Source organism: Schistocerca cancellata, chromosome 2, assembly GCF_023864275.1.
Source record: "Schistocerca cancellata isolate TAMUIC-IGC-003103 chromosome 2, iqSchCanc2.1, whole genome shotgun sequence".
Taxonomy (NCBI): Eukaryota; Metazoa; Arthropoda; class Insecta; order Orthoptera; family Acrididae; genus Schistocerca; species Schistocerca cancellata.
This window is the reverse complement of record NC_064627.1, coordinates 350,274,367-350,346,455: the sequence shown is the minus strand read 5'-3', so window position 1 is coordinate 350,346,455 and position 72,089 is coordinate 350,274,367. Positions and strand designations below refer to the sequence as shown.

Here is a 72,089-nt window from a genome sequence, read left to right as displayed (position 1 = left end):
CGACTACGTAACGACTATAAGGCTCACATACTTAGAACATTTACCAGCACTGCTAATGAGATTTTAATGCAACATTTTGGTTTACTTGAAAATACATTCTGGATTTAAAGTACTTTCTGTGAGATACCAGATGACACAGTGGTTAGTTTATTTGACAGCTACACGATTATATCACGAAGCTACTAATGAGTGACACAAGTTATATTATTGCTTTTGCGGTGTTTCTGTTTTATATCTGCACAGTTTTTCTGAATTATTCTGGAAAGTAAAACATGTTTTAGTAGCAACTTTTGTGGTATAGCTACAATGAGACAGCCTTTTCCATATCACAACAATACGTTACAGTGCAGTAATTTCTTCATCACGGCAATAAGCGTAATAACTAAGATATCTATACGCAAAGCATTTCACTTTTGTTTATCATAAGGTAAGTACATTGACTTCTGCAGAACGTAGCTTTCGGAGGACGATAACTACGACACTTCCACACAGATTATCTTACAACAAGACGCACAGTTTAACGCTACCGTACACGTATTTGAGTGATTAATTTTGTACTAAAAACATTTATTTTTGAAGATATTTGAAGTACAATGATACAAAGGTTTTCTGTGATACATTTCATTCCATTGCTGTAATCTGTAACACCTGAGGGTATAATTACATTAATCCTCAGGGGGATACACGCTTACTTTCTGTACCATGTGTTTGGCAAGCACAAGGAGCCCTAGTTAATATGGTATTTGCTTATACAACTTTACACATCGGTACCATATTTCTCCAACACAGAATTACACGGCTATCTGATCGTTTAACAGAGAAACAAACATTTTTTTACTACGTCAGTGACAGATGTTTACGCAATTACACAGCTTGTTAACTTCACACTTATGAAATTGTATTTTGTCTGTGCTTCGTGAACTGTTCATATTTTTTTCGGAACCATTGTGATACTATGAGAGCTTTGAATGACGTATTTGGTAAGGGATCATGATTTTTGAAGTACGTTTGAGATAGATGACTTTATTGAAGGTCTTGAAATTTTTGAAAGAAGCTGCGACGATTCTGAGATGTAATTGATCTGTTATGGTGTTATTATTACGACGACGATGTGTATTATGCTTTTGAGGTATGTTTATGATCAATAAGCTGATGCTTATGAGGAATTTGATTATGCTATGTATTTATTATGATGAAATTTTGAAGTGTCACGACAAGATTGACGTGTGGACGAATATGTACATATGTAATAAGGTAAGGAATAAGGAGTAGTGGTTATGGACTCTGATTTATGAAAAGGATGTTGGAAACCAAGAATCGTACTTTAAGAGTTATGAAATGTGTGTATATGCGTGAATGTATCACAATGCCGCCGAAATTATTTTGGACACTGTTATAGTTACAGGATTTTGTTTTTACACATTTGTAACGCAAATTTTCGACCTGTGAAATTTTTATATGAGACTGTCACTGTAGCGGAAACTGCTGTCGTAAATATTTCAGTAAGAAAGGTAAGTGACCGTGACGTAATGCGTTGTGAGTGGCCAGGTGTGCCAGCCGCCTTGAGAAAAATCCATTAAGTGGAGGAGAAAGCGGTCATTATCCTCACTATTGACATTTCCTTGTAGAAAGCATCGCAAATATGACACACTCAAACTTGAAAACATGATTACACTGTAGAGTTCTTAATTTATGATATTTACTGAAATGAAATGATGAGACACATTTCACATCTATTGTCTTGCTAGTTAAAATATTGTTTACGGCATTATGAAATGCCATATGGCTAGTGAATGACGTTTCACGCCTTGCTTTGCCTAATTTGTTTAATATCTTGTTTCTATCTGCACTGCAGCATTGGTTAAAATAAAATTTTATAGATGTACTAATATCAATATTTTCTGTCTACAGATCCAGTAAATAATAACTTTGAGATATACTTCCAAAAAAATGAGGGAGCACAAAAATATAATTCCCTTCACAGTAACTGCATACATAATTTTCTTTTCAAGTACTTGGTAATTTATTTCATAGAATATGAGAATAACTCACAAGCTGCAAAAATATAACAAGAAAATTCCCAACTAGCAATAGGACTGATATTCATAAAAGAAAAAATATGTTTACTTTCCTATACATAGTCATTACTATTATTATTATTCTCGATTATTATAATTATTTTTTGATTGTTATAATTACCATTGTACTACTTTTATAATCTCTAATTTTTTTCTGTAATATTAATACTGTATAACATGTTATATGTCCTTAATGTTCTGTAGAAACTGAAATTTGTTGAATCTGAGTATGCCTGGTTAGGTGTAAGAGAGGGCCTGAAGGCCCTAATCTTTCCAGGTAAAATAAATGCGTAAATAAATAAATAATAAGTTTTTGTGGTGCACCACTTTAATTACATAGACATTAAGATGTGAATATACATTTCCCTTATCTGCGTTGTTGTCTATAGTGTACTATTTTTTCTGGTTGTGGATTTGTCATGTTTAGATATAAGTTATTACATTTACTGCTGCTGGCTTTGCCAATTTGCATTTTTTGTCATTGCTGTTTGTGTTAATTGTTTTGTGCTGCTGCATTCCCACGTCCCTTGGTTTAGCATCTGAGCTCAGTAGATTTAAGTTAGCTTAAGATGGGGAAGGCCATATAAGAGAACAAGTTGTGATGAATTGGAAGAAATGCATTGAGAAGCTATAAGAAAATGGTTTGGCCAAAAAAGTAATTTCAAAGAGAATATGAACAAAAAGTAGGGTTTAGGGACAAGAGGTTTAGGTAGGATTTTCTTGGAAATAAATGATGAGGTAAGATAATGGAAAATAAATAATGAGGTAAAAAATGTGTGAACATATAAATACAGAAAGCATGCTTGGATAGAATTTTTTTGGTGGAAACAAATGTTGAAATGAGAGGAAAGATATATGGAATGAAGTTTTGGGGTGGACTGCAGTACCAAATGTCAGACTGAAAACCAACCCTGTCCTGTATTTTTGTGTTATTACACTATGTGAATTTGTGTTTTTCCTGTCTGTATGCGTTTAGCTAATAAGATTTATGTTGTAGAATTTTTCGGATAATATGTTATTTACCTTGTAAAGATGCTTAGACATTACTTATTTTGTTTTGTTTTAATGCTCATGTGTGAAGTTGATGTTTCAAAAGTTATTCTGATCTTTTATGTATTTACTTATGTCATAATTCCTGTAACACTTATGTATATGTTTATTTATATTCTTTTGGAAAGCCCCTATTACTACAAATGTTATCTGTATTGTTATGTTCTTTAACGACGTATTTTGTACCTTTGTTATTGTATTCTTATGTTATAAAATTGTAATTGACACCAGTTCTTCAAATTAAGTAACTTGTAAGTTAGATTTCACTGCACAAGTTTTTGTTGGTCATAGTATATGGACAATATGTGAGAAGTAGGGACTGATAGTGTTTGCACGTGTGTTAATAATTCAGCAAGGGACTGGATAACAGAATTGTTGGTTCTAAGGACATTTCAAACAAATTTTTTGTGAGTGGACAAGTGGTGGTTTATGGACTTGCTATATTCTCCGCAAGACTCTTCGATGGTGATTGTGCACCTGCACAGTCGCAACAGATGACTACAGTGGGTGTGCACATTTGATGACCAACCAATACCATTATTTCCACAAGGACTGCAGTGGGTCTGCACCGCTGGTGGCCCACTAATACCGTAAACTCTAACAAGACTACAGTGGTTTGCTCTGTGATGACCTACCTACCAATATTCTTCAACTTCGACTGACTCTACTGTGGGTTTGCTCTGTTGTGGCCCATTACCTATCTGCATGTCAAGAGTCAGCACTGTCTTCCCATTGGAAGGACCCCACTACTTCTTCAAGACTGTATGGAAATCCACTACTTCCGTGTGCATTCTCTTTTACTGCTCAGACTTTGAGGAAAAAAACACTGCAATTTTACTGTGATGAATGATCGGGACTGTCTTTATGGTCTGTGAGAAAATTTTAGCTTTTGACCAACATTGTATCAATAAGTGTGTGCATTTGATTTCTTTGTTAGTGTAATTATGAAAATTTTTTTTTCCAATCTGTATTGGCCACTGCCCAAAACAATTCGTAAAATTTTTTGTGGGGAGCATGGGGGCTATGTAAGTAGGCTGTTTAGGTCTTTATATTGGTAACGACACGTAGCGCTCTGTATGAAAATCACTAGCTGTGCTGTGTGCAGTCTGTGGCTGGTTTGCATTGTTGCTGGCCATTGTAATGTTGGGCAGTTGGCTGTTAACAGCACGTAGCGTTGCGCAGTTGGAGGTGAGCCGCCAGCAGTGGTGGATGTGGGGAGAGAAATGGCGGAGTTTTGAAATTTGTAAGACTGGATGTCATGAACTGCTACATATATTATGACTTTTGAACACTATTAAGGTAAATACATTGTTTGTTCTCTGTCAAAATCTTTCATAATCTTTTATTTAGCTGGCAGTAGTGGCGCTCGCTGTATTGCAGTAGTTCGAGCAACGAAGATTTTTGGTGAGGTAAGTGATTTGTGAAAGGTATAGGTTAATGTCAGTCAGGGCAATTCTTTTGTAGGGATTTTTGAAAGTCAGATTGCGTTGCGCTAAAAATATTGTGTGTCAGTTTAGTGTTGATCAGAATAGGTAAAGAGCGAAATGTCTGAGTGCGTTCAGTTCTGCTCAGCTGTTTGAAAATCAAATAATGTAAGAGGGTTATCAGCACAGTAATTTAATTAATTTTTCGAAGGGGACGTTTCAAGGTTTAAGTAGTTCTGAGTTCCAGGGGACTGATGACCTCAGATGTTAAGTCCCATAATACTCAGAGCCATTTGAACAAATGGGATGAGCACTTAAGGACGGTAGTGAGAAAGGTGAATGGTCGACTTCGGTTCACTGGGAAAATTTTATGAAATTATAGCTCACCTGTGAGGGAATGCTCTTATAGAACACTAGTACGAACCATTATTGAATACTGGTCTAGTGTTTGAGACCCGTTCCCACCAGATCGCAAAAAGCAGATGGTTCAAATGGCTCTGAGCACTATGGGACTTAACTTCTGAGGTCATCAGTCCCCTAGAAACTAGAACTACTTAAACCTAACTAACCTAAAGACATCACACACATCCATGCCCGAGGCAGGATTCGAACCTGTGACCGTAGCGGTCGCGCGGTTCCACACTGTTGCGCCTAGAACCGCTTGGCCACTCCGGCCGGCGCAAAAGGAAGACTTCGAAACAATGCGGAGGTGTATTGTTAGATTTGTTACCGATGGGTTTGATCTACACGTGAGTGTCACGGAGAGACTTGAAGAGTAAAAACGGGAATCCCATCTGAAGTCGGAGCACTACTGAGAAAATTTAGAGAACTGGCATTTAAAATTGACTGCTGAACGATTCTACTGCCACCAACGTAGACAAGAGAAATTAGGGCTCATATGGAGGCATACAGAGAGCCGTTTTTCCTTCGTTGTATTTCAGAGAAGAACAGGAAAGTCAATAACTTGCAGTAGTGGTACAAGGTACTCTCCGCCATGCACCAAACTTTAGCTCGCGGAGTGTGTATGTAACCGTAGATGAATACATAGACCGTTCATAATACTGTGTTCCTGCATAGCACTGAAACCAGAAATATATGGAAACACATAACTATCGATAAGTGTCGGGAATGCTTATTGCTTATAGGGGATATACAACGAAATTTGGGCGTTAATATTTTGCCATTTCTAAAGCATGAAATATACAACTGATTGTTACAGATGAAGAAAATGGTTTTTATAAGAAGGACTCTGAAAATGTCTTTAAATTTATATGTTGTGGGAGGATATGCATAATTAATTGTGGTGGATAATTTTTTTTTTTCTTTTTCTTTTCTTTTACATGGACGAGAAGAGGAACGAAGCTTAGAAAGGAGGGACTGAAAAAGAAGATTCGAGGAAGGAAGCTTGAAAATGAGGGACTGACATAACGGAATAGTATTCTAAGATAAATGTTTTAGCAAGAGCGTGGGCAGCAGAGGGGAAGAAATTAAAGCAACTAAAAGGAGGTCTTTCTCTAACCCATTACCCCCGCCCCTCCCGCCACTCCCATTACCCAGGTGGAGTTATGCCAGCTGTGCTCAGTATACTGAAGAAAACTGTGACAATATTTTCCACTGAAACAAAAACCTCATCATGGAAAAATGAAACAAAATTTTCATGTTTAGTGATATTTTAAATATCCTCTTCCAATACCATAGCTCGCATTGATTTTTTATGGTCGTTAAATAACAAGAATATATGAAGACGAAGAAGATGTGTCAAAACTTTCCATACGGAAAAAATTTAACCTAATACAAGTAAATTGGCAAACTTCGCTAAATTTGAAACATCCCAAAGCCATACATTAGATAACTTGCATGCACCAAAAAATAGAAAGGGGGAAGATAGAAATTATGCCTATTATAAATGAAAGAGAACGCCGTTATCCTGCCGTAGATAAGTTATAATCAGCTACAAAAACGTACGCTTTGTACGTACATGAAGAACCAGTGGCATTTAACTCAAAAGCTTGTCGTCTAATAACAAAAAAAGTGAGCTTTCTTAGTCAAGAAAGGCACAAAGCTAATGCTAATGAAAGTTGAACCTGTTTATATTTCTGCTAGCACTGCATGTGATGAACAGATTGAAAGGGTTTATGTTCAAATAAACGGAACTATACAGATCGTTAAGGGAGGTGAAAATTTAATTGTGACAGGAATTGGGTAGTACGAAACAAAATGGAAGGAAAAGTAGTAAATGCAAACATTCTGATGCAAAGGAACGAAAGTAAAGTCCGGTAAAGAAAACCAAAGGGAAATTAGGTTCAGGTAGAAGAAATAAAATCATTTTCCATTACGTAATAATAGTGTAAGATACGAAAAGAACTGGAAATATCAAGGAATGCACAGTGACCTGAAAATGGATTATAGAGTGAATATCAGCAAGCGTTAAACAGTGGTAAAGGAATGTAGTCGAATTAAACTGGTTGATTGTGGGGGAGTTAGATTATGTAATAGGATGTCAAGTGCCAATTCTGTAAATCAGTCGATCCGAGTTTGGTGCAGAAAATGAACTAGGCTCAAGCTGAACTCAAACTGTGCGCTGTAGAAACATTAAGAGGAAATAATTTGATCTAGGTTCATCTTTGACTAGCTAAATTTTTCACATCAAGTTAATTTTAAATGCACTCCTCATTTTGCAGTCTCGTAGTCCTACACAAGAAAGGATTCCGTTTTGTATAAATACAAGTTGAAAACAAAAAATTAAAGCATTTGTTAATATTCGTTTATGGCAGAAGTTCGATCTCTTTTCTGTGAGGTAAGAAGAATGTTGGCCATGTAAGTGATGAGTTCAGATTATTGCTCCGGTATGAAATCTTGAAGACAAGACGTAATTATTGAGGAAAAATTTTTAAAGGCGTTTGAAAGACACTTAGTGGGAGAGTAAAAAGGTACAGTGTGAAACGGCACAGGACGTTATAAATTCTGTGAAAAATAGGAGTAAGTCGTAGTGAAAGACGGGTAATATACAATGTGAAAAACCAAGAACGAAAGGCAAGTCTCGAAGACCAAGAACGGGGTGCTCGGATTGAAAAGGATATGTGTAAGTAGGCTGTTTATGTTTTCTTTATGTAAGTTTGATGTTTATGTAAGTAGGCTGTTTATGTTTTCTTTATGTAAGTTTGATGTTTATGTTTTCTTATTGGCAACGTTACGTAGCGCTCTCTGTATGAAAATCACTGGCTGTGCTGTGTGCAGTATGTGGCTAGTTTGCATTGTTGCCTGCCATTGTTGTCATGAACTGCTATAGCTGGATGTGAACAGCAGATTGCGTTGGGCAGTTGGAGGTGAGCCGCCAGCAGTGGTGGACGTGGGGAGAGAGATGGCGGAGTTTTGATAATCTGTAAGACTGAATGTCAATTATGAATATTAAGGTAAATACATTGTTTGTTCTCTATTAATATCTTTCATTTGCTAACTATCCCTATCAGTAGTTAGTACTTTCAGTGGTTTGAATCTTTTATTTAGCTGGCAGTAGTGGCGCTCGCTGTCTATGTCATGTTTAGGTATAAGTTGCTGCTGTTTGTCAGGCATAGTGTTACTGAATTTGACTTTGTGTTACTCTTCTAAGCTAGTTTTTCTTGTTTCCTGCATTGCCTTATATTAGTTGTAATATTGCACTTGCTTTGCTAATTTATGCTGCTAGCTTTGCCAATTTGCATTTTTTTTGTCATTTCTGTTTGTGTTGATTTGTTGTCATGCTGCATTGCCTCGTCCCTTGGTATATATATCTGAGCTCAGTAGATTTAAGTTAGCTTAAGAGGGGGTAGACTATATAAGAAACTGACTATGGAGAATAGGTAAAGAATGCATTGCGAAGAAAGATTTGGGCCCCAATGAGTATTGTACAATCAGAAATAATTATTTTGAAAGACATATGAATAGAATACAGGAACGAGGTATAGGTAGGATTTTCTTGGAAATAAATGATGAGGTAAGCAATGTGTGAACAATCAGAAATAATTATTTTGAAAGAAATATGAATAGAATACAGGAAGGAGGTATAGGTAGGATTATCTTGGAAATAAATAATGAGGTAAGAAATATGTGAACACATAAATACAGAAAGCATGCTTGGATAGGATTTTTTTGGTGGAAGCAAAGGTTGAAATAAGACGAACGATCTATGGAATGAAGGGAGATCTCCAAGCAAAATACTGCAGTAAAACAAACCCTGTCCTTTCCTCTTTGCTGCTTTTTCCCAAAATGTAATTGTGTGTTGTCCTTTCCTTTTGGTGTTATCCCACTATGTGTTTGGGTACCCGTGTGTATTTGTGTTTTTTTCCTGTCTTTATGTGTTTAGCTGATGAGAGCTATGTTGTAGAATTTTTCTAATAATATGTTATTTACCTTGTAAAGATGTTTAGACATTATTTATTCTGTTTTAATGCTCATGTGTGAAGTTGACGTTTCAAAAGTTATTCTGATCTTTTATGTATGTACTCATGTCATCATTCCTGTAACACTGATGTATATGTTTATTTATATTCTTTTGGAAAGCCCCTATTACTACAAATATTATCTGTATTGTTATGTCTTTAATGTTGTATTTTGTATCTTTGTAATTGTTTTCTTATGTTATATAATTGTAATTGACGCCAGTTAATCAAATTAAGTAACTTGAAAGCATTCATTTCACTGCACACATTTATGTTGGTCATAGTATATGGACAATATGTGAGAAGTTGGGACTGTTAGTGTTTGCACGTGTGTTACTAATTCAGCAAAGGACTGGATAACAGCATTGCTGGTTCTAAGGACAATTCCCAAAAACTTTGTGAATGCACAAGTGGTGGTTATGGACTTGCTCTATTATCCGCAAGACTCTTCAATGGTGATTGTGCACCTGCACAGTCGCAACAGATGGCTGCTGGCAATCTCTACCAGGACTACAGTGGGCCTGTCCACACTTTCTACAAGGACTACAGTGGGTCTACACCTCTGGTGGCCCACCAATACCACAATCTCTACCAGGACTACAGTGGGCCTGTCCACACTTTCTACAAGGACTACAGTGGGTCTGCATCTTTGATGGCCCACCAATACAATTATCTCTACAAGGACTACTGTGGGTCTGCACCTCTGGTGGCCCACCAATACAATACTCTCTACCAGGACTGCAGTGGGTCTGCTCAGTGATGACCTACCTACCAATATTCGTCAGAACTTCGAATGACTCTGCTGTGGGTTTGCTCCAGTGTGGCCCATTACCTGTCAGCATTTCAAGAGTCAGCACTGTCTTTCCGTTGGAAGGACAACACTACTTCTTCAAGACTGCATGGAAATCCACTACTTCTATGTGCAATTTCTTTTACTAATGAGACATTGTGAAAAACAAAAACTGTAATTACTATTATGATGAACAATCTGGACTGTCTTTATTGACTGTGAAAAAAATTTTAGCTTTTGACCAACATTGTATCAATAAGTGTGTGCATTGGATATCTTTGTTAGTGTAATTATGAAAAATTTTATCAAATCATTATTGGCCACTGGCCAAAAACATTTGTAAAATTTTTTGTGGGGAGCATGGGGGCTATGTAAGTAGGCTGTTTATGTTTTCTTTATGTAAGTTTGATGTTTATGTAAGTAGGCTGTTTATGTTTTCTTTATGTAAGTTTGATGTTTATGTTTTCTTATTGGCAACGTTACGTAGCGCTCTCTGTATGAAAATCACTGGCTGTGCTGTGTGCAGTATGTGGCTAGTTTGCATTGTTGCCTGCCATTGTTGTCATGAACTGCTATAGCTGGATGTGAACAGCAGATTGCATTGGGCAGTTGGAGGTGAGCCGCCAGCAGTGGTGGACGTGGGGAGAGAGATGGCGGAGTTTTGATAATCTGTAAGACTGAATGTCAATTATGAATATTAAGGTAAATACATTGTTTGTTCTCTATTAATATCTTTCATTTGCTAACTATCCCTATCAGTAGTTAGTACCTTCAGTGGTTTGAATCTTTTATTTAGCTGGCAGTAGTGGCGCTCGCTGTTTTGCAGTAGCTTGAATAGCGAAGATTTTTGTGAGGTAAGTGATTTGTAAAAGGTATAGGTTAAAGTTAGTCAGGGCCATTGTTTTGTAGGGGTTATTGAAAGTCAGATTGCGTTGCGCTAAATAATATTGTGTGTCAGGTTAAGCACAGGCTTGTACAATTGTTCTAAGAGGACATTTCATATGTACAATTGTTCTAAGGGGACGTTTCATATGTACAGGGAAGAAGTCTCCCAGCCCTGTTTTTCAATCTGTGTATCGAAGAAGCTATGACTGAAATGAAAGAAAGGTTCAACAGTGCAATTAAAATTCACGGAGAAAGTATATTAACTATAAGATTAACTGTTGAATTGCAGTCCTCGGTGAAAGTGGAGGAGAATTTAGAGGATCGATGAATAAAATGAAAAGCATGGGGTTGAGAGGGTACTGGAAGAAAACAAAAGCAATATGAAGTAGCGGAAATTGTATAGCGAGAAACTTAACATCAAAATTGGTGATCATGCGGTAGACCAAGTTAAGGAATTCCGGAACCTAGGAAGCAAAGCAACCAATGACGGACGAAGGAATGAGGACATTAAAAAGCAGACTAGCACAAGCAAAACTGGCACCACCTAGCCACGTGAAGTCTCATGTTATCGAACGTAGAGCTTCATTCGAGAAAGAATTTTCTGAGAATTAACATTTGGAGCACAGCATTTTACATTAGTGAAATATGGACTGTAGGACACGAACAGATGGGTTTGGGATGTGATCCTACAGTAGAGTGCTGGAAATTCGGCGGACTGATAGGGTAAGTATGAGGAGATTCGCCGTAGATTCGGCTTAGAAAAGATACGAAAAACACCGAAAAGAAGAATGGACAGTATGACAGGACACATGTTAAGGGAATAACGTCCATGATATTAAAGGGAGCTGTAGTAGAGGGAACTGTAGAAGGTGAAAACTGTAGGTGAGTCGGAATCTGGACTACATTCAGCAAATAACTGAGGACGTCAGTGCAATGGTTACCCTGAGATGAAGAGATTATCGAAGGAGAGAAATTCCTGTAGGCTGCATCATTACTATGCAGGAAAAAAGAAAGAAAAAAAATTTACCTCCACAGTGGTAGTGGTATTACGTGTCATTCACACACTGATCAGCCAGAACATTACGATCACCGACCTACTATCTATATAAACCAATCCAGGGACAGCAGCATCACCTGCGCGAGGAATAACTGCTTGTCAGACACATGCACAGTACATGTAACATCAGTGAGCATTCTGTCCGTAAGCAGAATGGGGAAGGCGCGCTATTTATCGAGTCTGTCTGAGGGCAGATTGTGATGGTCCGAAGATTAAGCACGAGCATTTCGTAAACTGCACGACCTGTCGGGTGTTCGAGGAGTGCTGTGGTGAATGTCTTCAACACTTCCCGAAACCAAGGTGAAATCATGTCCAGACGTCGTCGGGTTGGACAGCCACCCCCTTTTTACAGGTGTCGGATGACATACGCTGGGCAACTGGTAAAACAGGAGAGGCGAAGAACTGTGGCGGAACTAACATCATACTTTAAAACTGGGAAGCCTGAGCACACAGTGCACCGAACACTCCTAGCGATGAGCCTACGCAGCCGACGTCGCAAATACGACTGAAATGGGCACGTGACCATCGGCACTGGATGTTGACTAAATGGCAGAACTTGCATCGTCTGATATCTTCTTCATCGAGCCAATGGGAGGGCGTTCCAGGAGAAGAGCTCTTTTACAGCTTTATGTTGGGACGGAGACTAGCAGGCAGTGGCTACATTATGCTTTGGGGAACATTCGCAGGACCACTGGTCCAGCGGAGTTCGTACATTGCTCCATGACGACCAAGGAGTATCGTACACTGGTTGCAGATCACATAAACCCCTTCATGACGATAATTTTTCCCGACAGCAGTGCCATTTTTCGGCATTATAATGCGCCAAGTCCTAAATCCAGGACGGTGACGAAGTGGTTCGAGAAACACAGTGGCGAATTCCAATTGATGTGTTGCCCCCCTGCCCCCCCTCTCCCCCCCCCCCCCCCCCCCCCGCCGCCCACACACGCACACCAGATTTGCACCCGATCTAACTCTGAGCACATCTGGAATGTGACTGGACGTTGCGTCGGAGCTCATCGCCTCCCTATCCGGAATTAGGTGAACTGTGTGTGCAGATGCGGTGCCAAAACCCTCCAGCGATCTATCAAGGCCTTGTTGCTTCCACGACACGACGAGTCGCCGCTGTTATCCAAAAAATGGCTCTGAGCACTATGGGACTTAACATCTGAGGTCGTCAGTCCCCTAGAACTTAAAACTACTTAAACCCAACTAACCTAAGGACATCACACACATCCATGCCCGAGGCAGGATTCGAAACTGCAACCGTAGTGGTCGCGCGGTACCAGCCGCTGTTGTCCATGTCAAAGGCGGTCATACCATCAATTAGGTAGGTGGTCATAGTGTTCTGGTTGTTCGGTGTATCACTCAGTTGCCTTTTCCGTTTCGCTGACGTAAGTTACAATCGTCTTCCGATTTGTACCGTGTAACTCGGCGGTGTATAAAGTTACTATACTGAAGCGCAAACGTCGTGGGATACCTCCAGATACCGTGTCGGACATAATTTTATCCGGTATAGTGCAGCAACTGGACGTGCCATGGACTCAACAATTCGCTGCAAGGCCCTGCAGAAATATAAAGACATTCTGCCTCTCCAGCCATCCATAACTCCGCAAGAGGTGCCGATGCAGGATTTTGTGAACGAACTGAACTCTCTATTATGTCCCATAAATGTTCAGTGGTATTCATATAGGGTGATCTGGGTTCCCGAATCGACTCCTCGATTTGTCTAGATTGTTCTTCAAACCAATCGCGAATAGTCGATCATGGTGACATGGTGACATGGTGCATTGTAATCCAGTGCTTTTAAAGTACCTAAACATAAGCATTTTCCAATCAACGATCGATTCTGTTGGTACAGAGGACCCAGTCCATTCCAAGCAGACACAGTCTACACCATTATGGAGTCAGTACCAGCCTGCACAGTGTATAGTCGACAACATGGGTCCTTTATTCCTTTATTTGGTGGAGTCTAGGCCACAGTCAAAATCTGCTGTCAGCTCTTACTACCTGCAAATGGGCCTCATCTGACTGCGTCACGGTTTTCCTTTCGTCTGTCGTCCAACCGATATGGTGATGAGCCCTGGATACTGCAGTGGATGTCGTGCTTTCAGCAGAAGCACTCACCCCAGCTGGCTACTATGTTGACCATGGTGAGAGGTAATGCCTGAAATTTAGTATTCTCCACACAGTGTTGACACTGTGGTCCTCGGAATATTGAATACTCTAAGGATTTCCTAAATGGAATGTCGCATGTTACTAGCTCCAACTACCATTCCGCGTTCAAAGTCTTTTAATTCGGGTCGTACGGCCATAATCACATCGGAAACCTTTCCAACTGGGTCACCAGAGTACTGCCAAAGCACTGCTTTTTTATACTTTGCGTACGCGATGGTCCGCTATCTTTAATATCGCAATCCACTGGCTTTTATCATCTGAGTGTACGTCGGTGCACGATTATTAGCGCGCTGTAATCGAATAACCGTGGTCTAGGGGTAGCGTCTTTGATTCATAATCAAAAACGTCTTCGGTCCCGGGTTCGATCCCCGCCACTGCCTAAATTTTGATAAATAATCAGCATTGGCGCCCGAAGACTTCCGGCATAAGAAGTCAGCCTCATTCTGCCAACGGCCTTGTCAAAGAGTTTGGAGGAGCGGATAGAGGTTCAGGCCACTCTCTTGTCCTTGGGGTGGGAAACTGCCCCTAAAGGCGGAAGAATCAGCAATGATCAACGACATGAGAATGCAGAAGGCAATGGAAATCACAGCATTAAAGACACGTAACGTGTATCCACAGGACATGTGGCCTGTAATTGAAGAAGTGTCATGATGATCTCTCCATTGGCAAAAGATTCCGGAATAGTCCCCCATTCGGATCTCCGGGAGGGGACTGCCAAGGGGGAGGTTACCATGAGAAAAAGATTGAATAATCAACGAAAGGATAACGTTCTACGAGTCGGGGCGTGGAATGTCAGAAGCTTGAACGTGGTAGGGAAACTAGAAAACCTGAAAAGGGACATGCAAAGGCTCAATCTAGATATAGTGGGGGTCAGTGAAGTGAAGTGGAAGGAAGACTAGAATTTCTGGTCAGATGAGTATCGGGTAATTTCAACAGCAGCAGAAAATGGTATAACAGGTGTAGGATTCGTTATGAATAGGAAGGTATGGCAGAGGGTGTGTTACTGTGAACAGTTCAGTGACCGGGTTGCAAGTGCTACTCTGAGATGAAGAGGTTAGCACAGGAAAGGAATTCGTGGCGGGCCGCATCAAACCAGTCAGTAGACTGATGACAAAAAAAAAAAAAGAAAAAAAAATCGAATAACGAATTCGAAGAGCTCTTCCACACAAGGAGCAGCCTCTCCTTCAGCATAACAATGTCGGACCATACACAAGCGATACGATATCTGCAACAGCGCGCCGCCTTTGGTTCAGTGTTCGATCACAATACGTACACTCCCGACTGGGTCCCGTTCGATTTTCATCTGTTTCCTAAATTTCGCCATGAAAACGATGAAGCGATGCAAGCAGAGACTCCGCCAGAAAAGTCAAAAAGTCTATAGTGACGGTACTTACAAAGCGGGCTGTCGTTGGTAAAAATGTTGTGAAATGAATATCTAGGCATGAAGAATAAAGATATAGAATAAAGTTTGTCTTTATTAAAAAGGTGTAAGAGTTGCCACATAAAAAATGGTGAGGCAGTACCAGCACACCCTCGTATATGTAGTTCGAGAGCAACCAGTAATGATTTAACATACCACACGAAAAGTTGTCGAACTTGAATAGCAATAACACAGAATTCAGAATTCGTATTAGTAATCTAACTGCTGAACATATGGTTAAACTGCTATAACTACACGGTCACTGATGAACAGAGGCAGTAAACACATGTAAATCAATTAGCAAAGTCATATTTATCGTGCAGGAGCTTAATGATGTAGTGCCGCGATAGACACTGTGTTGGAATGAAATCGATTTAAGGTCATCCTTTTTCTGTACTTCTTAAGTTTTTTTTTCTGGCATTGTTTCTTAATTTGCAAAACAGCGATGCCCCATGTGTCTGGATGGTTTATTCTGTTTAGGGGTACGATGCAGGTATAAGACAACTGAAAGGGTAATGCAGTACATAACGGGAGATGAAAATCTAATAGTCATGGCGGGACTGGAGTGCAGTTACAGGGGAAGAAGAAAAGGCTACAGGAGCATATGGGCTTGTGACAAGGAATGAGAGAGGAGAAAAACTAACTGAGTTCTATAATTAATTTTAGCTTGTAATAGCGAATACTATATGCAAGAATCACAAGAGGAAAAGGCCGGATGTGTGTGTGTGAAATCTTTTGGGACTTAACCGTTAAGGTCAACAGTCCCTAAGCTTACACACTACTTAACATAAATTATCCGAATGACAAACACACACACCCATTCCCGAGGGAGGGCTCGAACCTCCGCCGGGACCAGCCACACAGTCCATGACTGCAGCGCCCTGACCGCTCGGCTAATACCACACGGCAAGACCGGATGATACAGGAAGATTTCAGTCAGGGTAAGACAAAGATTCCAAAACCACATACTGGATATATATTCAGATTACTATGTAGTAGTGATGAAGAGTAGGCTGAAGTTTAAGAGATTAGTCAGTAAGAATCAATAAGCAAAGTAATGGGATACCTAACTACTAAGAAATGACGAGATGCTCTTGTAGTTCTCTAAGGCTATTGATACAGCAATAATAAATAGCTCAGTAGGCGGTACAGTTGAAGAAGCATAGACATCTCTAAAAAGGGCCACCACAGAAGCTGGGAAACAAAACATAAGTACAAAGAAGGTAACTTCGAAGAAACCATGGGTAACAGAAGAAATACCTCACTTGATCGATGAAAGAAGAATGTGCACGAATGTTGCGGGAAAATCAGGATTACAGAAATTCAGTTCGCTGAAGAATAAAACAAATTGGAATTGCAGGGAAACTAAGATGAAATAGTTGCACGAAAAAGTGAGGAAATCGATAAAGAAACTATTGTCAGAAGGACAGACTCATCATACAGGAAAGTCAAAACAACCTTCGGTGACATTAAAAGGGAGGCTGCCAACATTAAGAGCACAACGGGAATTCCATTGTTTAATGCAAAGGAGAGTGGATAGGTGGAAAGAATACAGTGATACTGTATGAGGGGGAAATTTGTCTGGTGTGAGAGAAGAAGAAACAGGAATCAATTTTGAACAGGTATATGTATTAGAATCAGAACTTAAAAGAGCTTTGGAGGACTTAAGAGCTAATAAGGCAGAAGAGATAGATAACATTCCAGCAGAAATTCTAAAATCATTTCGGGGGGGTGGGGAGTGGCAACAACACGACTATTCACGTTGGTGTGTAGAATACTTGAGTAGCGCGACATACCATCTGACTTTCAAAAATATTTTGTCGACACAATTCCGAAGCCTGCAAGGGCTAACAAGCAACAGAGATATCGTACAGTCAGCGTACCATCACATGTATCCAAATTATTGACAAGAATGAAAAACAATATTGAGGATGTGCTAGAGGACGATCACTCTCGGTTTAGAAAAAGTTTAGAGGCAATTCGGACGTTGCAGTTGATAATGAAAGCAAGACTAAAGAAAAATTAAGACACGTTCATAGGATTTGTCTACCTGGAAAAAGCGTTCGACAGTGTAAAATGGTGCAAGATGTTCGAAATTCTGAGGAATATCATCAGCAACTGGTATTATTGACATCCTTTTACTTGAATTTTAATTCCACTCCAGAATTTTTCTTTTATTTCCATTATTGCTTCTTCGATGAACAGATTGAACAGTAGGAGCGAAATATTACATCCCTGTCTTGCGCCCTTTTTCATCCGAGAACTTCGTTCTTGGTCGTCCACTCCTTTTGTTCTCTCTTGGTTCTTGTACATATTGTATATTATCCGTCTGGATTAGACAGAGACTGGAATACAATCAGCAAATAATAGGGGACGTAGGTTGCAAGTGCCACTCTGAGATGAAGAGGTCGGCACAGGAGAGGAATTTGTGGTGGGACGCATTAACCCAGTTAGAGGACAGATAACCCAAAATAAAAAGGGCTGTAGAGATGTTGCTGAAGAAGTTCCTTCAGTTCATTTTGCTCCTGCAATACGTATTCTCTATCTTCAGTGTAGTGTATCCGCAATACTCATATCTACTACTGATTTAGCGGCTTGCCAATCACTTTTCATGTTGATTTTGTTCAGTGTTAAACTTCATTCACTTGATCTAAAGTTAGTGTTACACAACATACAGAATTTGAGAAGTCGTTTATTTTCCAAACTCAGTTCAAAATTGATCTCTAGCCAGTGACATTCGTGGTACCACTGCCCGGGAAATAATAGATGAACTTTGGTATTTCGGTAGTGAAATAACTGACGAATAATGAATTAGATAGGATATAAAATGCAGACTAACATTAACAAGGAAAGAGCGATAGGGACATGTACAATGGGCGATAGTATTGCGTACACAAGGTATAAAAGGCCGGTTAGTTGGCGGAGCTATCATTCGTACTCAGGTGATACGTGTGAAAATGTTTTCGACGTAATTACGGTTACACTGCGGAAATGAACAGACTTTGAACGCGAAATAGTACTGGGCACCAGACGCAGTGAACATTCCATTTCCGCTATCGTTAGGAAATTCAGTATTCCGGGATCCACAGTGTCAAGAGTTTGCCGATAATACCTAATTTCAAGCATTGCGACTAACTATGGATAACGCAGTCGTCGACGGCCTTGACTTAATGACCGACAATTGCGAAGTTTTTATACAGTTGCCGTTGCTAACAGACAGCAACACTGCGTGAAATAGCCACAGAAATCAATGTAGGACGTACGACGAACGTATCCGTCAGGACACTTCGACAAAATTTGTTGTTAATGGCCTAAGGCAGCAACGATCGACGTCAGTGTATTTGCTAGCAGCACAACATCGACTACAGCGCCTCTCCTGGGCTCGTGATCATATCGACTGGACCATTTACAGTCTTCCGACTGTTTGATGCGAGCCGCCACTAATTGCTCTCCGTGCCAACCTCCTCATCTCAGAGTAGCACTTGCAACATACGTCCTAAATTATTTGCTGGAAGTGTTCCAGTCTCAGTGTTCCTCTACAGTTTTTGCCATCTACAGCTCCTTCTAATACCATGGAAGTCATTTCCTCATGCCTTAACAGTGTCCTATCATACTGTCGCTTCTGCTTGTCAGTGTTTTCCACATATTCCTTTCCTCTCCGATTCTGAGCAGAACCTCCTCATTCCATACCTTATCAGTTCACCTGATTTTCAACATTCGTCTGTAGCACCACATCTCAAATGCTTTGATGGTCTTTCGTTTACCAACAGTCCATGTTTCACAACCATACAATGCTGTACTCCAGACGTACATTCTCGGAAATTTCTTCCTCAAATGAAGGCCTAAATTTGGTATCAGCAGACTTCTCTTGGCCAGGAATGCCCTTTTCGCCAGTACTAGTCTGCTTTTGATATCCTCCTTGCTCCGTCCCGCATTGGTTTTTTGCTGCCTAGGTAGCAGAATTCTCTAACTTCATCTACTTCGTGACCGTCAATCCTGATGTTAAGTTTCACGCTGTTCTCATTTCTGATATTTCTCATTACTTTCGTCTTTCTTCGTCCTCTCAATCCATATTCTGTACTCATTATACTATTCATTCCTTTCAGCAGATCATGTAATTTTTCTTCACTTTCACTCTAAGTAGCAAAGTCATCAGCGAATCGTATCTTTGATAACCTTTCTGCTTGAATTTTTAATTCCACTCCTGAACCTATATTTTACTTCCATCATTGCTTCTAAGACTACATTCCCGTTTTAAGCCCTCTTTAATTCGAGCACTTCCTTCTTGGTCGTCCATATTTATTACTTTCTCCTCGCTCTCGTACATACTGTAAATTTCCCGTCTCTCCATATAGCTTACTCCTATTTTTCTCTGAATTTCGAACATCTTGCACTTTTTTACGTTGTCGAATCTTTTTCCAGGTAGACAAATCCTGTGAACATGTCTTGATTTTTCTTTAGTCTTGCTTCCATTGTCAACCGCAACGTCAGATTTGCTTCTCTGGTGCCTTTACCTTCTCTAAGGCCAAACTGATTGTCATCTAGCACATCTTTAATTTTCTTCTCCATTCTTCTGTCTATTATTCTTGTCACCAAGTTGTATGCATGAGCCGTTAAGTTGATTGTGCAATAGTTATGTCACTGTCAGCTCTTGCAGTCCTCGAAATATGCGAATGATATTTGTCTGAAAATCATATGCTATGTCGCGAGACTCATATATTGCCACTTTCCTCCAATGTTATTAGATATTCTGCTGGAATGTTATCTATCCCTTCTGTCTTATTTGTTCCGAAGTCCTCGAAAGCTCTTTTGAATTATGATTCTTATACTGGGTCCCTTATCTATTCTATATCGACTCATGTGTCTTCTTCTGTCGCACCAGACAAATCTTTCCCGTCATGGAGGCTTTCAATGTATTATTTCTACATATCCGCTCTCTCCTCTCCATTTAACAATGGACCCTAGACAATTGTAAATCTCTGGCCTGGCCAGGTGAGTCCCGATGTCAGTTGGTACGAGCAGATGGTAGGGTTCGAATATGATTGAAACCCCCATGATGCCATGGACCCAAGTTGTAAACAAAGCAATTTGCAAGCTGGTGGTGGAAACAACCATTGAATGGAAACGGTTATGTTCAGCTACTTGTAGACCATTTGCCGCCATTCACGAACTTCAATAATGGATGAAAATGTGTTCAATTCACCAGACCAAAGTTGTTCATAACTGGTCTGAAGAAAATTCTGGACAATTTGAATGAATAATTTGGCAATCCAGATCACCCGACATGATTCCCATAGAAGATTTATGGTTCATAATCGAGAGGTCATTCGTGAACTAAATTCTCCACCAGCAACATTTCCACAATTATGGACAGCTGTAGATGCAACATTGTTCAGTATTTCCTTAGAGGACTTCCATCAACATATTGAGTCCATGCCACGTCGAGTTGCTGCACTATGCCGAGAAAAGGAGGTGCGACACTAAATTAGGAAGTATCACATGACGCATTTCCTGTCTGAAGTGTGGTCTTGTAGAAAAGCTACGTGCGTATGATATAAAGTTCAGATAAGAAGACTATAGAATCTCTTTAAATGTGATGTTACAAAAAAAGAATGCTGAAATTCAAATACGTAGATAGTTGGAGAGCTACTGAAAAGAATTAGCGACAAAAGAAATTTGTTGTATCACTAAGACGGAGGTATTTTACTTGAGCAATCAGGTTCAGCGTTACATTACGCCATCTTGAGGCCCCCCGACAGATGTTTAGGAAGAGTCCCACCTCTGGTCCAGTCAAAACAGGGCCAGCATTCAGCGACTGGTATCCGTAGCTTTCCTTTACTACACGTCTATAGTCACAAATTTTTTTGTCATCAGACTACTAGTGTCGGTCTTTATTGACCGTCTTCAGATAAGTTTTATAGAAAACCTGTTGTAATGTACTGGAGCTATAGTGGTAGTCCTATGATACAAAAGTTTGTGACCATAGAGGTGAAGTAAAGGAAATTTATTCTATTTTCGGGTCACCGTTCAATTCGCGACCATGTCGCAGCTTGTGAGATCCGTAGATTTCTTCTTAATACAGCGTTCCCTCTGATCACCACTTGCCGACTGTTTCAAATGGGAAACAGTTGGGAGCTCATTTACTCTCCGCAGCCCAATGCAGTTAATGGAAATAAAATTGTAGCTAGCCTGAAACGTTCGAAACATTTACATTGTCAAAACTGTTAAGGTCGTCGCACTTCACGTTTATCAGACTGTTTGTATTCATTGGAAAATGTAGCTTAACTGTCCTTCTTCCGTACATACCTTTTTTTCTGTCATTACAGAGACATTCCGCGCCGCTGTTATCTTTTGTGGGACGCGCGCGCTCGCGCAGGTACTTCTCGCCCTCCAGTTGGGCGCGGGATGCAATCAGGCGCACAGTGCCAGGTGCCGGGGGGGGGGGGGGGGGGGGGGGGACATGGGCGCCTGCCTAATTGCAGATTGCTGCGCGCTGTCCGAACGACCCGTGCTTAGCTGGCGTTAATTGTAATTAAATTCTAGGACAAGGAAAAATTTGTCTCGTCCACAGCGGAGGTATTTCCTTAATTAAAACTCGCGTGACAGCGTGAAATACTTAAAGACTATGAAACGCGGCTTGCGGTTCGGCAGGCTAAATTCGCCTCTTCGCGTTTCAAGTTTAATTACAGCTTCCGGCCAGGTGCTTTGTGCTTACAGAATTCCCGAACGTTGTAGACAGGGGAAGGGCGTTACACCGTAGCTCTCTCGCCTGACGTTCAGGAAACACGTGACATTAATAGGGCAGACACTCAAGCATTTATTTTTAAATATGGTCTATACACTGCAATATTTGAAATGACCCACTAATAAGAGTAAGCCACGGATATTCTCGCAAACCAAGTGAAAATAATATCACACACGCAAACTCACTCATTATGCTATTTGTGACTGAAATGATGAACAAAACAATACGGATAATATCTGCGGTACTCACTTTTTCGTGAAGTTCGCATCCTGCCCTCCGTTCGTGTGACTCAAATGTCACAGAAGGAATGTAAGAACATTGAAATGCGATGTATTCATGCCGTTTTAATCTTAATAGGTATTTCATGTACTGCGTGTAAGCCATGTCACTACTGTAGGCCCGAAATGATATTTGGATCATGGGAATAATTATACAATATATATGGTGTCTCAAATTTTTACGGTCAATACTGTGCGGATAGATGAGGATGCTAACTCAGTATTTTAAGAAATTTAATATCTAAAATACTTCTTTTTCCCCCAAGAGAGCGAAAATACTGTGCTTCAGTAGGATGTTATGGTAATTTTTACTTTATTATTTTGTTGTTTTTTGAGAAAAATGATCATTTTGTGCTGAGTTGTTGAATGTTCTTTAACGCTTATCCTTAAATAAGTTGTGAGCCGTATGAACGGTTTTTAAAAAAATTCTGGTTTTCTTCACTCACAAATTGAAGCATAGCGCAAATGAACTTTTACTTTCTTAAGTCATTAGTACTACAGAAGGCAAACGCCAAAATCATGCAGATCTCATACGATGGGCAGTGATTCCGTGTCTCAGGTTAGATTGCTGCTCATATTGAAGAAATATTTCTTGTAATAAATTACTTATGTAACTTTTTTGTGATCTGTAGCAATGAATCAAGGTTATTACTTGCCACATCAAAGGCCTTGTACGTTTGGGATGGACAGCAGTATATACTTATGACATTTATTTTTTGAACGTTTTTATAAGATTTCTATCCGTCCGAAGCCAAGATCTGGAGGAAAGAAGCAGTGACCAGGCGTAAGAAACTTCCGCTACATGGTGTCACATATGCCACTGGCAACAAGATAAACACATAAAAACCAAATCATTTTGCTTTTCAACCGACCTGCACAGGCGTGAGTCCAGACACAAAGACGGCCTAGGTGGCCGAGCAGTTCTGGGCGCTTCAGTCCGGAACCGCTCGACCGCTACGGTCACAGGTTAGAATCCTGCCTCGGGCATGGATGTGTGTGATGTACTTAGGTTAGTTAGGTTTAAGTAGTTCTAAGTTCTAGGGGACTGATGACCTCTGAAGTTACGTCCAATAGTGCTCAGAGCCATTTGAACCATTTCTGAACCAGATAGAAAGCTGATGCTTATAATTAGTGAGGAGACATATATTCAGAAATCCTAAACTGCAGGATACCATCTGGATTTGGCACTTTTTCACTCATTTGTTTTATACAAGTAGTGTAGGACTTTCTACGAACGGTTAGCTCATGCCGCAGCTTTAATTACAGTTTGTCCTCCGCGTTTCCTGATGAACTGAAAGTCTGGACATCCGTTTCGCATATAACAGAAATGTAAATGGTGTGTATAATATAGTCAACCGGTTGCAGTAAGATTACGCTTTAACCACGTTAAAGTCAAATTTTCTTGCGGCAGGTTGGCTGTATTATAAAAATCATATTCTTCTACGGTTACTGTCTCACAGTCATGTTTAAAATTGTAACAGATACAAGTGTAATAAAAGAGCTAAGGAGTATCATGTATTTAAACTCAACATGACAGTAATGCAACGGCACTTGAAAGGGGATAGGGCCTGCTTGTGATAGCCGATTTCGTCCAAATTTATGGTGTGTCCATAATTTGGCCAGAAATGAGCCAAAAGTGGGAGCACCAGATGGCCAGGAGCTTAGAAAAACTTGCAGTCTGGCGCATTTCGGGTGATGCATGAGCCATTTATGCAAGCGTGGTTTCGAGGCACATGTTGGTGCAATTGACTGAGTTCAGAACTGTAAACCGAGGACCGCATTATCGAGTACCTTAGTGGAAACTACTGTTTCTTTTTTTATTTTCAATTTGTACGTTACTTACACAGCAAATAAACCAAAATAATGTTCAATTCATGGTATTTGCTAAAATTTTCATAAGTGGCGTGGAAATGAAAGGCTTAGGTAAACCTGGGATAGCGAATAAATTACCACGTAAAAATCGTACTTACAGCGGCCATGAGAATGCAAAATAACTTTCCACGAAGGGGTTCTAGTTGAGTCCCGGTCCGTCACAAATTTTCATTGTCGCCATTCCATTGTACAGCTGATGGTAGTCACTATTCACAATTGCAAGTTCGTCTGATGTGTTTAGCAACGGCTGTGGTCGCCGCAGTGCATCGTCATCGGAATAACACCGGCACTGCAGTATCGTAAGCATATTAGTCATTCGAAAACAAACGACGTGGAGGCTGCAAATTTTTAATGCCATCATCTAACAAAGGAAGGTATGTTTCCAGTAAGGGTACTGTGAAAACGCACACATGTTGAACACAAAATGCAAAGTGCAAGTGGTGTATGCGACGTATTGAATAAAATGTGGGTGGAAGAGCGCTGGAAACCGGGCAACTGGAACATGGAGACTGACGAACACATCTCCAGGACCACACACATGAGCTAACAGCGCTGGAAATCACCAGTGAAGTTGCTTCATAAATGAAAGAAGCAGTAAAGAACTGCCTTCAATTAGCTGCATAGACGGAACATACCTTCACGAATTTTGAAGCAACTAAGGATTAACGGAAAATAGAAAAAAATTACGATTTAAAGAAAGTGGATGAGTACGCGGCAAAATATAGGAATGTCGTCTTTACATCATCAGAATCTGGGAAACAGCAAAGTATCCCAAAAAACAATTTTGACTGGCGTGATGAAGACCTACGTGGAGGCAACAACTTTATTTTGTTGGACAAGTAAACCTACAATTATGCGACGATACTTCTCAGGATGAAGAAAGACCACCACGCGCTGTATTAAAATAATGTTCCTCAGCCTCCCATCCCCCCCCCCCCATTCCGCCTAATGGCATTCCGTTAGTGCAACTCTGCGAAGTCTGTTTCTATCGCCAGATAAAGAATTTGATAAAAAATCTTCAAAACTCATTCAGAGACAAAAATAAATTGCATCTCGAGAAGACTGCATCAGAATAGTTTCCATTGTACCTTACTAGCACACAGTATTTGGCGACGTGATGTTACGCGAGGTTGGCCAAACTTCGCGTTGAGAAAGAATCTTTTATGAATGTAAACTAAGTTTGTTTTTCTGCAGAAGATTTAAAGCAAACACATAACTGTGCATCAAACGGTTCAAATGGCTCTGAGCACTATGGGACTTAACTTCTGAGGCCATCAGTCCCCCAGAACTTAGAACTACTTAAACTTAACTAACCTAACCGCTCGGCCACTCCGACCGGCTAACTGTGCATCAATCATGTGAAAGTTTAGTGCTTATAACGTTCTCACGATGCTGACAAAATGATTGCTTTCTTTGTTTTCACGATGAATATCACCCCTGCAAGTGTAAATCATTAAGTCTAAAATTATAAAAGTATTCCATTACTTCGAAGTTCTCGTGTACACCTTTTTAATTACAATCTTTTACTGGAAATTTATTTGCATCCCAAATATTCATTTGCCTACATTTTTATGTATTCGATAAAAATATTAATTGCACATATATTAAGAATGATTTCTATTTACTTGCAGAGTAAATAAGGTAAAATCTCAAAATAAAAAAGGAAAACACTTCCTGCATAGAAACTCGACACTATGGCCATCGGATTACCATTGTACATTCTTCGCGATGAGCCAATTTCTGCCTAGTAATTTGGCTGGCATAAATGTCTGATGCCTTAGCCCACTCACACCTAATTTCCTATTTGTTTTCCTAAACAATTGGTTATCTGAAGCTCCGACTTCTGCCCTTATATTTCCAGCCAAGCCGTGCACGTACCACAAATCTAGATGAAATCAGTAATGAGGATTCGGTGCGGTCCCCTTTTTGAATGTCAATGTTTTCAATCACCTGTGGATATAGTAACGGCACAATCCGTTGGCGCTAAAGCGATCGACCAGACATATAAGCTTCCAATCGAATGAAGTGACTCTGGATTGGAGCACTGCTTCCACGATCGACAGGATTGGGTCGCTCGCACTCAGGTGGGCGAGCACTCACCGGTTGCTAATGATTAAGCGCACTGCCTCTTCCATGTGCCTAAGGAAACATGGAGATTTTCTACGTTATAACGCAGAGCGAGGCATAGAGGAAGAGTAACGAGGCTGCGCATACTGCAGTTTGCCGACTTACGTGTGGTTGCTTGTGTTCCGCATGGCTATGCATGCGTCTAGGCAGCGCCTAGTTGGTCATTAGGTGTGGTAGTTTCACCAACTGCGACATGGTCGCGTATACAAACAGTGATCCAATACTGTCAAATATTTTTTATTCCAGTCTTTGATCACAATATGAATTCTATAGATGATGACCGGTTTCAGGATGGTCATTATGGACTGAAACCGGTCATCGTCTAAAAAATTCATATTGTGATCAAAGACTGGAATAAAAAACATTTGTGATCTGGTAGTGTCGGTATTTTTTGTCAATTTCCGTCAAGCTATGCGTGGCCCAGTGAACACACTCTATATCCGGCGCGCGCCTGAGTGCTCTATTCTGCATTGTCGCAGGAGAATGAACGGTAAATGTCCAATTTCATCTCTTAGATACATCAATTTTTCCGTTATTTCCTGAAACGGCGGTTGGAGGCAAGCGATCTACGAAAAAGCCAAAAGGGAAAGATGTTTTATATAAAATCCTTTCATAATCCATATCGAAATATTTTATCAATAATTCATTTTTAGTTTCCGCTCAGCCATCAGTCATCCTTAGGTCTGGAATCGTACAGAACAGTCCACGTAAAGGAGGAAACAGTGGCAGAGCGCAATGGCATATTTATCAAGAGGTAAATGAAGGCAAATACAAACCAATTTATAAAATGAGTGCATCGTCTAATTCAAAAACTATAATTAGACACATTGTCATCAAAAATAGTTCAAATGGTTTTGAGCACTATGGGACTTAACATCTGAGGTCATCAGACCGCTAGAAGATAGAACTACTTAAATCTAGCTAACCAAAAGACAGCACACATATTCATGCCCGAGGCAGGACTCGAATCTGCGACCGTAGCGGTCGCGCGGTTTCAGACTGAAGTGCCTATAACCGCTCGGCCACAGCAGCTGGCTAAAATAGTTATCATCAATGTAACACATGCTTGTGCACGAAAGTGACAACTGAAAAGGTTTTGCACAGTACAAATCTATGGAACATTACGTAAGCAGTATCGTAAACATATAAATAAACCAAGTAATAACAAACGTGATGTAATGCATTATCACAAAGATGTAAATATACGGAGACTCTCTCATTCAACCGCGTAAGAATGTCGTGTACATTTTATAGTAATACTGCATTACTAAATAACTTTAATATAGCTGACATAAATACATGGACCTCTGCGGACGGTGTTACGATGATTACAATTCAATTGTGTGTTGTACCACGTCACTGTATAAACTTGAGAAAGGCCGTTGTAATACGGCTGACAGTCTGTTTTGTAGTTTATGATTTAAGTATTTTATGTAATGGAGCGGTACATCAACCAGTAGAATTTAAGCATCTGTACATCTTGCATAAAAAGTTCTAGGTTCACTTGCCTGATCAAATTTGGATAAAATCCCGAGCTTTCGATGATTACCTCCGCCATCCTCGTCAGGGGTAAAATTATCAGTCTTACCACTGAGGAATATAATGGAGGTAGTCATCGAAAGCTCGGGATTTTCTCAAAATTTGACGCGGCAAGTAAATCGAGAACTTTTTATGCAAGGACTCCGTCGCGAAAGACTTCGTAGTCATATCTGTACATCTATTTGGTTTTCCAGGTACTGTGAACTGTTGCGTCTAACAATAAATGCACACCTCAAAGTTCCTGTAGTCACTAAGGCTTCAGGTTTGACAATCAATCAGTAACTGTAACCAGATGTAAATTCTTTCGTAGGCACACAACATACGATTGGCTACTGTCTTTGAAGGTAGCATCACAAACGTTGTGGTGGCTAACGGTTATTTTTCACCGAACACAATCAGTTTACGGACATATGTTCATACAAGATCACCTACCACTCGAAATATTCATTTTATACTTCATCTCATGCGCCCGTGGTCTAGGGTTAGCGTAGCTTCTTTCATCGGTAACCAAAACGTCTTCGGTCTCGTGTCCGAAGCACGCCACCGCTTCGTTATGACTAAAATCAGTATAGGCTACCGAAGCTTTCCAGCATGAGAAGTCACCCTCACTCTGCCAATGGCCTTCTCAAAGAGGGAGGAAGAGTGGACACACATTCAGGACACTCTCTTGTCCTTGGGATAGGAAACTGCCCCTAAAGGCGGAAGAATCAGCAAGATCAGCAGTATGAGGATGCAAAAGACAATGGAAACTACTGCATTAAAGACACGTAAAGTGTATCCACAGGACATGTGGCCTGTAGTGGAAGATAGTCGTGATGATCTCTCCACTGGCAAAATATTCTGGAATAGTCCGTTTCGCGGATTTCCGGCAGAGGACTGCCAAGGGCAGGTGACCATTAGAAAAAGATTGAATAACCAACGAAAATATAGCGTTCTACGAGTCGGTCGTGGAATGTCAAGCTTGAACGTAGTCGGTTCAAATGGTTCAAATGGCTCTGAGCACTATGGGACTTAACTGCTGAGGTCATCAGTCCCCTAGAACTTAGAACTACTTAAAGCTAACTAACCTAAGGACATCACACACATCCATGCCCGAGGCAAGATTCGAACTTGCGACCGTAGTGGTCGCGCGGTTCCAGACTGTAGCGCCTACAACCGCTCGGCCACTCCGGCTGGTCGAACGTGGTAGGGAAACTAGATAATCTGAGAAGGGAAATGCAAAGGCTCAATCTAGATATAGGAGTCAGTGAAGTGGAATGGAAGGGAGACAAGTTTTTCTCGTCGGATGAGTATAGAGCAATGTCACCAGCAGCATAAAATAGTATAACGGGCGTAGGATTCGTTATGAATAGGAACATAGGGCAGAGAACGTGTTAATGTGAACAGTTCAGTGATAGGGTTGTTCTCATCAGAACCGACAGCAAACCAACACCAACAACGGTAGTTCAGGTATACATGCCAACGTCATAAGCTGAAGATGAAGGGACAGAGAAAGTATATGAGGATGTTGAAAGGGAGATGAAAGGCGTTTTTCGTTGCGACGGAATCTTCTCACGAAATTCCAATCACCAACTTTCTCCTCCGAATACGAAAATATTTCTTTGACACCGATCAATACAGGGAGGATCGATCACCACGATAAAATGAGGGAAATCAGAGCTCGTACGGAAAGATATAGTTGTTCATTCTTTCCGCGCGCTATACGAGATTGGAATAGAAGAGAATTGTGAAGGTAGTTCGATGAACCCTCTGACAGTCACTTAAATGTAATTTGCAGAGTATCCATTAGATGTAGATGTAGATGTAGATGTAGATGTAGATGTAGATGAAAATCTAATAGTCGTGGGGGACGGGAATGCAGTTGTAGAGGAAGGAGTAGAAGAAACGGTTATAGGAGAATATGGACTTGGGACAAGAAATGAGAGAGGAGAGAGTCTAATTGAGTTCTGTAATAAATTTCAGTAAGCAATAGCGAATACTCTGTTCAAGAATCACAAGAGGAGGAGGTACACTTGGGTGATACGGGAACATTTCAGTTAGATTACATCATGGTCATACAGAAATTCCAAAATCAGGTAGTGGATTGTAAAGGTGTACACAGGAGTAGATATAGATTCAGATCACACTGTAGTAGTGATGAAGAGTAGACTGAGGTTCAGGAGATTAGTCAGGAAGAATCAGTACGCAAAGATGTGACAACTGGAGGTGAAGTTCTCTAAGGGTATACAAACAGTAATAAGGAATTGATCAGCAGTCAGTACAGTTCAACAAGAATGGAAATCTCTGAAAAAGACAATCACAGAAGCTGGAAAGAAAAACACAGGTTCAGGGAAGGTAATTGCGAAGAATTCATCGTAACAGAAGAAATACTTCAGCCGATCGACGAAAAAAGCATCAGGGAAATTCAAAAATACTGAAATAAAAATCTCTGAGGAATGAAATAAATAGGATGTGCAGGGAAGCTAAGTCGAAACGGATGAATGAAAAATGTGAAAAAGTCGAAAAAGAAATGATTACCGGAAGGACTGATTCATCGTATAGGAAACTCAAAACAAGCTTCGGTGAAATTAAAAGCAATGGTGGTAAGATTAAGAGTACAACGGGAATTGCACTGTTAATTGCAGTGGAGAGAGCGGATGAGTGGAGAGAGTACAGTGAAAGCCTCTGTCAAAGGAAAGATTTCTCTGCTGTTACAGAAGAAGAATCAGGAGTCGATTTAGAAAAGTGAGGAGATCCAGTATTAGAATCAAAATTAAGAGAGATTAGGAGGATTTAAGATCACATAAACGTTGTATCACAGTTTATAAAATCATTGGGGGAAGTGGCAACAAAACGACTATTCACGTTGGTGTATAGAACGTATGAGCGTAGCGACATCTGATCTGATTTTCGGAATAACTTAACATCAGGACTGACGGTCATGAAGTAGACGAAGTTAAGAAATTCTCCTACCTAGGCAGTAAAATAATCCATGACGGACGGAGTAAGGAGGACATCAAAAGCAGACTAGCACTGGCAAAAAGGGCATTTCTGGCCAAGAGAACTCTACTAGTATCAAACACAGGCCTTAATTTTACGACGAAATTTCTGATAATGTACATTTTGAGCACAGCATTGTATGATAGCGAAACATGGACTGTTGGATAACCGGAACAGAAGGGAATTGAAGCATATGAGATGTGGTGTTACAGACGGATGTTAAAAATTAAGTGGACTGATAAGGTAAGGAATGAGGAGTTTCTGTGCAGAATCGGAGAGCACAGGGTATTTGGAAACATTGACAAGGAGAACGGACAGAATGATAGGACATCTGTTAAGACATCAGGGAATGACTTCCATGGTACCAGAGTGAGCTGTGCCGGGCAAAAACTGTAGAGGAAGACAGAGACAGGAAAACATCCAGCATATAACTGAGGTCGTGGGTTGCAAGTGCTACTCTGAGTTGAAGAGGTTGGCACAGAAGAGGAATTCATGGCGGCCGCCTCAAACAAAGGAAGGTGACTCTTGCTGGACTCCGTTGACTCCGTTCAGAAGAAATGACGACTATGCCACAGGCTGCAAAAATCACTTTTTGAAGTTACAAAATTTCGAATTATACCTCTTACATAAGAAAACCACGCACGGAATTCATGAATTAAGCTATGAAGAAGAAGCAAAAAAGAGATAAATAAGTAATCTTTCCGAAGCTTGGGCTAGCTATCATATAATACAGTTTTAATGAACTTTCCACCGTCTAAATGTACTGACTGTTTATTCAGCCTTTGGCCATTATCAAGTACCACACCGATAAGATGTGTTTATTATACAGAATACTAGGAAAGAACTGTTAAACGTCTTGTACTGTTCTGAATGTGAAATAATCAATACTGATGACTCAAAAAAAAATTAAAGAATATGCCCCCAAGTCAAAATATTAGGTAGGGGATCCTCTATCGTCTGAATAGTTTGGACCCTAATGGTTTTGGACACCTTGTACACCCGAACGAGAGAACGTGTGATACGTGCTTACAAGCATATTCTTCTTGTGTTTATAGCGTGTTCCGGCAGGAATAGTAAATACTTTAGGAGGGGGCAGTGTAGACCGATTCGAATAAAACCGTTGAAATAACATATCTCCACTTTTATTGGAAACAGGATACACTTGATTACAGATACAAGTTTTCCATTCGCATTTTGGGACTCCAGTTGCTATGGTTTAGTTTGCAGATTGTTAATTTCGTTTCTAAGTTCAAGTTTGAAGTTGTGATTTATACGTAATTGATTTTTTCAACCATGACTGCGACTGTTTTTTTGTCAGACAGTACTACAGTATCGTTTACGGATGCCACATGTATTTAAAAATGCTGAGTGTGGTAGTGTGGTCTTCGTGTACGGGTTCTGTACTGGTAGCACTGGTCTGCTTGTAGAGAATACGGCAGACGATTTTATAATCATCAAGTACTATACTCAATACTGTTTACACGTGTTTTCACTAATTTGCGTGTAACTGGTGCAGCAGCCAGAATACATATTTCAACTGAACGTGCAAGAATCAGTGTTACTGAATTGGGAGACGTTATTCGGTTAATTTATTACAGTCCTTCAACAAACACAAGCAGAATTTCTTCTCTTATCGACGTTACATACGGCAACATGGCGGACATCACGTATGTACCTTCTCTATCCAAACCGTTTACAGCGTATTCAACACCTTCGGGAAGGAGATGAAGGCAGACGACTGCTATTAATCATTGACAGACTGCGAATCACCGAGTAATCCCAGTAATACTGTATATTTTCATTGAAGAAAACCTATATGCATTAGTATAGAAACATTCTGAGGGACGCCTTTCTCTGAATGTATGTTGTGCTTTGACAGTCAGCTGATCGGACCAACTGTATTACCGCATCGTCTTGCATGATCTCACTGTCTAAGTCTTTTCTGGAAACGAGATCTCGAATAACAAACATTAGCATGTTAGTTCAGTATGACGGTACGCCTGCACATTATAGTCATCAGGGGACTCATCATCTAAACCAACATTCCCCATAAGGTGGAACGGCAGAAATAGTCTCGTATCTTCACCACCAAGGTCCAGAAGAGGTACATGTTGTGTTGCTTCCGACGTACTTTGAAATGTAGGCGAAATTCTTGAAAATCCGCTTTGAATTTAATAATTTTCCTTTGCTTAACATCTTTTCTTAGAATTTATCCGGGTTCTATTTCAAAAGGTGCTTCTTTGTAAACAATAGAAATTAAAAACGTATTTTGAGAGTTTTACTTGAATTAGTTTATACCATCATGTTCTAAACAATTTATTGCCGAGCAGTTCTAGGCGCTTCAGTCTGGAACCGCGCGACTGCTACGGTGGCAGGTTCGAATTCTGCCTCGGGCATAGATGTGTGTGATGTCCTTAGGTTAGTTAGGTTTAAGTAGTTCTAAATTCTAGGAGACTGATGACCTCAGATATTAAGTCCAATAGTGCTCAGAGCCATTTGAACCATTTAAACAATCTATTATTACTCCTGAAACACTGTATCGCACCACAGCTAACACAACCATAACTTGTCAGCATTAACTACCTACATATCATACTGCAGCTTAAGCTTATTAAGCTGTGGTTGATTAGTTATTTGGTTAATTACATATCCCCTAGATGATTTGAGCGATTCTTTTATCTAAAAAATGTGAAACGTCTCTGTTAAGGGTATATGTACATGTAATCAGTGTTAACATTATTGAACACATTTTTAGTACTACTTAAACAACTACACGTAGGAACAAGGATTTTTTTGCTGTTTATTAACTTTTAAGTAGATTTTCTCCAGTGTAATTTCTGGAGATGTCCAGGAGAAATAATTTTAAGTTAGATTTAAAACTTGCTTTGCTATCTGTCAAATATTTTAAGTTATTGGGTAAATGATGGAAATTTCTTCTTCTTCTTTTTTTGTGACAATTGAGTTCATTCCTGATCCACCGACAGCTTTAATAACAGGCAACAGAGGTCACTTTCCCTGTTGTGTTAAAGGTATGGGCGTCACTGTTCTTCTCTACTTCTGATGGATTGTTTATGACGAATTGCCTTTGCAGATATATGTATTGTGACAGCGCAGTTAAAATACCTAGCTCCTTGAAGAGGTACCTACATGTTCTCCGTGAGAAAACACCACATATTATTGTTACTGCTCCCTTTTGGGCAATGAGTACTTGCTTTCTAAGTAATGAGCGGCCTCAGAAAATAATCCCATGTGACATTATTGAGGGGAAATACACAAAATATGCTAGGAGATTAATTCATTTGTTTAGAAGACTAACACTTATACGAAGAGCAAAAGTAGCTGGACTTTGTTGTTTCAATAGCTCAGTAATATGGCTCTTCAGTTGCCATCAGTATGTACACCCAGACGTTTGGAGCACTCTATCCCGTTTGTTGAATCTGCTTATGAGCTACGTCAATTGTTGGTATGGCTGTACCTATTGAACAGGACTGAATATAGTGTATTTTTCAAAATTTAGGGAGAGTCTGTTTTATTAGAACAACTTTATAGTTCTTTGAAAAATATCATGTACTATCTCTCCTGTTGCTTTCTTTCTAATGGTATTTATTATAACACCAGAACGTCTGCAAAAAGAACCAGTTCTGCTTACTGAATGTTAAGTAAAAGTTCATCCACTTATATAAGGATTACTAGTGGATCCATGGCTGAACGCTGTGGTACTCCGTTTGTGATTTCTCCCCAGGCACTAAAATTTTATACCCTTCCGACATTGTTTGAATTATTCAGCACAATCTTTTGCATTCTGTTTGTTATGTATGATTCCGAAGAGCAGAGCATAAAGCCATCCATTGCATTAAGCATGAGTTTTCCTAAGATAATCAAACGCGTTATAAATATCACAAAAACTACCTGCTGCTGACAGTTTACTATTTAAAGCTTGTATTATTTGATGAGTGAGTGTCTAAATAGCATTCTCAGTCGAACAACGCATCTAGAATAAAATAGGCGAAGTAAAGTGTCTCCACTTAAGTCTGAGAGTGCTCTTAAGAGCATTATTTTTTTGAATATTTCGGAAAAATTTGTCAGTAAAGAAAGTGGGCAATAACTGTTTAAGTTCGTCTTGTCATCTTCCTTACGTAGAGGTTTGCCATTAGCGTAGTTTTAAGCTCTATGGAAAAATTCCCTGTGCCAGTGATCCACTACGGAGAGTACTTACTAAGTTGGAATAACTTTTCAGTATTCTGTTTAAAATTCCATCAACACCACATGAACTTTTGTACCTTAGAATTTTCATAATTCTATTACTTTTAGTAAGGGTGTAAAGTTGTGTGGTTCGCTACTTTTAGTATATAGTATTATCTTGCTTTTTGAACTGCTGCATTTAGAAAGTGATCGTTAAAAGTACTTCCATCTTGCGATCATGTGACAAAATTGTTACATAACAAGTGTCGACGCACAGCATCATCCCATACTGGGACGAAATAAGTTAAAAGCTCGATGAAGTCTGAAATAGGACGATAAACTACAAATATGATAAGCATGCTACTTCTATGAAGAATATTAAATTTTGCCACAACATCAAAGCAAGCTACTTCTGTGAAGAATATTAAATTTTACCACAACATCACAGTACTTTATGTTCACACAACACGTAGAACCGCTGAATACGCCCTGCAGAAGACGTGTCTCATACCCATCACGTCCAGCTGGCTATTAGGGACTAACAAGGTATTCCGATACAATCCACAAAGCTATGCGGCCTAAATGATATTAGGGGTTAGTGTAATAGCCATTAAACGTGCGTGTGGGAGCCAGAACAGAGAAGCTTCCATTAGTTACCGTGTGATATGCACTGACAACGTGAGTACGGTCACTGAACAGAGGGCTGTCTCGTGTAAGTTATTGGAGCGTACAGGCCACTAAACATTGTGTTGACTGAATTTTCCGTCGGTGCATGTCAGAACGTAACAATAACGTTAGGAACGAAGCGCTTCCTAATGTGCTGCAAAATTATTTAGCTACGAACCGGTTTCGGATAGTTAGGCCATATTCTGGTTACAACTGAATGTCACAAACACAGACAAAATGATTTGTGGTTTAAACAGATATTATTTGTACAGAAGATACAAATATTTCGTAGCGTGTTTGTACAGGGAAACACTACATTTCTTTTTTTGTCACAAGGAAGTAATTACAGTAAAGGAATATTAATCACTGTGACATCGCCAGGAAGCGAGTAACATCCAGCATATTGGGAAGGTACAATCACTGTGACATCGCCAGGAAGCGAGTAACATCCAGCATATTGGGAAGGTACAGACTACTTCCCAGTGAGTCGACATTTAGGGCATCAGTTTATTCACTTAACACTTCGTAATACGATTTAAAATCTGACGAATTTTTTTTCTCTCAAACAGTTCCCTCAGCGGAAAACTCAATTTGTTGCACTAAAAGTCTCAATAACTAAATCAAGTAGATTATTTGCTACTGTTTCAAATAACTTGACGAACGGAATACTTTCTACTTCTTCTTTAGTGCGGTAGCTCGATACCTGTTCGTATGTGCGTATCTGGTGTCAGAATTTTTCAGGTGTGGAGACTGTCTTTCAACACTAGTACTGTCAGCGTTGATACTTATGTAGTGCAATCGAGCAGCTTGGAGAGCATGCTGACAGTACTGTTCAAAAAACTACCATCGGAAATTAGACTTGACTATTGAAGAACAATTTGGTTAGACATCACTGCTGACTGCCTGAAGTTTCACGTTTCTGCAAGAGACATGTCGTGAACGCAAGGACGTCGCCCTCACAAAAAGTGAAAAGCCGTCTGCTGTGGGGGACCGAAAAGGGTCCATAAAATTCAGCCCAACCGGCAACGTCGAACGTAATCTCCTGGCAGACGGCGAACGACCATAACATATACGGCTTTGTGGCAACCGAAGTAGCAACCGTAGACATCCGAACGCGGTCATCTATAAAAACTAATATCAATAAACCTTTTAATCCCAAATCGGTTTTGGAATCGATAGTGCTCGAAGCATTCGCAATTCCACAAGGCCTCTGACTACGTACGAGATGAAAGTGCAAGCAGTGACATTCCGTTGAATAATAGTAAAGATAATGGTATTTGAAACCCGATTAGCCACAAATAGCAGGTGGGATAGGCTGTTACATAGTCATATTACTGTTCAGTAATATCGTATCTTGGAATTACTTAATGTTGATTTCTTCTTGTAGATACTTTTGGTTAATTGACAAGCGTTTCCTGTTTTCTGGTCCGTGATTCAAAAGCTCCTTTCTCAGAGGTGCTTGGTCTTTCGCACTGCCTTACTTCCTTAAACTTCCTGGCCGTTTCAATTTACCCTCTTCTACCTCTAGTAACGTTGATGGTGATTTGATTTTACTTGCACGTCTGGAGGAAAATACATAGAAGATTATGCTATAGGGATGTAAACAGTGTGAGTGATGGAAGTTTGGGTCATCCGGAAGGTGTGTATGGAGAGATTAAGTGGTTAAGATGACCGCTCGAGATGAATAAGTTTGAGTCTAGGTCCGAGGCAAATTTTCAAGTCCCACAAATACGTAGTATATCTGTACCTGACACAGCTGATACGAAGTTGTCCACATTTGGTTAATTTATTTCTAATTAAATTCGGTTTTCTCGAAGGAGATCTGGGGACCCATCATTGCTAATTGTGTCCCCAATTCGCTGTTTTGCAACTGTATCCAGCCAAGCACACACAATGGTGAGGTCATTGGGCTATGGGTCGACTAACAAAGTCATTTCCAGATTGAAATTTTCACTCTGCAGCGGAGTGTGCGCTGATATGAAACTTCCTGGTACATTATACTGTGTGTTGGACCGAGACTGGAGTTCGGGACCTTTGTCTTGCGCTGAAGGGTGGTTAGGTTTCGGGGTCCGCTGAATAGGTCAGGTGTCCACTATACGCAGGAGGCAGCTACACGGGTAGCAGGGGCTGTGTGGCGTGGACTGGGTGGTTTTTTAGGTTAAATGGTCTCGGGAAAACACAAGAAAGGCTTCAGTCACAAAGGGAGCAGGCTGAATACAGGAAGAACATAGATACAGGAACCATTGGTATAACAGTTGCAAATGTCGTAGCTGTGTTGAGAAAGTACCAGAGCTCCAAGCGCTAATAGAAAGCAATGATGCTCAAATAGTTATAGGCACTGAAAGCTGGCTAAAGCCGGATATAATCTCAGCTGAAATTTTTGAGAAGCACCTAACGGTTGGTGATGCAGTGTTTGTTGCTGTCAGAAGCAGTTTAATTTGTCGTGAAATTAAAGTACATACTTCCCGTGAGTTAGTATTGGCAGAGGTCATTGTTGACAACCGGAATAAAATAATAACTGGATCCTTTTACTGACCTCCCAATTCAGATGATTCAGTTGCTGAAAGGTTCAAAGAAAACTTGAGTTTGATTTAAAACACGTGACCGACTCATCCGATAATGGTTGGTGGTGACTTTAATTTACCCTCGATACGTTGGCGGAAATACATGTTTAATGCCGGAGGTACACATAAAATATCATCCGAAATTGAGCTAAACGCATTCTCTGAAAATTGTTTTGAGCAGTTAGTACATGAGCACACGCGAATAATAAAAGGTTTTGAAAACGCACTTGACCTCTTAGCAACAAATAACCCTAAATGAGATTTTCACTCTGCAGCGGAGTGTGCGAGGATATGAAACTTCCTGGCAGATTAAAACTGTGTGCCCGAACGAGACTCGAACTCGGGACTTTTGCCTTTCGCGGGCAAGTGCTCTACCAACTGAGCTACCGAAGCACGACTCACGCCCGGTACTCACAGCTTTACTTCTGCCAGTACCTCGTCTCCTACCTTCCAAACTTTACAGAAGCTCTCCTGCGAACCTTGCAGAACTAGCACTCCTGAAAGAAAGGATATTACGGAGACATGGCTTAGCCACAGCCTGGGGGATGTTTCCAGAATGAGATTTTCACTCTGCAGCGGAGTGTGCGCTGATATGAAACTTCCTGGCAGATTAAAACTGTGTGCCCGACCGAGACTCGAACTGGGGACCTTTGCCTTTCGCGGGCAAGTGCTCTACCAACTGAGCTACCGAAGCACGACTCACGCCCGGTACTCACAGCTTTACTTCTGCCAGTACCTCGTCTCCTACCTTCCAAACTTTACAGAAGCTCTCCTGCGAACCTTGCAGAACTAGCACTCCTGAAAGAAAGGATATTGCGGAGACATGGCTTAGCCACAGCCTGGGGGATGTTTCCAGAATGAGATTTTCACTCTGCAGCGGAGTGTGCGCTGATATGAAACTTCCTGGCAGATTAAAACTGTGTGCCCGACCGAGACTCGAACACGGGACCTTTGCCTTTCGCGGGCAAGTGCTCTACCAACTGAGCTACCGAAGCACGACTCACGCCCGGTACTCACAGCTTTACTTCTGCCAGTACCTCGTCTCCTACCTTCCAAACTTTACAGAAGCTCTCCTGCGAACCTTGCAGAACTAGCAGTCCTGAAAGAAAGGATATTGCGGAGACATGGCTTAGCCAAAGCCTGGGGGATGTTTCCAGAATAAGATTTTCACTCTGCAGCGTAGTGTGTGCTGATATGAAACTTCCTGACAGATTAAAACTGTGTTTCTCATTCTGTAAAGTTTGGAAGGTAGGAGACGAGGTACTGGCAGAAGTAAAGCTGTGAGCACCGGGCGTGAGTCGTGCTTCGGTAGCTCAGTTGGTAGAGCACTTGCCCGCTAAAGGCAAAGGTCCCGAGTTCGAGTCTCGGTCGGGCACACAGTTTTAATCTGCCAGGAAGTTTCATATCAGCGCACACTCCGCTGCAGAGTGAAAATCTCATTCTGGAAACATCCCCCAGGCTGTGGCTAAGCCATGTCTCCGCAATATCCTTTCTTTCAGGAGTGCTAGTTCTGCAAGGTTCGCAGGAGAGCTTCTGTAAAGTTTGGAAGGTAGGAGACGAGGTACCGGCAGAAGTAAAGCTGTGAGTACCGGGCGTGAGTCGTGCTTCGGTAGCTCAGTTGGTAGAGCACTTGCCCGCAAAAGGCAAAGGTCCCGAGTTCGAGTCTCGGTCGGGCACACAGTTTTAATCTGCCAGGAAATTTCATATCAGCGCACACTCCGCTGCAGAGTGAAAATCTCATTCTGGAAACATCCCCCAGGCTGTGGCTAAGCCATGTCTCCGCAATATCCTTTCTTTCAGGAGTGCTAGTTCTGCAAGGTTCGCAGGAGAGCTTCTGTAAAGTTTGGAAGGTAGGAGACGAGGTACTGGCAGAAGTAAAGCTGTGAGTACCGGGCGTGAGTCGTGCTTCGGTAGCTCAGTTGGTAGAGCACTTGCCCGCGAAAGTCAAAGATCCCGAGTTCGAGTCTCGGTCGGGCACACAGTTTTAATCTGGCAGGAAGTTTCATATCAGCGCACACTCCGCTGCAGAGTGAAAATCTCATTCTGGAAACATCCCCCAGGCTGTGGCTAAGCCATGTCTCCGCAATATCCTTTCTTTCAGGAGTGCTAGTTCTGCAAGGTTCGCAGGAGAGCTTCTGTAAAGTTTGGAAGGTAGGAGTCGAGGTACTGGCAGAAGTAAAGCTGTGAGTACCGGGCGTGAGTCGTGCTTCGGTAGCTCAGTTGGTAGAGCACTTGCCCGCGAAAGGCAAAGGTCCCGAGTCTCGGTCGGGCACACAGTTTTAATCTGCCAGGAAGTTTCAAATAATCCTAAGTTAATAACGACCATCAGAACCGATTCAGGGATTCATGAACACAGGATTGTAGCGATACTAAATATTGTTATCCCCAAATCCCCGAAAAATAAGCGAAAAATATACCTTTTCGAGAAAGCAGACAAAAATTCACTTGACGCCTTCCTGAGAGACAATCTCCACTCATTCCAAATTAATTATATAAGTGTACATCAGATAAGGCTTAGATTCAAACAAATAGTATCGGCAGCAATTGAGAGATTTATACCAGATAAATTAACAAACGACGGAGCTGATACTCCTTGGTACACGAAACAGGTTAGAACGCTGTTGCAGCAACAACGAAACAAACATGCCAAATTTGAACAGACGCAAAATCCCCAAGATTGGCGATCTTTTACGGAAGCTCGAAATTTAGCGCGGACTTGAATACGAGATGCCTATAACAGTTTCCACAACGAAACGTTGTCTCTAAACCTGGCAGAAAATCTAAAGAGAGTCTGGTCGTATGTGAAGCATGTTACCGGCAAGAAACAATCAATGCCTTCTCGCGTGATAGCAATGGAGATACGATCGAAGACTGTGCTGCCAAAGCAGGGTTACAAAACACAGTCTTCCGAAATGCTTTCACAAAAGAAACCGAAGTAAATATCCAGAATTCGAATCAAGAATAGCTGCCAGCATGACTAACGTAGAAGTAAATATCCTTGGAGTAGTGAAGCAACTTAAATCACTTAATAAAAGCAAGTCTTCTGGTCCAGACTGTAAACCAATTGGGTTCCTTTCGGAGTATGCTGATGCATTAGCTCCATACTTAACAATCATATACAACCGTTCGCTCGACGAAAAATCCGTACCCAAAGACTGGAAAGCTGCACAGGCCACACCAATATTCAAGAAAGGTAATAGGAGTAATCCACTAAATTACAGGCCCATATCGTTAACGTCGATATGTAGCACGATTTTAGAGCATATATTGTATTCGAACATTATGAATTACCCCGAAGAAAACTGTCTATTGACACACAGTCAACATGAGTTTAGAAAACATATAGTTCCTGTGAAGCAAAACTAGCTCTTTATTCACATGAACTGCTGAGTGCTATTGAAAAGAGATTTCAGATCGATTCCGTATTTCTGGATTTCCGGAAGACTTTTGACACTGTACCACACAAGCGGCTGGTAGTGAAATTGCGTGTTTATGGGATATCGTCTCAGTTACGTGACGGGGTTACTGATTTCTTGTCAGAGAGGTCACGATTCGTAGTAATTGACGGAAAGTTATCGAGTAAAACAGAAGTAATTTCAGGCGTTCCCCAAGGTAGTGTTATAGGCACTTTGCTCTTCCTTATCTATATAAACGATTTGGGAGACAATCTGAGCAGTCGTCTTCGGTTGTTTGCAGATGACGCTGTCGTTTATTGACTAATAAAGTTACCAGAAGATCAAAACAAATTGCAAAACGATTAGGAAAAATGTCTGAATGATGCGAAAAGTGGCAGTTGACCCTAAATAACGAAAAGTGTGAGGTCATCCACATGAGTGCTACCAGGAACTCGTTAAACTTCGGTTATACGATAAATCAGTCTAATCTAAAACCCGTAAATTCAACTAAATACCTAGGTATTACAATTCCGAACAACTTAAATTGGAAGGAACACGTATCAAATGTTGTGGGGAAGGCAAACCAAAGACTGCGTTTTATTGGCAGGACACTTAGAAAATGTAACAGACCTACCAAGGAGGCTGCGTACACTATGCTTGTCCGTCCTCTTTTAGCATACTACTGGGCGGTGTGGGATGCTTACCAGATAGGACTGACGGAGTACATCGACAAAGTTCAAATGAAGGAAGCGCGTTTTGAATTGTCTCGAAATATGGGAGAGAGTGTCACAGAAATGATAAAGGATTTGGGCTGGAAATCGTTAAAAGAAACGATTTTTTCATTGCGACGGAACCATCTCATGAAACTCCAATCACCAACTTTCTCCTCCGAATGCGAAAATATTTTGTTGACACTGATCACCTATAGAGAGGGACGATCACCACGAAAGGGAAGAATTGGGAAGGTGGTTAGATGAAACCTTTGCTAAGCACTTAAATGTGATATGCAGCGTATCCATGTAGATGTAGATGTAGATGTAGATGCCTCTTGCGGGCAAATGTTCGATTGGCTGAGATACACAAGCACGACCCACCCAACGTCCTCACAGGTTTACTTTCGCCAGTACCTCGTCTCCTACCTTCCAAATTTCACAGGAGCTGCAAGAATGAGATTTTCAGTCATCAGCGGAGTGTGCGCTGACATGAAACTTCTTGGTACATTAAAATTGTGCGCCGAACCGAGACTGGAATTTGGGACCTTTGCCTCTCATGGGCAAGTGCTCTACCGACTGAGCTACCCAAGTAAGACGCACTCCCCGTCCTAACAGGTTTACTTCCGCCAGTTCCTCGTCTCCTACCTTCCAAACTTCACAGAAGCCACCAGAAAGATATTTTCGCTCTGTAGAGGAATGTGCACTGATATTAAATTTCCTGGTGCATTAAAACTGTGAGCTGCAAAGCAAATATTTCAGTCTGGAAACATCCTCCAGGCTGTGGCTACGCCATGTCTCCTCAATATTCTTTCTTCCATGAGTGCTAGTTCTGTCACGTTCGCAGGAGAGCTTCTGTGATGTTTGGAAGGTAGGAGACGCGGTACTGGAAGAAGTAACGCTGTAAGGGCGGGGTGTGAGTCGTGCTTGGGAAGTTCAGATGGTAGAGCACTTGCCTGCGAAAGGCAAAGGTCCTGATTTTTCGGTCCAGCACACAGTTTTAATCTGCCAGGAAATTTCATATCAGCGCACACTCCGTTGCAGAGAGAAAATTTCATCCTGGAAACATCCCCCAGGCTGTGGCTAAGCCATGTTTCCGCAATATCCTTTCTTCCAGGAGTGCTGGTTCTACCAGGTTCGCAGGAGAGCTTCTGCGAAGTTTGGAAGGTAGGAGACGAGGTACTGACCAAAGTCATGTTTGCAAACCTAAACCTCATTCCATTTACAACACCTTCGTGACAGCTGATCCTTGTGTCTCTCAAGAAAAAGGTCAGCCCAAGCTCGTCCTGCTTCTCCTCCCTTGAAAGGGGTTGTCCGGCAAGTTGTCTGGGCAAGTAAAAATGTCATTTTTCTCAAATCCGCCAAAGTGCTCCCAAAGAATTTTTGCTCCATCTCAAGGACATAAGAAACTTTTTTACGAGGTCTGCATTTTGAAATAGGTTGCCTTCCAAGCTTTGGTTCTTGAACTGCTTGTTCAGGGATTTTATCAAACTTAAGAAATCACTGCAAAGTGGAAAGAGGCACTATGAATATTCTTGCAGAACTTTCATAGAAGCCTCCTTTGCTTTCACAGCTGCTATGGAACGTACCATCTGAGATTTATCCCACTGATGCCTCTGGATCTTACATTAATAGCGCTTCTTCATTCGACATTCTACAAGGATGAGCAAAAACAACTTGAAAATTGTATTTGTTTGTTTGTTGCTGTGTGAGTTGTACATATGAACTTTAAACAAAATTCGAATAACTATATCCCCATAAAATTATTTAAATATTTACATTGTTGAAGAGAAGAGTTGGTGTAATTATGGGTCCTCCTGAAATAGTTGCCCGTTTTTACACCAATCCAATCGGCCCATATTTACACCAACCATTCTTAAGCAACCTGGCCACAATCACGTCTAACCTAAAAGCGTGTGCAACGTAAAACGTGCTTCTAAAAGTAGCTTAGGATTCCGTTATTCCGGATGGCACTGAGAAATAGTTTTAAACTAATCAGAAGGATATAGAAAGAAACGATATGACATACATGCCAAACGTTTGCAGTCCTGAACAAACACCAATTCACACAATAACCGATGCTGTAACTACACTGCTTGAAACAATGCTTCCAACTGTTCACTGTTACCGTGTATCAACAGCAGGTACCGTTTTCATTCCTGGTCGCCAGACTGCAGCACTTCCCATAGCCTCTTCGTGAGGGGTGCCCATAATTACACCTGTGTCCATTTTTACACCTTTTCCTGTATGTCCAGTAACAGTATCTCATTTACACAAAGGTCCAGTAGGATAAACTAGCATCAATGAATCCAAATTAATAATTTCCCTTGACTTTAGGGTCGATATTAAAAGCAAATTACGTTCCAACAGTGACACAAACATGCCAGTTATTATGGGTGGTCAATACGCACATCAATGTCGAAATCATTGTCAATGTTTAAGTAGGCAGTGTCAAATCTTGCTTCTTTTCTGTTGGCACTACGTTACTTCACCAATGCTTAGCTCTTGATTACAGACATTAAGACACGCCATTGAGTATTATGAGGTTTATTTGGCTTTCGTTCTGAGTTGTTTTTCTTTGAATATGAGACTGATCACATCTGCATATCTGACGTATTTCTTACACACTTAGCAAGAGAACCGAAGGGAAAATTGCCTGTACGTCTCGTACATTGTAAATTTTACGGACGTTCCGTAAAAGTTACAATTTTCTATACTTTTATCAGAACTTGACAATCGACTACTCGAAACTATAACGTTTTGTGTCTAAATTTTGTTATCACAATATAATTTCTTCCTTAGCTAAAAAGGACAAGGAAACCTGTTCTAGGCATATTTCTCCCTAATCCTTTCCTACTCTTATTCGCTTCCTGCCATTCTTATTTTATCGACTATATTCGTTCATCTTTGCTTTGGACGTCACACTAAGATCTGAAGGCATTCAGTACAAGGTGAATAGCTGCTTGTAACGGAACTGAAATGATGGTGGGCTGACAGTAATTTGGAGCCCGCGCGTCGGAAACGGGCGCGCTTGTGTGAGACTGCCAGGGAGTGCACCCTGATGCCATCTATTGGCGAAACTGGGAATTAGCGCTGCCTGTCAGACAATGCACTAAGCTCTCAGAGTCAAATGTATTCTTTTTCTTAGTAATTATAAGTTATTACTGTATAATTTAATGTTGTAAAGCGCTAGTAGTAAATTATTATGACTGGTATGGACTCCAGGATAGTAAATATAAATATTCTTAAATACTAAATGATTTCGGTAAAAAGGTGGTAGGGGAACGCCCCCACTCTTGGTGATACGAGCGTAGCTAGGGGTAGCTGGAGACACAGGGACTGAACAATGGAATGGCCTGGGGAGTGTTGACGTGATCGGACGTGCGTAACTGTGCTCACGCAAAAGTGATTGTGCAACAGCGAAGCGGCGAATATCGTCGCCGTTTTTGGAGTAAAACGCGACGAATGGTTGTTGAAGCCGCCTTTATGCCACTGGGGCTGATTGTAAGAGTTCCTGTGCCCAGATTTTATGGCGGACGTGCAGTAGCTTATACGAGTGCTACAGCTCATAGTTCCAGCCGCCATTAAGGGCATGAGGCGTGAAGAGCTGCGTTAGCCACATGCATCTCACCACCAGCACCGACACGTCTACCCAAGGCAAGACTGCTTGCAATTGTTAAGTCGAACTTTGTATACATGTAAAAGGAGAATACCAGTTTTCTTTTATGCAAGTGCAGAGGACAGAATATAGTAATGAGTAAAATTACGACGCATGTTGTTCATTGTAAAGTGTAGTAACCTCAAACATAGTATAGTGAAATCAGACTGAGGCCACCATCGCCTCTTTCATTTACAATTCTTTTGGTTGTAGAATACTTTAGCGTATAAGAATGTTGAAAAGAGCAATGGTCACACCAGAATGAGTCGCCTATTTATAGTTACTTAAATTTTTCTGAGCAACCTTTCAAGTAAAGTCACTTAACTAATTCTGTATCAATGGTCCAAAGAGTAATATCCAAAATCATTAAATAAGTTGAAGGATAGAATTTTGTTAACCGAAGTTGCATAACCTGTCTTGGTAGTAATTACCAAGCCAACTCACAGAAATTGAGAGAGTATTTGCTTTGTAGAATCATCTAGAATGATCAGAAATAGTAATATTCAGAATTAAGTTTAAATTCAACTCAAGCCATTTCACTTTGAAACGAGCCCAAAAATTGATTTATTCTTTTGCTCCTTCAGAGCTGGCGACCGTAGTTATAAGTATTTTCAGGAGGATTCGACGGTAAGTCTGCTGCTCTCGTCGTGCTGATAGGATTATCCACTGCTGCTAGCAGTGGTGATTGGATACATAAGCTCACTACCAAGTTAAGTGGGTCAGGTAGGCAGTGTTACCGTGTGAACTGTAGGGCACTGTAGGCCGTGGATCGAACCCGTTCAATCATCACAGCTCTTAGGGAAATAGTCCGGTTAGGAGTGTACTAATCATTAGGTAAATACTGGCGAGTAACGGTCAAAAATGTATACGCAAGTGAATTTAGCAAGGTCCACGTAGCACCTAGTTAATGTGGTGCAATGGCGAGGGTAGGAGTGGAGTAAAAGTGAGCTGAGCTTGTGGCAGCTGTGCTGGATTCAAATATTAACTACGTGAATTCACTACTGCCTCTTACCATTGGGACTGAGCTATTTACAGTTAAAATACGTAGCAGTAAGCGCAAAGGCGTGACAGCTACAAGTCCGTATTGGTTTTATACATACGGAATTGGGAAGTGGGTCATTCCGTCAGTGGAGGGGGTTAAAACAACTGAGTCAGTTGAGAACATACCCCATTTACTGATGGAAAGATTCAGCGGTTCGGTCGCATGCTCCACTGTTGTATTGTTGGGAGTTCGTTGAAACAGCAGAGGAGAAACGCAACCGCGCAGAACTTGGCGATCTATGAATATGTCACGTCTGAGGAGCGACGGAGTCCACCTTTGAACAGCTCCAGGCGGTTCATGAATAAGGCGCCCGGCGGGCCTTTATGCACCTCAGCCGGGCTCCGCAGCCGGCAGCCGGCAGCCGGCAGTCGACTGAACGCCGCAGTCGGCGCCGGAGTTGGCTCGGCAGTATTTCCATAATGCGAATTCTATCGAAGGGTGGGCGGGCGACTGCTGCCGTGGGAGGGGATTACCGAGTCGCCTTCAGTCACTACAGACTCCAGAGAGGGCTGCTCCACGTCCTCAACAGGTGGCGCTAACTGGCATAGTCGAGGCTTCGAGACTTCACTATCAATCGCCTCACCGTGTGTGTACACTCAGTCCCCTACCTCCGTACATTTGTGTTGCGCAGAAGCATTGGGACCCACAGATTAGGAAACGATTGACTGAGCCACAGGTATATAAAATAGATTTATTAAAATTTTCTCAGCTCAGCGAACTGCAATTGTGTTCCGTGGAAAAAAGTGCCTTTCGTCATTAAACATCTCACAAGAGAAAATTACTACGACGAAACATGAGAATTATTCAAGCCAGCAGTCCCGGAGGTTAGTAAACTGCTCCTAAAACAATTATTGATCCAACAGAAAAGAAGTTCACCAAATTAAAATTTAATTGAATTTTTATTAACAGTTACCATCAAGTAAGTTGTCTGAATTGAAATTACACTACGCACACCAGAATACTGACAAGTCCCAATCTTTGGTAAAGTAACTATGCACTTGATAATTCTATTAAAGAAGAACTCCACCATAAACGTATGTAACGGTACCAAAAATAGATTTGACCATTAATATGTTACACTGGTTTACTCAGAACCCCAACCAGTATATCAAAATATTTCATAGTATACCTGGAACAACGCAGTGTTAAAAAATGCACTACAATATTCCAGTAATATATGTACTCAGGGCAAGCTTATTGTAAATCAGCAGATTCAGGTAAATACAGTATACATGTTTTTAATGCAATACTGGCAACGGCTACTAACGAATAAATAGAAAAAAAGTGCCGCAGTAATGAAGGTGCGCCTAACGGAACATGAGTTAATAGTTGTTAACGCAGCATATATCAAGTTTACTGAGGTTAGAAACACATGTTGGACGCGGTTATGACTAAAGCACAACCAGTAAATGAATATGTCTGCATTCAAAGCGTACGTCAAAGTCCCAAGTAAGGCACAAACTGTAGCAATTGCTTCAAGAACAATTACAGTATTGGACAGCAAGAAGACACACCCTGGGACACAATGGTAATTACGAAGTACCTGGAAACACATCGTTAAGGTAGACAACTTCTTTCACAAATTTCAACCTTCAGTACGCTCGTGGCCAATATAAACAATGGCGATACCCAGTAAGACACTGTACAGCGCCTTCCATCTAAGGCAAGTAAACAAGGTATCTGCGCTGAGCGCGAGCACGTCAAGACGCGCACTTCCTGCTTGCTCGCCGTCACCGAACCGCGTCACTCTCCCCTGCTACAGCTATGCTGGCACGGATAAAGCCTCACTCAGTCAGAGAAATCACTTCACCATCAGTCGAGAGTACAGTCAACATACCTATAGTGCCGAACACGGCACAGTGTCATTGAAACAAATACGTCAGCGAATTCTCCGTCCCCGTAAATTCTGCACTAGAGTACATATACAAAATAGGTATCCGTACTGTTCCTTTCCTATGTTTAACATGAACAACACCAGCCCATGTATCTTCCGTCCTATTCCAGGTGTGTCTTAAGGATTTGACCTCGCTCCTCTCCTATATGTCCTACATACCGACGATATGTCAAAGCCACCTCCTACTGCACATCTCCTAACGTATGCCCCATACTGTACCATCCAGAAATCCGAACGATACCGCCAGATCCGTCTCGATTACCTTACTGTTTACTGTCATCCTACTGCTTAACTAACAAGCTAATACACCGCGGATCCATTCTTGACCGCCAGCTAACATGGAAGCATCGCCGACTAATTATTCAACAGAAAGCCCCTCCCAGGAGCTGAGTGATAGGCCTACCGGCCACTGACCCTTCTTAATTGATCTACGCCAGGATACTTGCAGCACGCTTTAAACGCGTATTACGCCAAGTGATTTCACTCGACCAAACCCAGCTAGGAGGAGCTAGCAATATACAAACGGCACTCAGATACTACCGCGATGTTATCGCACTGGCTTCAACATGTCGTCTCCGGGGTGTATTGGTATCGGATAGACTTCGATCGCGCATTTGACAGGCTGAGTCATGCTTATCTCACGGACGTGATGACGAAAATGAAGTTTCCGGAAAGTTTTGTCACCGTCGTTATGAGACTACTCCACGGAGCCGCATCCAAAGTGCTCATCAATGGACGCTTGGTGGGGCCCATCACCATCTCACGATCGGTCAGACAAGGGTGCCCGCTGTCAACGATATTGTATGCCATCGCTGTCGAGCCACTGCTTTGCGGGCTCCGGAATCGACTCCAATAAATGACGATAAGGCACAACAAGTTTATGTGCCGAACATACGCAGATGACCTAGTGTTTTTAGCACGGTCAGGCGACGAGGCAAGAGCAGCCTTCCATTGGATTAATTTGTATTGTATGGCTACGGGAAGTCGCCTGAACATGGCAAAGTCGGGAGCGATGAACATCGGGAGAGGACTCCCGACAGGAAGTGTAGCACCATTACAGCCGATCAACAAGATGAAATGCCTAGGAATTATCTTCACTACAGACGTTCGACGCACGGTGGCATTGAGTTACAGACATCTTCTGCAAACAATTCGTGCGAGTGTCCGAAGTCACAGGTTAAGGGCACTGGATATGATACAACGGGTCACCTTTGCCAACACTTATCTAGCCTCTCGCATCCCCCACCTGGCACAAGTTCTTCCTATGACGGTGGTGTTGGCCCGCCGAATCCTGGCGGCACTAGGATATTTTGTGAGCACAGGTCTGCATTTTAAGGTAGGATACGAAACCCACACCCTTTCTCGTAGTCGTGGAGGTCTTGGACTAGTCCACGTACGCGACCGAGCAGTGGCTATTTATGTAACCACAATGATAAAGATGTGGACACGACACCAGACAAGCCTGACGGGCAGCTTGATAGACGAACTCGCTCCACCTTCTCGTTCGGCTCCGGTAGCGGTGGCTCACATCTCACCATCGCTTGCCCATTTGCGAACCTTCTTTGTGGAACACAGTTATGTACATATGGAACTACCGACTACCAGGACGGCAACGGCACGTGATATATATCACATCTTGACTCGACGACGGCCGAATGATGCCGTAGAGCGCCGCCAACCAGCGGTTACGTGGTCAGTGGTATGGCGTACAGTGCACCACCCACACTTTGATACGGGAACGCGCGCACTGTGGTATCAGGTGGTAAATGGGAAATACGTGACTCGTTCCAGGTTGCATACAGTTCATATGGCGGACGAGCCACTGTGTCCGCAGTGCAATGTTATAGACACTGAGGAGCATCGCCTGATATGCGGTCCTTCGGCGGACGTATGGTGTTTGGTCAAAAAAATGATCGCCTTCCTCCTTCGGGTGGGGATCGCAAACAATAAAACCACGCACACAACTTCTCCCAGATAGGACATATTATCCCCGAACGAAGACAAACGCAGTGACTTGGATTCGAGGTTTGACTGTGCGTTCTCTTTTCCGAGACGGCAGTAAGAATGTGCTTGTCTTTTGGGCCTTACTACAGGAACATCACTCACAGCTTATGAGACATCCGAGATATCGAACATATTACGCAAATTTTTTAGGGAGTGCCTTGCTTGATCCCCCAAACAGTTGGGGTGTCCCGGGTAGGAGAATGTAATTATTGTCTATAAGTATCAAAACAAGAAAGGACCAGGGCAGTGGAGAGGATCCACAAACACACGTGAAGACGTACCCGACACCAACGCGAGGTATGGCGGGATTAGCGAGGTACGCGCCTAAAAGAGGAACGTAGACCGTTATTGTTTTGTACTGACAGAAGCAGGATATTTTATTTATTTGTTTTTCACTATTATGTAAAAAAAGTCCACTTATTTACGTTTCCCAGAAAAATTTTATTTTATAAAGTCATCGTCTTATATATTTAAAAAGAATGCTAGAAGCAGTTTATGTTTGTTATTGTTACACCGAATATAAAAAAAGTGGTCAGCGCGACAGAATGTCAATCCTAAGAGCCCGGGTTCAGTTCCCGGCTGGGTCGGAGATTTTCTCCGCTCAGGGACTGAGTGTTGTGTTGTCCTAATCATCATCATTTCATCCCCATCGACGCACAAGTCGCCGAAGTGGCGTCAAATCGAAAGACTTGCTCCCCGCGAGCGGTCTACCCGGCGGGAGGCCCTATTCACATGATATTTACATTTTTAACAATGGCTCTGAGCAGTATGGGACTTCAGTCCACTAGAACTTATAACTACTTAAGCCTAACTAACCTAAGGACATCACAAGCATCCACGCCCGATGCAGGATTCGAACCTGCGACCGCAGCGGTTGCCCGTTTCCAGACTGTAGCGTCTAGAACCGCTCGGCCACCCCGGCCGCCATATTTTTAACAAAAAGCTTAAAATACACTAAAATTACCAACCGGCCAAGCATTGGGACTGCACGCCTTCACCATCCTCCGCACTTAAACTGCTGTTTGTGAAAAGTGCAACAACGAGAAGGAATTACCCGAATAGCGCCACACTTTGTGGAAGTGGCGACAGATGTGCAAGCAATACGTGATACGTTTTGCAGCGAGGTGGGGTAGCACAGCCCACCCGTGTCGGTCCGAAAGGGTCGATGTTGCGCCTAGTGTAGTCGGTGCAGAGCTGTCACGCAAGGTGGAAACCATACAGCGAGTACCAGTATTCCATATCTCCATGTAAGCAAGTTCGAACGGGGCCTATTGATCGGCCTTCGGGAAACAGGGTTGTCATACCGTGACATTTCGTGCATATAAGAAGGTCATACGCGGCGACGAGGTGGAATAGCACCATGGACTGTGCGGCTGGTCCCGGCGATGGTTCGAGTCCTCCCTCAGGCATGGGTGTGTGTGTTTGTCATGGATAATTTAGGTTAAGTAGTGTGTTAGCTTAGGGACTGATGACCGTATCAGTTAAGTTCCATATGAATTCACACACATTTGAACATTTTTGGAGCAGCACCACGGAATATGACCGCAGCACAGGATGATTATAATCTTGTCCGCATGGCCATTACGAACCGTACAGCGTCGCCCACAGTGTTGGCTCGTCGCTGGAGCACAGTAGCAGGTGTGAACTTGTCTGCATCGATGGTTCGTACCCGAATGCTGCATGCTAGACCGGTTGCGCGCATGCCATTACGTCGTCTTCTATTGCCCAGAAATCACAAGCTCCTCCGACTGCAATGGGCACGTGAACACCGTCACTGGGGTGCTGAATGGCAACATGTAAACTTTTTCGGATGAGTCCCGCTTCATCGTGTCCATAGAGATGGCCGCATACGTGTCCGGCGGTACCATTGTGAGCGCAACTTGGAGGGCTGCATTCTGGAACGACATAGCGGACAAACACCACGTGTGATGGTTTGAGGCGTCATTGTTTACAACAACCGATCTCGCCTCGTACGTATTGCGAGCACTTTGAACAGCAACCGGTACCTAACGGAGGTACCTCTGCTTCAGGCATCTGCACAGGCCACATATTGCGAGGAATGTACAGGCCTTCTTCGAAGAGCGACGGGTACCATTGCTTCCCTGGCCTGCACGTTCGCCAGACATGTCACCCATCGAACACGTCTGGGATATGGTTGGTCGGCACCTGGTGTTTCACGGTGCTCCAGAAACTGGTGTCACGGATTTATGGGCTCGGATACGAACTGCATGGAGAAAAATCTCTCAGGACCGTATTCATAACCTTATTGATTCATTGCCACGGCGTATGGCAGCTCTAATTCCAGCGCATGGTGGCCACGCGACATACTGAATATTAGGGCTCAAATGACATGTACAAATGTGGAAATGTAATCATTTGTTACTTGTCATGCACCTATGAGTAGTATTAAATTAACTGAATTCATGCGTTTCCTTCTTGGTCTTGCAATTTCCACAAACAGTAGTGTAGAAGTACCAAATCCAACCCATCTTCTGCAAAGCAACCGTCACATGTATTTCTCCTCCTCTCTCTTTCTATATCGCACCACAGATCCTAGAACGCCACGCACTCCACCTATTCTTTTGGATCCACTTAGCCTCGCCTAACCAAATTCCCTTTCACTTACATAATTCCCAATCCTACTCTTTCATCTTGAACACTCCCAGAGTATCCTACGAAACTTGCAAACTCGACGCTTACCATCCTCTTCCTCTCCTGCTCTCTGATCCGTGTACTCCGTCACGCCCCCCACATTCACCCAACATTACACACTCCCTACATCCTCTCCAACGAAGCTTTAACCTCTCCTCTCTTTTCTCGACAGTGAAATTTATCATGGTGTGACGTCCTACAGCATCTAGGAAAAGCCACTCCTCCTCCTCTTGTCACTGCTCAGCTCTTCAGCATTCCTCCACCCACATTCCAAGGCTAGATTCAGATCCTTACATCTCTTCACTCTCACAAATCCCGTCACCAAACATCCACCGACAAAAACCGCTTCGTACAAACAACCGCAAACACTACTAATCCCATGACACCTCTACCCTGACGGTCTACATAAAACCATCACTTCAGTCATGCGTGTATATATCTTAATTAATTATCAGCTCAGCTATTTGTCTTTTTAACTACGCAACTGACCAACTGTACATCATTTTTCTAACACCATGTAATTTCTTTTGACCGAAAACCGGCGAATTGTAGCCACTGACAGCCTGCCCCTTCCTCCCCCCCCCCCCCCTCTTCCCGCCGATATTGGGTGCAGGGGATAAAATAACAATAACGAAAAAGATGTGCTATTGATCTCTCACTCCTTACATAGAGATCTATGAATAACTACGTAACCCAGTACGTACAGGGAAATACTCATGGTGGATTACGATGTGATTTTAGGGGAAGGAGTAGAAAAAAAGTTGTGGGAGAATATTTGCCTGCTATAGTAGGAATGAGAGAGGAGACTAACTAACTGAAGTCTGAAATAAATTTCAGATAGTAGTAGTGAATATTATGTGCAAAAAACACAAGAGGAGGAGGCAAAATCCGGGAGGTACAGAAAGATTTCCCTCAGATTGCACCGTCATCTGGCAGAGACTCCGAAATCAGATACTGGATTGTAAGGCGTACCCAGAAGCAGACATAGACGCAGATCACTATTTCTTTATGGTAAGGAGTAGTGGGTTGTGGGTTATAACGTCACACCGAAATCACACTAGTATTCCGTTGTAGTTGCCACACACTTTATTCAGTCATAAAGCATTATAAAGTCACAATCAGAATAATAAAGGCGATTGTCTTGTGAAGCCAGATCACTTGAATAAATGACGAACATATTTCTTTAACTAGAACAAGACCCACAAAAACGTGAAAACTGAATATAACTAGTTAAACTAACTCAGATAAACTTCATTACTTAGATGGAACTAATATCTACACGATTCCTATCACAAGTCTAATTACTTCCAATCAGCTAAAGAATACATTAAGCACCAGAACACAGATGTTGTAAGATTTTGCTAGCGAACTTTCCTAAATAAAACACTATTCCTAAAAGCTTTACTACAATAAAATTCACGTCCACGACTAAGGAGGTGATTTAATTTGACCAAACAAATTTTCAAGTTTACTTACCTCAGTTGATTAATCAACAATGTTATTAAAATCATTACTACTAGAACATGACCATATAACAACAGCCCCTAAAATGAGGCCGCTTCAATACTGCGTGTGAATTAGTGATAGACACGAGCACACCAAAGGATTTTAATCAATACAAGAGATCCACGAGACAGCAAATGAAATAGAAATGTACTCAACTTTGCACTACAATTGAACTTCAGACACCATAACTCTTCAGGGGAAGGATGGAATCACAAGACAGTAACAACATAACCCGAGGTGCACAGGGGAAAGGGGGGGGGGGGCAGGACCTTAAATATCACTCTGCCACCGTTGTACTCTGCTCCCAGTTTGCTCGCGTCGACCACTGCCAATTATCTGCAACACAAAACACGTCAGCGGCGGTCAATAGTCTGTGGCATGAGATACACAATCTTGCCTAGAGAGAAGGTGATCAATACTTTCAATGAAATCAGCCTCCGAGAGTTACGTGGCCAGTCACGACCCTTAAAATTTGATTCACCAATTTGCGAAAGGACCACTAAAATAATCTCCTAAAGTTAAAATGACAAGAATTATCTCGGCACACATTTAAACGCCAAATACAAGGTAGGATGGAACAAATATCTCAGCATGGCTTGCAACGCCAGACACCGACTTACGCACAACTCGTTGCACTTCTAGCTACGTATTTAGCCATGATTCATGTCGGTTTGCTGCACGTAGCCACACTTTCTTAACTGCCGTCAAGTAACACCACACGACACAGAGGTGCGTGATAAACAACTAGAACAATTCCAAATATTTTTTAGTGCACTAGCATGTTCAGTTAAGATGCACGCTACACACCCGAAGCAACTCGACGACTCCAATTCATTCGGCCTGCGTAGCTTGTAACAGACTCCAAGGAACTTGTCCTTCCAGCCTCTAGGAAAACCAAATCACCATGGGAAATGGATCGGCGTTGCACGATTCAATACGCCGTAGCGGTTGGTCGACTCGGCCTCACCGCGTGCTGCCTACGTACACAGTCCCACGTCACTGCACCTCACACAGCGGATCCCCACACAAGAGTCCCAGCAGAACGCATGCGCTGCAGTTAAATTCCCGCCGCCAAACATATGAAGAAGAGCAATCAACATCGAAGTCGACTCAAGGATGAAAATGAGAATCGACGGCAACTGGCGCCAAAAACGCACCAGCTCAAGTTGGCTGAAGTTTAAGAGGTCAGTCAGGAAGAAACAATTCGCAATGAACTGGGATCGGAAGTAGTTAGAAATGGAAAGATACGCCTGAAGTTCTCTGCGGCTACAGATACTGCGATAATGAAAAGCCCAACAGTCAGTTCAGTTCAAGAGGAATGCACATCCGTAAAAAGGGAATCACGAAAGTTTGACAGATAAACGAAGGTACAAGGAACGTAGCTGCGAGGAAACCATGGGTACCGGAAGTACTTCAGTTGAGCGACGAAAGAAGGAAGTACAAAAATGTTCAGGTAAGTACAGGAATACAGGTCACTTAGAAATGAAATCGGTAAGAAGTGCAGGGAAGCTAAGACGAGATGCCTACAGTAAAAATGTGAAGAAATCGAAAAGCATGTGATTCTCGGAAGGACTATCTCAGCATATAGAAAAGTCAAAGCAACCTTTGGTGAAATTCAAGCCAAGGGCGATAATATTAAGAGTGCAATGAAAATTCTACTGTTAAGTGCAGAGGAGAGAGCAGATCAATGGAAACAGTACATTGAAGGCCTCAATGACGGCGAGGACTTGTCTGATGATGTGACATGAGAGGAAACAGGATTAGGTATGGAAGAGATATGGGATCCAGTATTAAAATTTAGGAGAACTTTGGACGACTTAAAATCAAATAAAGCGGAGGGGATGGATATCACTGCATCGAAATTTCTAAAATCATGCGGAGAAGTGCCAATATCACGGTTATTCACGTTGGTGTGCAGAATGTACGACACTGGGGACATACCATCTGACTTTCGGAAAACATCATCCGCACCATTCAGAAGATTTTAAGAGCCGACAAGTGCGAGAATTATTGCACAATCAGCTTAACAGTTCATGCATCGAAATTACTTACAAGAATAATATGTAGAAGAATGGAAAAGAAAATTGCGAATGTGTTAGATGGCGATCAGTTTGGCTTCATGAAAGGTGAAGGCTCCATAGAGGCACTGCAGACGTTGCGGTTGATAATGGAAACGAGACTGAAGAGAAAACAAGACATGTTCATAGGATTTGTCAACATCGGAAAACTGTTCGACATTGTAAAATGGTGCAAAGTGTTCGAAATTCTGAGAAAAATTGTGGTAAGCTATGGGAAAAGACGGATAATACAGATTATCTACAAGAGCCAGAAGGGAAGAAAAAGAGTGAAATACCAAGAACGAAGTGCACGGATTAAAAAAGGTGACAGACAAGGATGTAGTCTTTTGCCGCTTCTGTTCAATCTATCCGTCGAAGAAGCAAAATAAAATAAAGGACAGGATGAAGAGTGGGATTCAAATTCACGGTTAAAGGATTTCAATGTTAAGATTCACTGAGTGAAAGTGAAGAAGAATTACAGGATAAGTTGAATGGAATGAACAGTCTAATGAGTACAGAATACCGATTGAGAGTAGATCGAATAAAGTAATGAGATGCAGCGGAAATGGGAACAGTGAGTAACTTACCATCATAAATGGTCATTACGTAGTGGACGAAGTTAAGGAATCCTGCTAAGTAGACAACAAAATAACCAATGACGGATGGAGCAAGATGGACATAAAATCAGACTTGCACTGACAAAAAAGACGTCCCAGATCAAGAGCCTTACTAGTATAAAATATAAGTCTTACTTTGAGGATGAAATTACTGAGAATGTGCGTTTGGAGCACAGTATTGTATGTCAGTGTGCATACTGTTTAAAAAAAGCATAAAAGCATTTGAGACGTGGTACTACAGAAAAATTAGGTGGGCTAGTACGGTAAGCAGTGAGGAGGTGCCCCGGAGAATCGATGAGGAAAGCAATAAATGCAAAAACACGGACAAGACGAAGGGATAGCATGATAGGATACTTTTTAAGATATCAGGGAATAACTAGAAGCAACTTCAGAGGATAAAAACAGTAAAGGAACGCAGATATTGGGATACATCCACTAAATAATTGAGAAAGTATGTTGCAAATGCTACGCTGAGGTAAAGGTTGGCCGACTGGTGTGGCCGAGCGGTTCTATGCGCTTCAGTCTGGAACCGCGCGACCGCTACGGTCGCAGGTTCGAATCCTGCCTCGGGCATGGATGTGTGTGATGTCCTTAGTTTATTTAGGTTTAAGTCGTTCTAAGTTCTAGGGGACTGATGACCTCAGATGTTAAGTCCCATAGTGCTCAGGACCATTTGAACCATTTTTTGATGAAGGTTCACAGGAGAGAAATTCGTAGCGGGCCACATCAAATCAGTCAGAAGACTATCGCTTTTTCTTATGGTCTTCAGTCCGAAGACTGGTTTGATACAGCTGTTCATGCTACTCTACCTTGTGCAAGCCTCTTCATATCGGAATAAGTACTGCAATTGACCCTCGATAGAACACTCTCTTTCAAAGGTCACCTAATGAAAACAGCAGAGAAACTAAAAACAAGGAATAACATTATACAGAAGCTCTGTGGAACGACATGGGGAGCGGCAGCTACTACGTTACGGACATCAGCCTTAAGTCTCGTCTTCTCAGCTGCCGAATATTGTGCGCCGGTATGGCTAAACAGCCCTCACACCCATAGAATCGATGTACAGCTCAATAACACAATGAGAATGATCGCTGGTGTAATAAAGACTACACCCGTGGAATGGCTCCCAGTACTAAGCCACATACCACCCCCTAACCTACGCCGCACAAACGCTCTTATAAGAGAGTACAAAAAGATAATGAGCAATCGGAATCTACCCATCCATGAGAATTTTGAAGATGCCACCCAAAGCCGCCTCCGCTCCAGAAGGTCACCCATCAGAACCGCAATAGCCACATCTGCAACAAAGGAAGAATTCAACATAACCAGCGCCTGGCACCAAGAATGGTCCTTAAAGAACATCAGCAAACTTCCATGTATCTCCCAGAAGCCTCCAGGTTTTGACTTACCACGCAAAACCTGGGCAACTTTAAACAGAATTAGAACTAAACATAGCAGATGCGCCTATTCCCTCTACCAGTGGGGCATGACAGAATCGCCGCTATGTCAATGTGGAGAAAATCAAACTATCCAGCACATAATAGAAGACTGCCCCAGGACAGCCTATGATGGGACTCCAGAAGATTTCCTGATGGCGACTCCAGAATCAATTGCATATATTAACTCATTAGATGTTTGTTTGTAATTACTTCCAAACTACTATAACTTTGTATAACTACTGTAACATGTATATTATGTGTAATTTTGTATAATTTTGTATAATTCTGTATAACTATTGTAATAACTGTAAGAATATCTAATGCCAAATTATTACAATTTTGCATATTGATTGTAATAACAATTGTGTCTAAATGCCATACGCTAAATAAAAAATAAATAAGTACTGCAATCTAAATTCTTCTGAATCTGCTTATTGTATCTATTTCTTGGTCTCCCTCTACGATTTTTACCCCCAACACTTTCTTCCAGTGATAAGTTGATGATTCCTTGATGTCTCACAATGGTGATATCAATGGATTCCTTCTTCCTTTCAGAATGTGCAACAAATTTCTTTTCTCCCCAGTTCTATTAGGTATCTCATCGTTAGTTGTAAGAATTGCCCATTTAATCTTCGGGATTCTTCTGTAGCACCACATTTCAAAAGGTTCTATTCTCTTCTTGTCTAAACTGTTTATTATTTATGTTTCACATAGATACATGGCTACACTCCATACAAATATTTTCAGGAAAGACTTTTCAATACTTAAATCTTTATTAGATGGTAACAGGTTTCTTGTCTTTAGAAACGCTTCTTTTGTCATTGCCAGCCAACACTTTACAACCTGTCTACTGCAGCCATCAGCAGTTATTTTGTTGCAAAGAAAGCGAAACTTTTTTGCTACTTTAAATGTCTCGTTTCCTAATCTAACTGCCGCAACTTCACCTGGTTCAATTAGAGTATATTCCATTATCCTTATTTTGATTTCCTTAATGTTCCTCTTATACCCACCTTTCAAGACACTGTTCATTCCGTTTAACTGCTCTTCCAAGCTGTTTCCTGTCTCAGACAGAATTATAATGTCAGCGGCAAACCTCAAATTTTTATTTCTTCTCCCTGAATTTAAATTCCTGCTTCAACAATTTTCTGTTTTCTTTTGCTGCTACGCAATGTACAGATTGAATAACATAGGGGATAGGCTACAACGCTGTCTCACTTCCTTCTCAATCACTGTTTCCTTTTCGTGCCCCTCGACTCGTATAACTACCGTATGGTTTCTGTACAATTTGTAAATATAGGTTCGCTCACTGTATTTCACCGCCATTGTCAAAGAGGGTTTTCCAATCACATTGTCATAAGCTTTTTCTAACTTTACAAATAATGTAAACGTAGATTTTCATTTCCTTAAACTACCTTCTTAGATAAGTCGTAGGGTCAGTACAGCTTCGCGTGTGCCGACATTTCTCCGAAATCCATACTGATCTTCCACGGGGTCGGCTTCAACCAGTTTTTCCATTCTTCTATAGAGAATTCGTGTTAGTATTTTGAAACCATGGACTATTGAACTGACAGTTCGATAATATTCACAACTGTCAGCTCATGATTTCTTTGGAACTGGAATTACTACATTCTTCTTGAGGTCTGATGACATTTCGCCTGTCTCATACATCTTACACACCAGAGGGAAGAGTTTTGCCACGGCTGGCTCTCCCAAGGCTATTAGTAGAACTGACGGAGTATAGTCTACTTCTGGGGGCCTTGTTACTACTTCGGTCTTTCAGTGCTCTGTCAAATTCATCCCTCAGTATCATATCTGCCATTTCATCTTCACCTACGTACTATTTCACTTCAATAACATTGCTTGCAATTTCATCTCCCTTGTACGGACCCTCTACTCGTACTCTTACAACCTTTCCTCTTTTCCTTCTTTGCTTAAGACTGGTTTTCCATCTTAGCTCTTGATATGCATACAGCTGCTTCTCTTTTCTCCACAGCCCCCTTTAATTATTCTTTGTGGAGTATGTATCTTTCCTCTCATGACATATGCTTTTATATCCTTACTTTTGTCTTCTAGCCATTCCTGCTTAGCAACTTTACACTTCCTGTCAGTCTTATTTTTTACACGTTTGTACTACCTGCTTCATTTGCTGCAATGTTATATTTTCCCCTTTCATCAAATAAATTCAGTATTTCCTGTGTTATCCAAGAATCTCTATTAGGCCCCTTTTCTTACCTATTTGTTCCCCTGCAGCCTCCAATATTTCATGTCTTAAAGCTATCCATTCGTCTTCTGGTCGTCTTGTCAATGGTTGCCAAATACTCCCTCTGAAACTCGTAACAACTTCTGGTTCATTCAACTTATCCAGTTCCCAATTTTCTAGCATTTTTTCTTCAGTTTTAATCTCAACCCATAACTAATGAAATGTAGTTAGAGTCCACATGTGCCCCTGGAAATGTGTTACAATTAAAAATCTTGTTCCGAAATGACTCTCTAACCATTATGTGAGCAATCTGAAACTTCCTCTTATCTCCAGGTCTCTTCCACGTATATAGCCTTATTTCATGATTCTTAAAGCACGTGTTAGCGATGGTTAAATTATGCTCTGTGCAAAATTCTGCCAGGCGGCTTCCTTTTCATTGTTTTCTCCCAGTCCGTATTCACCTACAATTTTTCATTCTCTTCCTTTTCCTACCATCGAATTTCAGTACCCCATAAGAATTAAAATTTTATCTACCTTAACTATCCGGATAATTTCTTTTTTCTCATTTCTTCAGTCTCTTCATCAACTGCAGGGCTAGTTGGAATATCAACTTGCGCTGCTGTTGTGAGTGTGGACTTCGTCTGTCTTAGCTACGATAATGTGGTCACTATACTGTTCATAGTAGCTTATCTGCATTCCTATTTTCTTATTCATTATTCAACCTACTCCTGCTTTAATCTGACTCGATTTTGTATTTACAACACTGACTTCATGTGACCAGAAGTTCTTTTCCTGCTGCCACGGAACTTCGCTAATTCCCGCTATATCTAACTTCAACCTACCCATTTCCTTTTTTAAATTTTCTAACCTACCTACTAGATTAAGGGACCTAACATCCCATGCTCCGATCCGTAGAACACCAATGTTGTGTCTCCTGATGACGTTATCCAGCTAAGTAGTCCATGCCTGGAGATTCCAATGGGGGATCATTTTACATCCAGGATATCTTACTCGAGAGGATTCTAAGCATACAATAGAGCTGCATGCCGCCGGAAAAACTTACGGCTGTTGTTTCCCCCTTGCTATCAGTCGTTCACAGCATCAGCCCAGCAAGTCCGTTTTGGTCGATGTGACAAGGCCACATCAATCAATCATACAGATTGTTGCCCCTGCAGCTACTTCAAAGGCTCTTGTCCATACATTTGGCTGCCTCTCAACAGATACCCCTCTGATGTAGTTGCACCTACAGTACGGCTATCTGGATCGCTGAAGCACTGAAGTCATCCCACCAATGTCGAGGTCTATGGCCCAAGAATGGGGGGAGGAGGGACAGAAGACAGACTGATGACAGACTGAAGACATCAAAAATTCTTTTTGATATCTTCTGGAGCATAGAACACCTCGCCAAAATTTCTTCAAAATTCTTCATTAGTTGTATAGTAATGGTGAGCTTCAGGGCGTTTGATTGTTCCCCGTAATGATTCGTCTGGAAAGTTAAGTTTCACACGTAGTGGTAGACAACTCACTGGAGCTTGACTGAACTCAGTGTGCCCTGGTGGATGGCTGAAATAATAGAATCCCATTATTAATTTTTTGAAAGCTCAAACCCCCGTCGGGCGGCGAGTGGAAGAATGGCCTCGACCGATAGACTGTGGCAGCGAAGTGTTGTAGTAGGATAAGGCCGCTTCTGTAATCAGCGTGGCGCAGACGTGGAGCTGCTTTGCGGCGTAGACAATCACGGCCCTCGGCCGAGCTCCGACGGAGCTGACGCAGCAGGCTGTCTCCATCCGGTGAGTGCGGTGCGCTCGAGTCCCGCCCGGCCATGGCAAGCGTCGGACGCAGACCGGCGTTTCGCTGCCTGTGACTGGCGCTTTCGAGCACCCCAGTGTCTCGGTGGGCAGGGAGGCCCATCAGGCGGTGGCAGGATCCTCTTGACAAGCGGTCCTGCCAGGATGACGGCGGAGTGCCAGTGACCTCACTGCCGAGTTGACGCTATGTCGATGCCCTGCTGCTAGGGTACATGTCCAGTCTGAATGGACAGCCAGTATTTATTTGCACTAAAACCGTTTGTTGTGATGTTCCAGCTGCAAGAGTCACATATACCACGCGCCAAAGTCCCCTCGCTTCGATAATCATCCAGGCATTGCCCAGCAATATTACAGCAACGCTCAGAGAACGTTGTGGTGCAGTACTGGGTCAGTGTATTGACTAAGTGGACCGGCTTATGAGGCGGAACCCGTCTCTCTAGGCTCGTTTTGTGACAAATCCGACAGCCTGAAACTTATTCGTCAAGGAACTCACGCACTGGAATAGTGAGGCGTGCTGAAGCTCATTTCTGCTGTAATCACACCTGACGCTTCATTTGTTTGTCCTCGAGATTGTTACCCGCGACTGTAACATTCCAAAACAAGAATCTCTACATATCTTTGAAAAAAAAATTGATCCAGATATCTCGATGACATTCCAGCCTATATCATGAGGCTGGCTCTTTTATGACACTTTCGCACGAAGGGTATTCTCCTTAGACTAGGAAACCATGTTCCTCCCTTGGGGTTGCGGTATATCGCACGTCCATGGGAAACAAGACGCTGCGTTTCAAAATTGTACCAACAACGTACGACTGGCATCAATTCGCTGATCCAAGACGTTATCAGATAATTCCATGATAAATGTCACTCTACGAGTATAGCCGTTCATTTTCATATCATTTTGAATATGGTCTTGTATTGTTATTTGCCGTACGTTAAATTCAGCTAAATTAGCTGATGACTTCTAGTGACAATAAGCTGTCGATATTCCTAGTCACATATGATCCGCGTCAGTGCAACAATTTCTACACAGTAATGGAAAATAGACTACTTGTTAACTGAACCGAGGTTGGACCAAAAAAACGGAAACACCAGCTACAAATATGAATACTGTCGAGGTCTGGTGACTGTTCCGGACAGTGTAGATGTAACAATTCATTCTCGTGCTCACAGAATCAGTCCTTGACCACGCAAGCAGTGTGAACAGCGGCCCTCTTTTCTTTTAAATGGTTAAAATGGCTCTGAGGACTATGGGACTTATCTTCTAAGGTCATCGCTTCCCTACAACCTAGAACTACTTAAACCTATCTAACCTAAGGACATCACACACATCCATGCCCGACGCAGGATTCGAACCTGCGACCGTAGCGGTCGCGAGGTTCCAAACTGTAGCGTCTAGAATCGCTCGGCCACCCGGGCCGGCCGTTTTTTGTAACACAGCGTTACCATTGTGGAACAAATACTGCAGCGAAACCTGCAGGATTGACTGGCATCGACGTTTACGATCAAGCAAGCATTTCTCGGGCTGTTCCCCAAATTTTGCTCAATCCTGGTGTTAAAACCTGTAACTCGACAAACACTGAAATGTGAGTAATATATATTTTATTTCACGAAATCTCTTCCTTTTCTACTTTCCGCATTTCGAAAACCAGTATTACAAAATGTAAAACGTGCAGTATACTTCGTCGTTGGAGTAGTGATGACTCTCAGAAAGAAGCTTCAACATCAGTATTCGTATACATCTGAATATTTTCCGTACTGATCACTCCCTTACTCAGCGTGGGAAGTTAACTGTACACGTTGTATAGAAGACCTTGAAATCAACAAAATACTAAAGAAATTTGAAATAAAAGAGAAGTAGAACCGGTGCTTTCGTGGAAGTACGTCTCCTATATTCAGTTTTCAGTTTCTTGTATATACCCACGAAGCCCCACTAATCCATTTGCCATATCTATGCATTGCTGTTGTAAATCTTCACAGAGATTACTGACGTATTTACGTAACACTAACAAGGAGCTTATTATCTGATTTGTGCTGTGTCAGTAGTCATAAATAATGACTTCCACGAGTAGGATTGACACTCTGCTGATGAATGCGGGATGATATCGGCAAATTTCACAGAGCTAATCAATCATTTCCTGATTACAGTGGTGAAAATTTTCGCAGCGCTCACAGCGTTCAGTGATTGAAATGCACAGTTAAGCGGTATTATTTTCAGCAGAGGTCTGTATAATCTGTAGACATTCGCTGCACTGTAGGGGATGAATTTGCATTACGTAATTTTTTTCGTTAGCGGACTTTCTGCTCCAGTGTACTGTGTACTGTACTTATTGTTAGCTATCAACGCAGTCTATTTATCTTTTGTGGAAATTCACCTAAGTACCCGCACGAACTAAGAAACTTACTGATACGCTACACACTTCTTTTATGCAGCTGAGTGCACTTCGTATAAAAGCGCGTTTTATCATTTGCTCTTGCCGTAGAATAAGGACAATGTAGAAAAAAAGCCTGCAACATTATAATTTGGAAGTTGAGATTGAGCATACACATGCAGGATAAGTAGTAACACGAATTTCAAGTCCTAACATTCATGAATATTTCTGTTGGGAACATTACTTTACTGTATGTTCCACTCTCTACTTACGTGAAATGTAATCAAACTTACGGATTACCTGTTTATCCCTCAATGACCGTCGAACAAGAATAATCCTTCCTCAAGACGACTTACTCTAATTCATACATTCCTCTCAAAATTACATACCCTTTACTTGAATTTAAATACAGTATACGAAATAGTCTTCTGATGATTAAATCGATGCTAACGCTGCCACCTTCCCACGATACAAAATGATGAGGAAAACAGGTCACTACGTGGGGAGATAACAGCGCGTTACTAGCTGCTGCTTTGGCTCGGGCAGAGTCAATAAGACTTATGACTAAACTATTGACTAATTATGACCTCTTAACGTTTTCTACGATGTTACCTAACGATGCACTCTTCATGCTGTTAGTATGAGTTTCTCTTCCATAAAAGTAGCAAAAATATTTGTGTCAAATTTGTTCACGAGGTGCTGACATGCACTTAATCGCAGTGTATACCTGCATTAGTTTGCAAAGTTACTCTTTGACTTGCATTCTACGGTCAACACTACCGCCACCTACTGGCCGTCCTTTCAATCGCCACACACAGTTTGGCACGTGTTCTATTCGAAGGACAATGGCGCTGTCAAATATGGTTGTATCCAGTTTATAAGCTCACTTTCGTGGGCTTGGTAGTAATGTTTGTTTCTTTACTTAAGGACGATACTATCTGGAAATTCTGTATATTGGAATACTTAGATGCACACTTACGTATATTTTCTCTCATTAGTTTCTTGTACACGTCATTCCAAACCTTTAGTCTGATGATGAAATTTTGAAACGCTTAACGCTTCGTAAAAAATTGTGCGATCAGGACCTTCTCGTGTCAGATTAATTTTTGTTGTGTCAATTAATTTTTTATTACAGCCAATTTTCTTGCCATCTGTCTTCTTCGACCTTGAATAATAATATCACATTGGCTGTATTCGTTGTCAGTGATTATCACTACGACTTCGACGACTCGGAATGTATTAAATATACGTTGCTGCTCACTGCTTGATCCTTTGTCTGCACGAATGGCGCTCTTCTAGTTGTCTGAGACCATTCGTTTCACAGAATTCTTGGATACATTGACCAAGCTACTATGGTGTACATGTATTTACCGCACGGTTCCTCGACGTAGACAATGGATGTCTGTGCAGCGCCGGACAGGGTGGCCGAGCCGTTCTAGGCGCTACAGTCTGGAACCACGTGACCGCTACGGTCGCAGGTTCGAATTCTGCCTCGGGCATGGATGTGTGTGATGTCCTAAGATTAGTTAGGTTTAAGTAGTTCTAAGTTCCAGGGGCCTGATGACCTCAGAAGTTAAGTCCCATAGTGCTCAGAGCCATTTGTTTGTGCAGCGCTGGTCCACTTGACATTCTTCTTCACCGACATAATATACTTGCAGCAATTTCTTGTGTCATTTGGTATTCGCAGACGCAAGACAATTCGGTGAGAGATTTATGCTAGGAATCTAAGACATTGTTGAGCATAAATATAGACCCGAACGATGACATTTGTAAGAAAACAATGTAACATTGTATATTTTGTGCCTGTATTTTAGAATCTGGTCTTTTTCCGGTTATACAAACGAAGAGTTCATGTGGCGACACTTTCAATGCTGACAATCTGACACTGCCGGGTTGGAATTTTGAATTTCTTTGCGTCACGTTAACCATACATTTTTTCCATTATTCCATTGACAGCGTTTCGATGTTGAGTGTTTTCTTCCGTGGGATCATAGTTGCAGGATGCAGGTTCCAGACAGCAGTGCTTTCGAGTTTCGAGTAGACCTTCTCCACGATTGTTCTTCCTTATTTATGCCTTCTTTCCCCTCCATAATTGTTTGACCGATCCCCTGTCTCTGATTGAAACAACTCCGATTTTCGCTTCGCTAACTAGTACACCGGACAAAGAATTTGTCGCACCCAGTAGCTACCTTCTTAATACGGTCCAATACCGCCTACGGTACAGATAATGTTCTCAGTTCGGCGAGGAAGCGAAGAGAGTCCACAAGTTTCAGGTTTGCCGTATCGACTCACTGGATATTATATCCCGCAGAAAAATCAAATTGCAGCAATGTCGAACGGTATGTCTCACCCACAGATCCCAACTGTCCCACACATTCTCTGTGGGATTCACATCCGACGATTTAGCGGGCCGGCAAGGTGTGGTACAGTGCAAGAATCTTTGTCATACCAGTAAAGTGTGCTTTCAGCCATGTTGCCACGACCCTTGTCATCCTGAAAGGTGGGAGTGTTCACTGCATGCTCACCATGAAGATTTTGATGGAAGAGTAACACTTTCTCACCGGAAATGTTGACACAGCAGTCATGATTCATATTAACGGTAACTTAAACGAGTTATCTTATGGAAAGATCTCCTAAATTTCATAGAATCACCTCAGCTCCAATCTACGGTATTGTCATCGCACTGGGACGTCGGTGCACCATAGGTTCAAATGGCTCTAAGCATTATGGGACTTAACATCTGAGGTCAATAGTCCCCTAGACTTAGAACTACTTAAATCTAACTAACCTAAGGACATCACACACATCCATGCCCGAGGCAGTATTCGAACCTGCGACCATAGCAGCAGCGCGGTTCCAGACTGAAGCGTCTAGACCCGCTCGGCCACAGCAGCCGGCTGCACTCGAGGCTTTGCATAATTTGTAAAAAAGTAAAATAACGCCCATATTACACTTCTCTAGTCAGGTACTGCTCAGTTTCTTCGTTGTTTCGTTCATTGAAGACTTGCAACTTTAGTTGCTCCTATGAACAGTGGCCTTTTACGATTTACCCGATTCCAAATGTCCATTTCCTAAAGACTCCTTAAAAGCTTTGTCATTACAGACAGACTGCCGGGTTTGCAAACTACTGTCACTGATAAGGCGTGATATTGGTCTCCGGTCCCTCGAGCACAGAACCCTTTTGCGACTTTTCTTACGCCGTGCTGCGAGTGGCACAACATTCGTAGTAGGCACACTGGGCCACCCAAGTTGATCATTCAACAAATTAGGCCACTTTATCAGCGGCGTAGTCATGCTCATTCTGTTACTACTATTCTGCGATACTGTCACATTTCAATTTCGGCCTAGCTCACTGCACCGATTCTATACACTCGACGTTCACACCACTTCACTGACATGACTTATGTAAGCTGTGGAGGATCACATGACAACCTGGCGCCAGCTCTACACTGTCTACAGTGTTGATATTTTGGCCGGTGATCTTGCCATTACAATATTCTTCTCTTCGATATTCTTCTAATTATTGCACTGCTCCTCGAACTGTATTAAATCGACTGTTTCTTCCTTATTCTCTTTCCTTTTTATGTTCCACCTTTCTCTTATTGATTTTACTTAAGATTGGGCAAACAATCACTTGCATTTTTGGTATCTTAGATAGCAAAACTGTGTTAAATTTCGTCGCTAAATTAGTACATACACTTGGTTGCGAAAATTTTGCTTATATACCCTCTAGGATCGATTTATGTAGAACATAGCTTCTATAATTTCCGATTCCATAAAATTTCTATTATAGATCGGTCCTTCTAAAACATTATGACTTACACACTGTAACGTCTCCTGGTAAAACACGTAGTATGTGTTGTTAAAAAAAAGAGAGAGCAAAAAGAATAATTGAACTGGATGATTGTAATTGCGTGGACAATGATCGTGTGAACTTTATGTAATAAAGAGAAGCCATTATGTGTCATGTTTTATACTTGTATAGAATTACGTACCGATTTCTTTAAAGATAATATCTGTGTCGGCGCGTACTGAAACCGCCACAGACGATACTTATTAAATACCAAACAAAGATGAGAATATGTCACACCGAGTATAATAGTGGTGACCGAGCATTAATTTCTCTGTCATCTTCTTGGAATTACGTGAGTAGGAAGAGCCTGTGACGCCATATTGTATGCTTGTGTAGCATTCTTTGGTCATGATTGAGAGAAGGACGCCATTAGGCACTGATTTGTAAAGGTGTGTAAGAATTTAATCTGTCTAAATGTTTTGAATAGAGTTACTAAGTGAAAACTTCCATTATGATTTGTAATAAGCTTGCCTGGTATTTTATCCCATCCTTTTCAGACATTTGCAGCTATTTAAATGTTTGTCGTGGTGCAGAACTGCGCAATCAAACGGCATTAAATGAAACCAATAATACCGCAAAGAAGCGGACAGGTAACAGTAAACTAAAACTATTTATTTCAGCTTTCGGGATTGCAGGGCAGAGCACCAGATTTTATGGTGTGTTTTACAGGTAGACGCGGGGTGCGGATGAAATATTATTAACTGTGCAAAAAGATAATTTACCTTCATGGCATAAAAGAAATCTTGCTGTGCGTAGTTCTGGTCTGGCAAACATTATAGTAAAAACATTTTTTCTCTGATAATAGTCTCATGTTCTCGTGTTAGTGAGGTACTTATTGGTGTTTTACTGTTAATAAAAATCCACTGCAAAATTTTGATGTTGAACAAACATTGCGTACTATAACATCAGTATTGATAACGTAATAATTTTCAGAAACCTTTTCAATAACTGTAAAGTAAGGAAGATATGTTGAACTTTATAGCGAGTTACAGTAACGAAACAATGTTCCTTTTATAGAAAGCTAGATCCAGAATAATAAGAACATAATATATTTTGTTTTGTTGAAAAATAATGAACCAAAGAAAGTCACAGCACAGCGTCCCTAATAAGTATTTCAGTGCTCTTTTCGTAGCAATATATGTTATCTCACCCATTTATCAATATATTAGTTGTTACGTGAGCAATAACAAAGAGAGCGAAAACGCACATCTTTCGTAACTTTCATACACCTTCGTCCTGCTCGCACAGTTCTGTTGTTACCGGCACGATCGGACACTCAAATCATTTTGAAACATTTTCAGTGTTCTATAAGACAAGCATGCATTAGAAAAAGATTCCAGCTCTGCACATATGTTCGTTACCGCCTCCTGTCCATACACACCTACGTCACTAATGTTTGTGGTCGATTATTTGATTATTTGCTGGATGTATTCCAATCTATATCTTCCTGTATAATTTTTACTTTCGACAGCTCCCTCTGGTACCATGGAAGTTGTCTGCTGATGTCTTACAAGATGTTCTATCATCCTGTCCTTTCTTCTTGTCAGTGTTTCCCATATATTTCTTTCCTCGCCGATTCTGCAGAGAAACTCCTCATTCCTTAACTTACAGCCATCTTATCTTTAACGTTCTTCTATAGGGAGAACCACATCTCAAATGCTTCAATTCCCTTCTGCCCTCTTTCCCACATTCCATGTTTCACTGAAATACAATGCTGTGCTCCAGACGTACATTATTAGAAAGGTCTTCCTCATATTACGGCCTATTTTTTATACCAGTACTTCTCTTGGTCAGGAACACCTTACTTTCCAATGCTAGTCTTCTTTTTATGTAATCGTTGCTCAGTCCATGATGGATTATTTTGCAGCCTAGATAGCCGAATACCTTAACATCATCTACTTCTTGATCACCATACCTTACATGTTTTTTTTTTTCGATGTTCTCATTTCTGCTCATTCTCGTTACTTTCTCCATTCTTCAATTTACTCTCAATTCAAATTCTGAACTCATTAGTTTGTTCATTTCATTTAACAGATACTGCAGTTCTTCTTGACATTCACTAAGGATACCAGCTTCATCAGCGAATCTTATTTTTGGTATCCTTTCACTTTCACTTTTAATCCCGCTCTTGAAACTTTTTTTGATCTCCTTCACTATTTCTTCGATGTATAGATGGAACAATAGGGCGAAAGACTACAAACCTGTATTACACCCTTTTCTATCCGCGCTCCTCGTTTTTGGTCTTGGTTCTTTTAATTATTGTATATTACCCGTCTTTCCTCATAACTTACCCCTATTTTTCACAGAATTTAGAACATCTTGTACCACCTTACACTGTCGAATGTTTTCTCCAGGTCAACGAAACCTATGAATATGCCTCGATTTTTGTTTTGTCTTGCTTCAATTATCAATCGCAACGTCAGAATTACCTCTTTGGTGCCTTTACCTTTACTAAAGCTAAACTGATCGTCATCTAACACATGCTCAGTTCTCTTTTCCACTCTTCTGTATATTATTCTTCTCAGAAACATTGATGCATGAGCTGTTAAGCTGACTGTGCGATAATCCACGCACTTGTCGGCTCTTGCAATCTTCGGAATTTTGTGCATGATGTCTCTTTCCGAGTCATATGT

At 41.5% G+C, this 72,089-nt stretch overlaps 1 non-coding gene across 1 annotated transcript; it reads left to right on the top strand.

Moving 5' to 3' along the window:
* Nucleotides 1–39,851: 39,851 nt before the first annotated feature.
* Trnal-caa (transfer RNA leucine (anticodon CAA)) lies at nt 39,852–39,926 on the top strand. Its single transcript has one exon. It is a non-coding gene; the product is annotated as a tRNA-Leu (tRNA).
* The last annotated feature ends 32,163 nt before the right edge of the window (nt 39,927–72,089 follow it).